Source organism: Coptis chinensis, chromosome 3, assembly GCF_015680905.1.
Source record: "Coptis chinensis isolate HL-2020 chromosome 3, ASM1568090v1, whole genome shotgun sequence".
NCBI lineage: Eukaryota > Viridiplantae > Streptophyta > Magnoliopsida > Ranunculales > Ranunculaceae > Coptis > Coptis chinensis.
The window spans coordinates 22,936,232-22,997,179 of NC_141458.1; the positions used below are offsets into that span (position 1 = coordinate 22,936,232).

The 60,948-nt window shown below is 37.3% G+C and overlaps 1 protein-coding gene, 1 long non-coding RNA gene and 2 pseudogenes across 2 annotated transcripts; 2 read left to right on the forward strand and 2 right to left on the reverse strand.

Annotated features, from left to right (window-relative positions):
* Positions 1 to 769: 769 nt before the first annotated feature.
* Positions 770 to 4,265, reverse strand: LOC147508667 (bifunctional protein FolD 2 pseudogene; annotated as a pseudogene).
* A 27,100-nt stretch (positions 4,266 to 31,365) lies between these two features.
* Positions 31,366 to 33,697, forward strand: LOC147508668 (uncharacterized). The gene is made up of 3 exons (XR_015216403.1): positions 31,366 to 31,572; positions 31,709 to 31,819; positions 33,392 to 33,697. It is a non-coding gene; the product is annotated as an uncharacterized LOC147508668 (long non-coding RNA).
* Positions 33,698 to 50,998: 17,301 nt separating this feature from the next.
* LOC147508669 (uncharacterized) lies at positions 50,999 to 51,898 on the reverse strand. The gene has a single exon (XM_086597515.1). It carries the CDS (start codon positions 51,896 to 51,898, stop codon positions 50,999 to 51,001), a length of 900 nt encoding a protein of 299 aa, XP_086453641.1.
* Positions 51,899 to 53,971: 2,073 nt separating this feature from the next.
* LOC147508670 (uncharacterized) lies at positions 53,972 to 60,643 on the forward strand (annotated as a pseudogene).
* Positions 60,644 to 60,948: the final 305 nt, after the last annotated feature.

The window sequence follows — 60,948 nt, forward strand, 5'->3', positions numbered from 1 at the left end:
CCGCATGACCGAACATAGATTTGATACGAGATTGTTTTCTTGGGTTTGAGTTGCTTAAGAGAAAAAAAAATGTCAAGTGGACTTGTTAAGTGGTGGTGGTGGTAATAGCAGTTTGTAGTAGTATAGTATGGTTTTAGAAGAGATCTTAGAATTGAAGATAACCCCGCACTTTCTGCCGGTGTAAGAGCAGCCTTTGTGGTTCTTTTGTTTTATTTGGGCATCCTCAAGAGGAAGGTTATTATTATCCGGGGAGAGTTTCTAGGTGGTGGTTGGTGATAATCATCCAATTAGGTAACTAGTGTTGTGGATGCCGCTAGATTTTTCGATTTCAAAGGCACCCATAGTTTTTTTAAGGTTACCCAAAAAAGGGGTCTTTAAATTTAAAAAGAAAGAGGGAGACTAGACGGACAACAAAGAATGAGGCAAAGACAAAGGAAAAAAACAAAGACGCCTTCTCATTATCCAAACACACTATTTAAACAAATTCCCAAATTGGGTTTATGGTACGGTTTGGCTCCGAAAAACTCCTCTCCTTCCCCAACAAAAGGGCTCTCTTGAGCAATTATTGCAACAAATGGAGTACACAATTAGAATTATATTACCGGAGAAGAACCTTTACATATTATCAAGAACAACTTCCCGAGTCAAAATCGGGATACATGATTCGAACTCTCAAGTAATAAATAGGAGATACGTTTTTGCTCAATCTTACGCTTTAGCACCATCCAAAATTTTTGAGTAGCATTGCAACGGTCATTGGGCCCACACCTCACAGGCTGGAGTCACCCATCCAAAGAACTTTGCAAGCTTGTTCAAAGTCCACATCACCCTACGAGCCTATAGCCCGACTTTCTACTTGGGTCATCAATGAAGATTTGTACCAACATCAATAACTGCCGCACAGGTTTGATCCAAATCACCTTTAATCATATTTGCCCGTCTCCGCCGCGGCTATGATGATGTCCGCTTCCGCGAATAATGCTTTCGTAATCGATTAATGCGTGAGTGAACTTCGCGATATGATGGCATCTGCTTTGAGAAGAAGCAACGCCAGCTGGTAGTCCAACTATATTACGCCGACCAACTACCACTGCCTTTTTTTTGCTCTTTACACTTATGCCAATCCTGCGTGATAGAAGTTCAAGGCAACCCTTTGGTGTACACGGGCTGAAATAATGGATCTCGCCTTTCATACCAAGTTTGCCAATGTTCAGAGGATGAAAACCATCTACATCCTTTTCAATGCGATTTCATTTAAGGCGTTTTCTTCATTGATATGTCTTTGGAAAGAGGAAGTTGAACCCGATATTCCATGGATGTCGGGATGAAGCGTTTAACTCACGGACCTTTTGGATCAATTAAACCCGGGTACTTTCTGGGGCAGATTGATATCATAAGATTTAATTCCAACTTCAAAGACATGCCTTTCTCTTCATATTCACATAGCTTTGAGAATCTTTCCTACTTCCCACAATAATAACAAATAGCCCAGGGGACCTTTCCATGTTTAGTGGAGAGTTGTTGAACCACGAGCTATTTCCGAGCGTATAGTATGAGCTATTGCTTTACCATCTATGATGCGTGGCTTTCTTGCTCTTCTTAAGAAGACGCCATTATTAAATGAGATGGATAATGATGAAAGGTACCCATAGTTGATCAATAAGATGTAGACTTCTGCTATTGATCACAAGCTAAAAAAGCTTTGCAAGATGTTTTGCAGTTCTAGTCCACCAATAGTGCATCTAGGGCTGATCATAACTATTAAAAGGTCCGCTATCTTTGCATTTTCAAAGATACACACTTTCAATTTTAAAATTTGTTTGAACAGATAGCTCCTTTTCATGTTATCGATCCAATTATTAAGGCTGAAATGGAGGGGAGAGTGCTTGCTTTCGAAGTGTGGGTGTTGGATAGAAAGGCTTAAGCATTATGCGTTCTTGACCCTCCTTCTAGCTCACATTTCCGTTTCATCGATCAACCGTCTCTGCTGGTTTAGGATCAATCGCGATCGAGTGTCCGTGCTTCATAGCTTCTTACTTTTGGTTCATGCTGTAGTCACATGCACAAATAAATATCAACACTCATTGCCTAACTAAAATTCATGGGTTGGAGGTCCTGATTGCCTAACTAAAAAAATAAATACTTGGAAAGTACTTCTAAAAAGAAAAGGATTATGAAGCCGATGCGACAATGGTTTAACATCACCTCACATCGACTACATAATTTCTAATTCATAGTGATTGCAAAAAACAAAAATTGACCCAAGATGAAACAATCAATATAACGTTGATGCACTATGGCTTAAAGACGCCAATAACAAATCCATAATCTATAAGAGGACGACCTAAAAGTGAGGTCAAGCTTCTAGTTTTGCAGGTTGCTTTTCTTGTATTTATGAGGCTTTTGGTTTTATTTAAAATGAATTAAAAGATCACCCAAGATGTACTTATTCTTCCTCGGGTTAGCGAAGATTACCCCCACTAGATGTTTTGTTTGGTACACTTTGTTGGTGCAATATCTTGGTATGTATAGAGCTACTCCCTAAATTATTGTATGATTCAATAATAAGATTTTGGAGGAGTTCGAGGATAAGGACATATATGTTATGCTCATGGATTCCGCCCATGAGTTGTTGGAAGTTTGAAGTCAAATGTTGATGGTTTTGTGAATGGGGTAGGGGAATGGCCATGGGGAATCATCGAGACAATGAGGGTAGAGTTGTTTCAAATTTTATCGATGCGAGTGCATGCATGCGAACTTCGATCTATCTTGTTCCGGGAATTGAAAGCTATTGAGCTTGGGCTACTAACTTGTCTAGCTATAGACTTGAGAAGGGGCGTGTTGAATTCAGGTTCATTCAAAGCCGCGGCGGTCTATCAACAAGATTGAAAAGCCACCTTGGTATGTATTGTAAAATTTGGTAGCGGCTATAGTTCGGATGTCCGGCACTTCAACTCCATTTCCTTTTCTAATGTGTTTAGAGAAGCAAATAAGGCTGCCATATGTTTTCGATCTTTAAGCCAACTTCGAGGAGGAGTTTACGCATCACGAAATCTGCTATGGAGCGGCGAAGAAGCAAGCCCGTTCCTCAATCGAAACTCAAATCACCAAGCAAAAGGTAGGAATTGGGCACGGGAGAATGAAACTTTTACAATCTGGATGTACTTCCATTTGTCAAAATGAGAGTTTCAGGCACCTTGTGGGGAATCATTCGATGTGGAACCATGTTATCCACGGCCGGTCCTTTTCCTCTGCTTTTTGTCGAATGAAGCCTTTTTTCTCTGTTTTCCTTTTATTAATATTTGAATTCTTCATAGTAAAATGACCGATGAGGTGTACACGGCGCGGGAAGGCACCTACTACAACTCAGCCGGGAACCCAATCTATTATCTCCGTTCAGCTTTATTCCGTCTAATCCCTTGGCGGCGGCTTTGCTCCGAGAACCGACCTCCCCGTGGCATCGCTTTTCTTTGCCTCTTACCGCCGGACATAGCGGTTTCTACATCCGAAACTGCCACGGCGGCAGCGAATGGTACCCGCCTAGTTCTCATTGGAAAGGAATCACCGAATATTCTTCTCCGCTCTCCTCACCGACGGTTTGACCGCGGTCATACCTGATTGGCTCCAAATCTATAGTTGCTAGGTCGATCCATCAAAGATGGAAAACGATGGCATCCCGAACCCCCGACCGCCCGCCGGATATCAAAGTTCTAAGAGAAACCATTCGGTGTTCCATCAATCTAGTTCTTGATCTCCATTACTCATGGTAGTTGAAGCTAATCAACATTTAGCAAATGAGGGATTACAAGGCAGCATCTTCCAACCCGGTATTAGAGTTTAGGAGCTCAAAGTTGGTGATATGAAGATGTTGTCATGGATGAGTTGGTAACACTTGGGAGATCGCCAAGCCTTCTCTGCAACTTTAGACCTATAACACCACACCTCAAATGCCTCGGTCAAAGTCGGGATACCTAATGTATGCGATTCCTCAACCAATCGGTCAAGATCTCCGCTTGATCTCGATGGTAACGCTAAGGCGGCATTGAGACAAATGCTGATTCCAAACTTTGCCATAGCTCTCCATCCATCTTGAATGGCGGAGAATCGTCATCATTGATTGTAGTAGAATCAACTAAAGGTTTCATCATTCTTACAAATGGAAGCCAAACCTTTACCATGTGAAGCCTTTTAACGGTTGGGAGTATCCACGGTACCATATCAATTGCCTCCAAAACCTTAGTCGCAACTTCAATGACCTTCACCATCGTCTCAAGCATGTCGGCATCCGGAGTTTGAACCTCAACGGCCTTCCAATGTTTTCTCGATGCTTCCACCCAACTTATTACAAATTCTCTCAATGTTTCCAATTTAGTTAAAATTTGGCATGCCCAAGCTAAATCAAGAAGAAGGGCGGACTCCAGTTCCGGTAACTTATCAGTGTCCAAAACCGGGCCCGAGACTCAGATTTAAACGACTCCATGAGGCCATAGAATCTGTTTAGTAAACTTCTCGAGCATTCCCTCATTTCACTTTTTATCTCGATGGTTGGGCCGCAACAAGTGGGGCATCATCATCTTCGTAAGCATATACTCAAGTTGCTCTTGGCGGAGGATTCGGATCATTCATGGAAGGAGAGCGAAGATGTGGCAAAAGCGGATAGTGACATAAAAAATTCTGTGATGGGCGTAGGATTAACCGGTTGGAGACGGGCAAGGATTGGTTCAACAGGCTCCTAGGCGGGTGTAATTTTAAGAATCTCCTCCTCCTCGGCCTCCTCCCGAGGGATCCTCTAAGTACTCAACACACTTACCATAATGTCCTCCACAACCAAGTTCGGCCGACCACTTGAAGGGTACCAATGGCATTTCTAACACCATGGCATGTGTTGGGCCTGAGAGCCATCGAAAACAAAGATATAGGAGGCGTAGCAATGAAACATGGTGGTCAAACCGAGATTCTTGGCGATTACACCCGACCTTGATCTTGGGAGTCCAAGATCTTGCGTGGGCCAATTCTCGGACGTATCGACCAAAAAGTACTTGGTCTTTTTACGAGAACATGGGAGTGACAATACAACCATTCATCCCCGCCCTCTTGTGTTAGGTATCCCTAACAACAACATCACTAGTGGACTTATTCCCCCATGTTGCATTGAGCCCTTGCTTCTTCTCACAGTATTGATCTCCATTCAAGCTCTGAAAACTAATGACAAGGCCCTTTTACACATCTTGGCACCTTGTTCTCTTTCTTGGTAGCTCTACTCTGGTTTTGATATTTTTTAAGTAGTCTCTAGCTCTTCATTCCTTTTTGCGACACGCAGCGCTGCTTGATTTACTTGATGTTTAGCCTTATTTTATTGTTTCATTGGTGATAACTTTATGACCGCGAGGTTTTTAATGGTTTGGCATTTACATGTACAATTTAGTTCAAAATCTATTAGTTTTTGCTATTTTTTTGTCTTCTTATTTGATCTGTACCTTCATGAATGTGATCAAGTTATAACTTTGATAAGTTCTTTCTAAGCTTTTGGCTATGGGCACCAATTTACGCATATAGGAGGTGCATAGTTTCATATGCATTGTCAACTTGAGTGTGTATTAGGTTTATTAATGTTTCTAATAAATTTACTTACGTGATTTTTTTTTTTTAATTTGTTATGCCAGATTGGTCGATTGGTGTAAGTAGTAGAATTAAGAAGAAGCTCCGAGTGGATGTTGCTCAAATTAGCATGTTATAGACATTATTTGTGGAATTTTAGTTTTGAATAATTCGTTTAATTTAGTTGAACGTGTTAAGATTATGTGAGACGATGTTTTTAAAAAAAAATAGTTATGTGAATTCTTTAAGATCTTTTGTATTGATCGAATGGTTTAGTAATGAAATTCATTTTGTTATGATTTGTGGTGAATTGTTATAGGGTTCTTGGTTCTATAAAAATTGTTTTGGGTGGGATTATGTAAATGAAAATGTACAGGTATATATATGAATTGCACCATTTGTAATGCTAAATCGTCCCAAATAAAGTGTGTGCTTTTCCTCGAATTTATATCATTAGCAACAATTTTGGTGTAGCTAAAAGATTTGATTCTACCGTAACGTAGACATTTTTGCCACACTTGGTGTGTCGCTAAATTTATGGACGCCATTTGCCCATGCCAAATGTATAGCTAAAAATTCAAACTTTCCTAGAACGGAATAGTGTAGCAAAAGGTTGCCTTTTGCGCGATGCCTAGTTGTGCGACTAAAGGTATCACTTTTGCAACGCCATCCTAGTTGTTACAAGCTCTCTTTTCGGCATGGCAAGCACCGCAAATAGTTTGAAATAAATTTGCAATTAATTTAATTTTCATAAATGAAGTAGCAACGAATTAGTGTATTAACAGCCCATAGGCGCCGCAACAAACTAGGAACATTTGCCACGCCACTTTTGGCGTTGCATTTGAGTATTTGAGGCGCGCTTTTAGCCGCCTTTGCAACGCCATCCGGTGCGTTATGACCGGATCTTTGCCACGCTCAAAGGCACCTTTAGCGATGGGGTATGGCGCTGCTAAAACCATGCTCTGTTGTAGTGGTAGTAGTTAGAGATGTTTTAATCCATTGTATCCAGGTTTGACAAAAACTAAATTGCTTAAACATTTGAAACAGAAAGTCCCATTCAATTTGGTCAAAAGCCTTATGCATGTCCAACTTAATGGCCATGCATCTATGAATACCTTTTTTTTTTTTTTTTTCTAAACTTATGAAGGATTTCTTACAAAATAATGGTATTGTCTGATATTTGTCTTTGTTTAACAAAGGCAAATTGCATAGGTGATATTAGCTTCTTTAACAAAGGCCGGTTTGAGACGATTAGCCAAAATCTTAGAAATAATTCTATAAATAATGTTACATAAACTTATAGGTCTATTGGAAGTAATTTTATTTGGATTTGAAGTTTTAGGAATCAAGGTTATATTAGTATGGTTAAAGGCCTGAGTTATATTATTATTGTTAAAGAAATCATTAATAACATGAAGCCATATGGGCCTAGAGCTTTTCTAGGCTCCATGGCAAACAAAGCATCATGAATCTCAGTAAGATTAACCGGTTGAGTTAGCATGTCATTATCCATATCAGTAATAGTATTTTCAATACACAGAATATCATCAGGGATACTGGGATATGGATTAGAAGTAGTAAAAAGGTTTTTGTAAAATCAATGATATCGTTACCAATGTCTTTCCTATTATTTAACCAAGTGTCATTATCATTTTTGAGCATAAAGAATCTTGTTCTGATTTCTTCTACAATTAGTAATATTATGAAAAACATTTGTGTTGTTATCTCCTAAAGAAGGTTTTAAAATCTTGATTTATCTCTCAAAAAAGCTTCTTGTTTATAGTTAATCTCATATATCTTATGTTTAATCTCATTTTCTAAAGCAAGAGCATTGTATGTAAGAAGGATTTTGTAGTTGTATTTGACATGTTTGTAAATGATGTTGAACTTCAAAATCAAGTTTTCGGAAATGGTGTTTATTCCAATGTAGTAGACCCTTCATGACTGCTGATAGATTATGAACGAAGTCAGTTGGGTGACTAATGGAAGACCAGTTTTGTTGCACTATCTCTTTGTAAGATGGGTCTTGTGCCCAAGCCGTTTGGACGAAAAATGGTTTTCTAGTTTTTCGGTGTTGAGGACGAGTAAAAAATAATCATGCTGTGATCCGAGTGGATAATAGGGAGTGTAAACAAGGTAGCATTTGGAAAATTTTGAGTAGAAAATTCATTTAGAAAAGCTTTCTCAGTACGTTCTTTAGTTAAACTTAAAAGATTTTGATTGTTAGTTGGACCAAGTATGAGTTACACCAGAAAACCAATATCAGAGAGGTTAATTTGTATCAAAAATCAAATTTTAAAATTCATGGGAAGATTTAGTGTTTTAAAAGGTTTTCCATATTTTGCCCATGCATGTTGGAGCTCGTTAAAATCAATTATAATAATCCAAACATCATTCACGCTATTGGTTTCTTACATGATTCCAAAAAACAAAACGCTCTTTTCGTTTAAGGGGGTGGGGGGGGGGGGGGGTGTGGGGAGGGAATATATGGAAGAAAAGAAGATAACTTGAGGTTGATTAGGTAAGGAAATCTCTGCATGAATAATGTTTTGGGATGAGAAAATGATGGTTAAGTTAATTTTAATTTGAATTCCACATAAGCCACAGTCCTCCACTTAGACTAAGTGAGGGAAGAAAAGATTTGTGACTGAAAGGCATTTTAAAGGTACTCCATTTACTATCTTCAACTGAGGCTTTAGTTTCCATTATGAAACATACGTCAAGCTTATATATACTATGCTGTTTAAGAATATATTGCATTGTAGAGGCTTTCTTGCTGCCTCTACGATTCCAAGAAGCAATTTTTAATTGTGAGATGGAGGTGGCCATCTTGTGTAACCACAGTGTTCAAGAAAAGTTGAGTGAAGTGGAAGTGTTTCACTAAGCGGGAAAAGATTGAAATTAGGAATAAAAGTTGTATGCAGTTGGGATATGTGCTATACTTGGTGAGTGGTGGGGATTTGCATATCAAGGTTGCTTGGCGTGGCCAGTAGTTCTTGGCATGCAGCATCAGCATTGCCATTAATTATCAGGTCCATCAGCATGATTATATTGTCACTTGTTTCACCTTCCTTAACATGATTGGATATGTCCATAACCACATCTGAACTAGTTTCAAATTCAGGATCGAAAAGTATTTTTTTTTTTTTTTTTTGGAGAGTACTTATGAAGAGCTTTTTATTTTTTGGGTTAAGTAGTATTATTCCTAGATGAGCCAATTAGGATTTCTCCTACTAGATGGAAATTTTTGTGTGGGGAGTGGAAGAGAGAGAGACTCTAATGTTGACCGTGTTTTTCATCTAGTGGGAAAGAAATCTTAATTGGCTGGGGGTAATACTAGTTTTGTTTTTTTGTGTTTTGTTTTTTTTTGTTTTTTGCCATTTCTTGGGTGCTTTGGAGTGTTTGGGGAAGAAATGCTAGGGGAAGGACAAGAGGTGCTGGGTTTATGGGAGCCATTTTCCTAGGGCGCATTTTAAAGAATTTTACAGTCTTGTTTGCTCAGAGAGAGATATGTCTATTGGAGTATAAATTGTTTGTCTGTGGGTATGTTGAGTGAAAAAAAAAGATTTTGAAAAGGTAAGGTTAAGAAATTGGTAATGATGTACATTCATGTTGTTGTTGTTGCTATGATGTTCGTTGTAATTGAGGGATGAAGGTGGGTAAGTGATTAGTTGTTGACCTTTGGAGATGATTTTCTCTAAACAGGCTTCAATTGCACTGATTCTTTCCTCGTGAACTTCATCAATTTGCATAGTGTCAGCATACTGTGCCATAAGATTCTCTTCTAGATTGTGGGTTTGCTTCATGTTCACCACGTGGAAATGGATTACTTACACTTAATTTAGTATTAGATACGTTGTCGTGCGTAGAACTTGCACGAGAAGAATCCTTTGCCAAGTGCTCATCTTGAGACTGAACTGATGGTACAACTAAACCCCACTTGCTTGTAAAGCCTGAAATTTAGATACTGGAGTGATTGGTTTTTCTTGATTTGCAAGGACGCAGTGCCACTTGTCGACTCTGATTGTTTTTGTTGATTCGCTGCTTCTTGTTGTAGCTTGTTAGCTTGCTGTCGTCTTCTTGGTTCATGTGGATCTTTGATCAATTTTTTTTTAGACACCTCCCTTAAGCCAGCTTGTGTATCTCTGTTTTGGGTTAGTTAGATTTGCCTCCTTCATTTTCAAAATATTAGTGATACCTCCATTTGTAAAATCTAACGGTTATGTTTCTTCATCTGAAAAAAAAAATTCATATCGTAGCCATTTAATTTTTTTGAAAATGGGGATAACACTAATTGTAACTAGTCATGGAGTGGTGGTAAGTCTAACTAACCAAGTTTTTTGCCCAACTGATTGTTTTTTTTGCACTGCAAGCGTTTTTCTCATGTCCGAGACGACCATATTCATAACAGAAAGCTTCGAGACGTTCAATCTTGATAGGGAAAGATAACAAATTATATGCTTGGTCTTGTGTTTCAGCAAACATTGGAAGAGGTCGATTTGCATGGAGAATGACTGTAACTCGCATGTAAGCACTACCATTATCGAAATGTTGTTGATAATCAACAGATTGAACCACACCTACTGACGACCCAAGCTGCTTTCCATTTTCAACAGTGAAACGTTCTAAAGGGAGTTGAAATATTTGAATCAGAAAGGCATGGAAAAGAAGTTGAGTTTTTCTGGGGGCTTGTCTTTCTCCCAATGACATTATGTGGCCACCAATAATACAAGGCCTATTGTTAAGCACAAGATCTTTTGTGGAATGAAAATCGAACAGAAAAATACTTGATTTGCTGATGGTGAAGCTAAACTCTGATAAACCCCACTGAATTTTGAGTTGTTGATCAATATAATTATCAACAAAGGATCAAGTATTAACACATAAGGAGTTTCCCATATGCTTTAAGTTTCCACAACTTCACAATTTTATCATCAACATCTGGCAATTGCGTAATCTCTGATACTTGATTGAAATGGTTAATTGTTGTTGGAGGTCGGATTGCTAGAAATTGGGCTCTAGACATTATTTTCTTTAGTGTGTTTTTGTCTAGAGAAAGACCAGTATTATCTTTTGATTCTACTCCAATTTTAATAACACATCACTTTTTGGGTGTATTAACTGTTTTTAAAACTTCTTATTTCTCCTTTTTACCCTTTCATTTGTAACTGTCAATTTCTTCCACAAATAAATAATATGAAAATCTAATGTGTGCAGACTGTAGGTGTGTCAATCGAGGCCACTCATCAAGCAATGGTGCGTGTGTATTGCTCCAAGATATACTGAAATCAAATAATACAATTGTCTTATAAAAAAAAACCATTTGTCCTTTCACAATTTGAATTACATCAAACAAAGCTTAAACATGCTATTCAAAATTATCAGAGATGCATTTTAAATTGTTAAAGCTGTATTGAAATTAGTTGTAATCAACATTACTTTTTTCCGTTTTTGAAGTTGATGTTTTCCACATTGTTTTGGTCTCTCCAGAAATTCATCTCACTTTTAATTGGAATTTTGTAGATTTCAGATGAATTTTAGTTATTTTGATTAACCCACTACTCTTTTGGTAACTGATTTAGTTCGTAGCTTTTTTTTTGTTGGTAGTTGGTTTTTTTAGTTGGGACTAATAAAAGAGGTCGATCAAAATTGTAAAAGTCATTTTGAAATTTGAGACAAATCAAATTTCAGTTTTTATGGAGGAAAAACAAAAAAAAAGTTTGCTATTTCCTCTGAACTTAAGAAATTTGCGTCTATGTACCTATACCCAATTTTCTGATTGTTTTTTGTGGAGACTACTGGGCTAGGTAGACCTACAACCTATAAAATCGGGTAATGTCTTTGTGATCTTTCCTCTTTCTCGTTTGCATTACAATGTTCATATAAGCTTTGGTGCAAGTTTAATGCACGTTCTTCGTTGTGTGCCTTATGCAGATATTTAAGCGCCTAATGCCTTTCAATGATTCTTTTTTGTGAGTGTGATTGTGGGTGCTTTGCTCCTGGAATATACTGTACTGAACCTTGTACATGCCAATGGTGTATTAACAAACCTAAATATGAAGATTTGGCTCTTTGAACTCGACAACAAATTGAAACACGCAGTCCACATGCATTTGCTCTAAAAATTGTACGTCATGTGACGGCAAGGACTCTCTTTCTAGTGTCTCAAAAAGGGGGTGCATTTGCAAGAAGCCCACGTGTTTTGGTGAATTCAATTCTATGTAAGTTTGATTTGTAAATTGGGATTTGGATTGGTGTTTATGTTCTCATAATAATACTTAATTGATGATGTTTAATTGATTGGTGGTTTTGTTTATTGTTATTCATTTGTTGATCAAGTTTGTCGAATGTGATCTCTATAAGAGAATAATCGTATGTGCTGCTAGAGCTAGATGTGCGGTGGAAACAATTTGACCCGAAATATATATATATATATATATATATATATATATATATATATATATATATATATATATATATATATATATTTTTTTCTTGGTGGCTATATATTACTAACGGATATTTCCGTTATAAAAGCATTACTAATAGCAAGTGACACATCCATTGCTAATGGATATAACCGTGACAAACTTTACTAACACTTATATCCGTTAGAAATTACCAATTTAAATGGGTTATCAACAATTGACTATTTGTTACAAAGAATTATAGCAACGGATATAACCGTTACTAAAATTAATTTTAGTGACGGTTGTATCCGTTACTAAATTTGGCATAAGTGAGTGTGACACCCCTATAGCTAACGGATATAAGCGTTAGTAAAAAATATAAGCAACGGATATAGCCATTGGTAAACACCCTTTTTGGTGTAGTGATGCCGGAGTGAACTCCAGACTGAAATCGTCATCCAAGAACTGGCCACCTGACTTATTTGACTGTGACATCCCCACCAAACACCAAGTAAACCTGAAAAGAAAAGATAAAACGAAGATGTAAAAAAGAAAGAGAGAAGATGAACTGTGGTTTTTGGAGAAGTATATCAGGAAGCAGGAAGATTTGGTTTGATTTGATAAAATGATAAGATTTAGGGAAGGAGAAAGGTATAGGCTTGGAGGGAGAGGGGGGAGTTTCTCACAAGGAGGAGTTCTCACGAAGAGCTAGGTTTTCTCACTCAGAGAGAGGATGTAGGAGAAAAGTTCGATAAACATTGATACTGCTAAATATCACCAGTAAGTAAACAAACTTTATTTTTCAACTTGTTTATGTTTAATTGATTGGATTGCTTTGTTTTTGGGTGATTAGTAGTTTTTAGTAAGAAACAAGACCTGGATATGTTCTCGATCAATTTGCTTAATTTGAATGTTAAAATATATAATTTTGATAAAACCCCAAGTTTATCTAAGCAATGCAAGTTTACATGTTTAGTTTCTTCAGTTTTACATGTTTGAATAAATTCCTCTAATTCACATCAGGTTTGAAATAATAACTACCTAATGATGAGTACGTTGACTATTAGATTTAACTGATTAGCGAAAAAAGTGACTTTTAGATTTTAAAAAAATTGCTTAATTTGAGAAGAATGTGGTAGTAATTCTAGCTTTAACTTCCTAAGCTAGTTTATGTAAATTGTATGCGACTATGGATTTCTCCATCATAAGATCGGAACTAGGGGGGACTCAACTCTCTTGATAGAAAGTACACTTCTACTCCTACTTCCACTGCAAGTACATTTCAGTTCTAATTTATTATATGGGGTATTTAGGCTTTGGTCCTATTTATAGTAGCGATATTAGGCTTTGGTCCATTTATAGTTGGAAATTAGACTTTAGCCCAACTTCGCTAGTCAAACTTCGTTAACCATCCAAACTAAAATTGGACAGTTTGATCACATCAACGAGTTTGACTAGCAGAAGTTGGGCTAAAGTCTAATTTCCAACTATAAATGGACCAAAACCTAATATCGCTACTATAAATAGGACCAAAGTCTAAATACCCCTTATTATATTCTTTTTACATGATTTGTCAATTGATATTTTTAAACTTGTTACATGACTTGTAATAAATTTTTAGTCTTGACGTAGTCTTAAATTGTGCTCTATGATTTATTTTTATTTATGCTACCATAGGCTCAAAAACTTATCCGAGTGTGGCTTTGTTTACGTCTATTTATGAAAACGAAAACACCAATGCGTGTTTGTGCCTTTATAGGGTCTGGTCACAATGATTTTCTAGTTTCTCTGAAGTTTTTGTTTTCAATTTGTTGCCTTTAAAGCACACAAATTAAAAGTATGTATATGTATATTAATGTAATATTATCGGTTTTATGTATACCTTGTTATTTATATTTACTTGTTTTGTTTTTATTGATTTCAACTCTAAGTTATTTTTAACTTTTATATGTTGCATTAAGTATGATAGGGATTACTTTGTCACCCCCAAACAGAGAGTAGATGAAGGAACCAGTAGACAGTGATGCGTATAGTATCTAGATGAAATTGAATCATTCATTGAATTCATGAGGGATGGTTTTGGAAAAGGAACTTGGTTTTTCTTGTCTGTGTGCCAAATGTTGCAATGTTCGTGGAATGGTTGATCCAAAAACCATTTTTGTTCATTTAATTTGCTATGGATTTGACTGTCTTACACTACATTGTATTTTTATGGGGAGTCATCTAAAAAATGTTGGGAATTTTGAACTTTTTTGTTCATCCTCTCATAACTCTCTTGAAGATACCCATCTTTAAGAAATTAACTTTGTGAATGAATTGAAGATCGAGCTTATGACCATCCAACTTGATGATTTAGATGAATGTGTTGATAATATTAGTTCAGATGAAGATTTCAATGTGGATAAGATTAGTTCGGATGGGGATTTGATTGCAGTTGAGATTAGTTTAGATGATCGAAGATGTAGATGTGGATGTCGATTGCCATAATGAACATCATAACCAAAATCCAGATAATTTTAAAAAAGATATGAAGTTCAATAATTTGTGGGAGGATGTGAAGAGGCCAATATATTCCTCATGCAAATATGAGAAGACTAAGTTATTAGTGACAGCCGAGTTGATGAACCTTAAGACAAAACATTAGTGGTTCGATAATAGCTTCACATAATTGTTGGATGCGCTAAGAGATATTCTTCCCAAAGATAATACATTGCCATTGTCTGTATATGAAGCTAAAGGGCTGATTAAATCTTTAGCTATGAACTATGAAACAATCGATGCATATCCCAATAATTGCATTTTGTACTGGAAAAAACTTGAAGTTCTTTATGATTGTCCTAAATGTGGTGTGAGCAGATGGAAGAATGGTGGAGTCATTGATCTTACTGACAAAAAGACAAAGACTAAACCCGTACTAGCAAAAGTCCTGAGATATTTCTCATTAATACCAAGTTTACAAAGATTTTATAGATAAGGCTTTGGTTTCGATACTTGAATGTTATAGTATTTACTTCCTACCTTTGAATCATATAGTTTTTAATGAAATCTATATTTTTTTTCGATCTAGTGTTCCATGGATTGCGGATAACATGACATGGCATTTGACCTTGGGCTTTTACATATATTTTGACCTATGTAGTGGGCTTTGTGCGTATGTAGTTTTGTTTGGCCACGATTCATGGATTTTGGGATAGGAAACCTTTTAATTCAGCCTTTTAAAAAAAAATGAAAATATAACAAACGACATTATAAAGTGTTGTTAAAAAAAAAAACAGGTCCCCATCCCGACACGTGGAAGTGTCTTTTTTTTTTTTTGAAAAACTGACGCCTCTATAAAGTTTTTTTCCAACTATTCTGGTGTATTGACTCCAGACGTACATAATAAAGTTAGACAAGAAATGATACTGCTCAGAGAAGAAAAGGTAAGAGTATTTCTTCAAAAGGTACCATCCAAAAGACATTGTGAAGGTGCTTAAATAACTAGTCGTGTTTGGCATTGAAATACCTATTGAGATCCGATCATTAGGTAAGAAGTGCAACCTCATGTTGACTCGTACCCTCTCTTAAGAAAATTTCAAAGTAAATGGTATTGCTTCTAAATGGTCACACAAGTAAATGAAATTGATTCTAAATGGTCTAAGGGACTTTCTTGGTTGTTTCTTTTGTCAATGTTAATACTGAGATTCTAAGAATATACACTTACTTAAAATGTCAACTAGATCTAATGAACGTATTTTAAGGGGGATCAGATGGTTATATGAACTCTACTTAAAATGACTCTAAAAAAATTCCATCACTAAATACAATGAATTAGAAGCTAACTTTTTGTGGAGATGTTCTCCACACAATAGAAATCATCTTCACTAAAAATTAATTCATTTGAAGATGTACAACCTCGTGAAAAATTATTTATAATGTTATAAAATTATCTAAAATTACTCATATTCTTTTAATTTTGGTACAACTTTTGACAATGGTAAACGTATTCAATTGAGCTGCTTTTTTGTGGGGGCGTTCCCCATCATGTGATGTATATCTCCACAAAAAATTAGCTCTCAATTCATCTGACATGTCAACTATTAGGAGTGGAGTAACTTTGGAGTCACTATAGGTGGAGTTCATATAACCATCCTCTATTTTAAGTACTAAGAGCACATCTCTAATGGGGAGGGGGGTGCGTGTAAACCGTATAGAGTGGAAAGTTTACACCCCAAGTGTAAAAAAACTCTATCCAATAGGGGTGCTAAACCGTTGGTAATAGACTATTAGTTGATAGAGGGGATGGGAAATTCCCCATCTCGCTATCAGTTGATAAATAGTCCGAGCGACACTTGAACACACATTTGAACAAAAAAAACGTTCGGAAGTCCAAGTGACATCCCTATCTATTTCTAAAGTCACAATTTGAAAATTTTAAACTCGGTCGACACTTGAAGAATTAAATATGGACGTCACTTCAAGTGTCATTCGAGTATAAATTAAAGAGGGACGTCACTTCAAGTGTCATCTGAGTTTAAAATCAAACTTTTTTACACTTCTTCGTTTGGAACAATAGAGAGTGGATATTTATGAGCTATACATTAATAATTTGCAATTGGAGTTGTAAAATCCTAATGGCACCTAGGTGGAATCTATGTGGAGGTGTAATTTTACACCCCCCCCCCCCCCGTTAGAGATGTCCTAACAAATAATTAACTGCATCTACTACATCTATCTGCTAAATGTTTTCTCAGAATGACTGACACGAGAAATTATGTAGATGGAGAAGGCCGCAATTTACCATTTGAACTTTAGAGTGGAGACATTTAAACTCTTCCATAGTTCCATAGGTAGTCAAAACAGGCCATCACACATGACATGTGGTCTTCGGTACTTCGGTGAGCCAAAGGAATGAATATTGTCAATCAAACAGGGTTGGCGATCATAGGTCATAGGTGCACTTTTCCCCTTTATATCATATATTATCATGCACTTCTAGACGAGTGTTTATAGCAAGTCCATTGTAGATGCTTACAAACCTGTCTGGCTGGGTCAATTGGGTGAACAAATCGAAGCAATAGTATTACCTCTATTTGATATAGTTCAAGTGGATGGCGATGCTGCACATTTAGCTCAGCTCATTGTGATGACCAAAGGGCAGTTAGAATAGTATACATGCACTTGATATAAATCTTAGACAGAAAGAGTGATAATTAAATGATGTAAGTATAATCTGGATCCCGCCAGCTTCACCAGACCCTGACGATGGCTTCAATGGGCGCGTTCTATCATGTTTGGTTTGCACATCATTGGGAAGGAGGTAATAAAGGCGGTTACACAATTTTTCCACACATGTCAAATGACCTCTAGTTTCAATGCTAATTTCTTAGTCATCATTCCAAAAGATAAGAATACTAACAAACTAAATAGATTTAGACCTATTTGTATGTCTAATTTCTGTTACAAGATTGTTACCAAAGTTCTTGCAATCAGGCTTGGAAGTATGGCCACGAGGGTAATTTCTGAGGAACAGAGTGGCTTTATTTCCCAAAGAAATCCCCACCAGAATATTGCATTAGCTTTAGAACTTGTCAATGAGTTAATGATAAAGCGTCATGGTGGTAGCATTGGCATCAAGCTGGACATTTCACAGGCATTTGATACTCTTCATTGGGACTTTCTATGGAAGGTTCTTCAGCAGTTTGGGTTTCATAAGAAATGGATAACTTGGATTAAAGGAGCCATCACCAGCAGCTCTCTCTCTGTTCTTTTTAATGGCAGACCAATAAGATTTTTTCATGCGGAAAGAGATCTTAGGCAGGGTGACTGAAGCTTTAGATAGTGGTGGTAACTTCAAAAGAGTTTTTTTTAGAAGTGAGATTCATCCTAAATTGTTTAGAGTATGAGTGTGGGAGTTGTGAAGAATAAAGGTAGACTCTTGTATAGATTAGATTTGTTTTAAGCTAATGAAAACATGAAAACTTTAGTTGTTGGTATTGAAATGACTTGAAAACATTGAAAGATTGGAATAAAAACAACAAAATAAGATTGAAGATTATATTGGAATAAGAACAAGTAAAATAACAAGTTTGATTGAAAGAAAATAAAACAAACAATAAAGTAAAAATTTGAATTGAAAAACTAAACAAGAAATTAGACAAACCAAATGATTTGGATCCTAAGACAATGGATGGTTTCTCTCTCCCTTATTTTTGAGTTATATACCCCTACTTTTGCCTTTTACAGATTTGCCTTTCTCCATTACAAATTAGACACCTCACACTTCACTTTTGCTTTTGCTTTTTGATTTCTTCTTGACCAAGGTAGGTTTTGGGAAAATGTCATATTTTGAGATAAGGGCCTCCATCTCTAGTCTTATGAATTGAAGGCTTTGACCTTTGACCCAATCCTTTGACTTTGACTTTTTCAGCACTTTTCCATAGCAACTTCTGGTCTTCATAATAAACGTGATTAATGCTCCTTTTGGCAGTAAGTCGTAGCTTTTATGATAAGTGGTCTAAAATACTCCCTAATCTGAAAAAAGCAATAAAAGCTATGAGTTATCTTTTCGTTAAAAGAAAGAAAAGATCAGTAATGCAAAAGAACATTGAAAGATTGGAATAAAAACAACAAAATAAGATTGAAGATTATATTGGAATAAGAACAAATAAAATAACAAGTTTGATTGAAAGGAAATAAAACAAACAATAAAGTAAAAACTTGAACTGAAAAACTAAACAAGAAATTAAACAAACCAAACGATTTGGATCCTAAGACAATGGATGGTTTCTTTCTCCTTTATTTTTGGGTTATATACCCCTACTTTTGCCTTTTACAGATTTGCGCTTCTCCATTACAAATTAGACACCTCACACTTCACTTTTGCTTTTGCTTTTTGATTTCTTCTTGACCAAGGTAAGTTTTGGGAGAATGTCATATTTTGAGATAATGGCCTCCATCTCTGGTCTTATGAATTGAGGGCTTTGACCTTTGACCATTGACCTTTGACTTTGACATTTGATTTTGACTTTTTCAGCACTTTTCCATAGTAACTTCTAATCTTCATAATAAGCGTGATTAATGCTCCTTTTGGCGCTAAGTCATAGCTTTTATGATAAGTGGTCTGAAATACTCCCTAATCTGAAAAAGGCAATAAAAGCTATGAGTTATCTTTTCGTTAAGCGTAAGAAAGGCTGTAATGCAGCAACATTGAAAGATTGGAATAAAAACAACAAAATAAGATTGAAGATTATATTGGAATAAGAACAAGTAAAATAACAAGTTTGATTGAAAGGAAATAAAACAAACAATAAAGTAAAAACTTGAATTGAAAAACTAAACAAGAAATTAAACAAACCAAGCAATTTGGATCCTAAGACAATGGATGGTTTCTCTCTCCTTTATTTTTGGGTTATATACCCCTACTTTTGCCTTTTACAGATTTACCCTTCTCCATTACAAATTAGACACCTCACACTTCACTTTTGCTTTTGCTTTTTGATTTCTTCCTGACCAAGGTAGGTTTTGGGAGAATGTCATATTTTTTGAGATAAGGGCCCCCATCTCCGGTTCTTACGAATTGGGGCTTTGACCTTTGACCATTGACCTTTGACTTTGACTTTTTCAACACTTTTCCATAGCAACTTCTGGTCTCATAATAAGCGTGATTAATGCTCATTTTGGTGCTAACTCGTAGCTTTTATGATAAGTGGTCTGAAATACTCCCTAATCTGAAAAAGACAATAAAAGATATGAGTTGTCTTTTCGTTAAGCGTAAGAAAGGTTATAATGCAGCAATATACGGGTAATAAAACGCACATTTGGGAGCTGATCACTACCCCCAAATATCATCTTGCTTGTTCTTAAGCAAGGATGAGAGAAAAAACTAAGATCACAAATGAGTGATTTATTATAAGTTATACTAATCTCGTTTCGCAAAGTGTGATTGTATTGACTATATGCAACAAGGCCTTAACCCACTAGGAATTCCCTAGTGGACGAGCTTTAAGCCTCGTGAGAGTTTTCCAGTGAAGGTACTCACAAAGTTTTTCTATTTAGTATAAAAGGTCTTGTTTTCTTATTTATTATCAGAAGTTCATACATCTCATTAGCGGTAAATAAGGACAAGCTCTTTTGAACTTAGAATAATATATATACAGTAATTTAATCATCTAAAGATAAATGTGCAAAACATGAGCAATGAAATACAAAAGAAGAGTTGTTTCCGAGGCTTTTGGAGAGCTTCCTTAAGGTGGGTTGATAAGAGCCCAAAACTGTAGTTTTAACCCCTTAATAATATTACATTTAGACTAATTATGTTTATAATAAATAAGAATTAGTATTGTTTACGTGTTTTTGTGTATTTAAGGTATTGGAGTCAAATATGTGAAGAAATATGTCACTTTTGTAAGAGAAATGAGCACAGGTTGGTTGCTAAGAAGTTCTATGATTAAAGCCCAAGTTTCAAGGAGAAAAAACATTTTTAAAGCCCAGTCAAAGCTGAAAAGTCAAAGTCAATGCGGGCATAAATAGAGCATAAAAATCAACAGAACTTCTACAGGCTGTATCTTTGGAGTTAGACCTCGGAATTGGACCTACTATATGTCAAACCGACCGGTTCATAAAGAGCTTTCTAATGGTCTAGGCCTTGATCTAATCAGAGAAGTAAAAGTGGACAAAAATGTTATTGTAGTAATTTCTAGCAGAGAAATCCTTTTTGAACTTAAGTAATTAAATTTTAGGCTTGATTTAATGGCCCAAAACATAGCTCCAAAGCCCATGCACGAAATTATAAACCTAGCCCTCTCCTATATAAATAGGACTAAGGCACAACTCTAAATATAACTCATTAGATAATAAATTAGTTTTCTTCTTTAGTTTTAAACCCTAGTTATTGTTTTATTAGTCTAGCCACCATTAATTCAAGTCAAGTTATCTTTAATAAAGTAGTTCTTCATTATGTCTTTTTCTACTTATTATTTTGTTTATGATAGTCTCATGATTTATAGCTAAGCCTCTATTAGAGGGGTTTGATTAAAGCCTTGATGAAGACTTGATGGGTTAGTATAGAATAGTTGTAGTATGATATTCCACTCTAGAAGGTAGTTAATTCACTATGAGAATGAGTTTTAATTACCTCACATGCTAATTATTAGTTGGTAGAGATGCTATGAATATTTAGGGATAAAAAGACCTAACCTTTATGTGAAAACATAAAGATTAGGGTTTCAAAAGAATCTACACTAGCATATTAAGAATTAATCAAGGTGGAATCAAATCCCCCTAATCTCTTCTTCTCATTCACATCTTCTCATTAAATTGCCATACTATACTTTAGCATATCTTAATTAGTTATTTTTAACATATTAGTATAATTAAACTATTGCTCTCATTGATATTGTAGAATTGTTTAAGTTAGAGAAATTGTTACGCTTAAGCAACTAGGAGTGGAAAGAATTCTGACTCCAGTTTTATTATAAGATAATCGAGAGTAGAACTTTGATAACAATTAGTGTTAATTCATGTTTTTACTTCTGCCGAGTTTAATTAGTTAAGTAGGAGTAAAAGGTTGTTTTTACAATTATCAAATGGCGCTGCTGCCATCTTAGTTGTGTTTAGATTAGTTTCCTTTCGTGTTTTCAATTCTACCATATCCCATTTCACCTACCCACCCGATTGTTTGGTTCTAGCTGTGGTTTTTTATTTTACAAAAAATTCGACACAGTACTCCGAGTGCGCCCGCGCCCTTACTACTCTATTTCTAAGCGCGCCCGCCCTCTTGTTACTAGATTGTTTTTTCGAACAATACCTTGAGCGCGCCCGCGCCCTTGTGTACTCTATACTTGAGCGCGCCCTCCCCCTTCTAAAGAAAGCCTGATTCACAGGTTAGTTACAGGCTCTCTTTTGTGTTCAAGTTATTTTTACTATTCAGTGTTCCGAACTTCTTCAATACACTGAGATCGCATATCAAAGACGATATTCATACGCATAGCAAGGAGGCATTCAGGTACTCCTTCTTTCACTCCTCGTCTCTTCTGTTAGAGGAGTTTTAATTCTAGTATATCAGGTTGTTGTTTGACTGCTGCTAGTGGTTTTTTTTTTCATATTGGCCTTAGCCTTGCATGAGGTTAAGGTTCAGTAAGAGTAAACCATCTAACGTTATCTATCGTAAACGTCAACACACATTCCTATCTAGAATATCACACACTACACCTGCATCAATGGCTAAAGAAACAAAAACTCCTCTATCTAATTTTTACAAAGCCCTAAACGATAGCCCTAAGTCATGCATCGTTCTTGCAGACCCAGTGGGGGATTTTTGAATTTCCCCGAATATATTTAATTTGTTACCGGTTTTCATGGGTTAGACCACGAGCCCTTGCTTATCAAAGATATGCATAGAATAGAACAAGTTCTTACCACATTTCATCATCCTACCATAGGTTCGGAACAAATTAAACTAAGGGTGTTTCCTTTCACCCTAGCCGATAAGGCAGCATCTTGGTTAACTGCCAATATGCCTAATTCTGTGGACTCATGGGCCAAACTTGTTCAATTGTTCATGGAACAGTTTTACCCACCACTGAAGATAGATGAAATGCTTCAAAAGATTTATTTCTTCCGCTAGAATCCTCATGAATCCTTTTCAGAGGCCTGGAATCGTTTCACTGATCTTCTCATTGAATGCTCGCATCATAACCTTGTGAAAAACACGCTTGTTCGTTCTTTTTTCAAAGGGCTTTTACATCATCATAAAGAGGTTCTTGATATAATGACTGGGGGTAGTTTCCTTAGTAAAGGAGCTTCAGACGCTTATATATTTTTAGAAGATCAATCTAAGCATAAGAATAACTGGGGTAATGACGTCCCTGGCTCCGCTAATTCTTCTTCCACAGCCAAGGCTGCCAGTATGTTTGAGGTTAAAACTGATCCCGAGCTTAGAACTCTAATCGAATTTCTCACAAAAAAGGTAGAAGTCATTTCTGTACAACATAAGTCTACTCCTGTCAAGAACGTCAACTCTATTCCATGTAATTTCTATTTGAGTCTTGAGCATCCTGACTCATATTGTCATCTTGTCTATGAACAACTATCATAACCATCCGCACATCCGGACAATGTTTGCTCTAGCCAACCTAACGCACCTTGGAGACAAAACCCCAACTTTGGTTGGCAAAATAATCAACAAGTTACACCTCCGGGGTTTAATAATCAAAATGTTAGGCCAGCAAACAATTACAACCAAGCTCCACCAAGACAAGGACAAGAACAAGGTAATTATAATAATAATAATAATAATAATAATAATAATAGAGGTATCATCCCTAAGTTAATAACAACTATCACAACCTACCGTTAATAATCAACGTGAGATAGTTCCTGTCACACCACCTGTGGCCACTACACCTTCACAATCGGATCGTTTCGAAGTCTACATGCAAGCTAACCAACATATTTTACAATCCATACAACAATTCATACAACATTTAACCCAAGAGAAAGCCCAACCAAAAGGCGTGTTTCCAGGTCAAGCTATACCAAATCCTAAAATACCAAATACAGCCTTTGAAGTAACCGATAATACTATTAATGATAATTTTAATGTAGGTGAGTTAAATGCCATCACCACTCTCCGTTTTGGCAAAGTGGTTGATAACGCCGTAACTATGCCCATTAATACACCACCAGTGGTCGTTGAAAATGAAAAATTACTAGATATCGATATAGAAACTGAAGATCCTACTCCTATAGAGGTATCAGTTAAACCATAACCCAAGAGGAAAGCGGCCAAGGTTAAAACTCCTATTGATCCATATGCTAAATATATAGAGAAACCACCGTTTCCCCAGAGACTAGCCATGTTAAACAAAGGATACAAATTTTGACGAGATTAGGGAAGTTTTTAAAAATTTAATGATAAACCTACATTTTCTTAAAGCTATTAAAAATTACCACAACATGCTAAGTTTCTAAAAGAGTTGTGCACTACTAAGAGGAAAACAAACATTTCAAAAGACGCCTTTTAAACTAAACAGTTTCCTACTCTATCTGAATATAATGGAATCGTTAAGTACAAGGACCCTAGTCGTCTTACTATACAATGCACCTTAGGGGATACCTACACGACGACTGCCCTATTAGACCTGGGGGTGAGTGTTAACTTACTCCCTTATTATCTATATAAATAAATAGGTCTATAAGAGATGCAACCAACTAAAATGACGTTGTAATTAGCTGATCGTTCTATTAAGTATCCTAAGGGTGTGGTTGAAAACGTGCTGGTTAAAGTTTAAGATTTTTACTACCCGGTCAACTTCGTTATCCTCAACACAGAAGTCGCTAACGACTCTGTTCCTATCATCTTAGGGCGTCCTTTCTTTGCAACTGCCAACACGCTCATAAACTGCCGCGATGGTTCGTTGTCCATGTCTTTTGACCATCTTTCTGTTGAGGTAAATGTTTTCAAAATGATGCAACAGCTACCCGATACGACTATTGATGGAGAAGTTAGCATGATCGAGAGCTTAGCTCAATATTATTTCAATAACACGTTTCCAGAGAATCGGATGCACCAATTCCTTTTCTTCAGAAATTCCAACTTCGACGATAACTCCCTGGACGTAGATGAAATCGAGGAAGATTTCTTTTGACTTTTTTTGCAACTCTTCTTTGCCACCTAGCGAGTCCCCCCTATCAACATCCATTCACCCACCTCACATCCTAATATCACTCATTCACCTTCCATCAATGTTCCCCGCCCTCCACCTTTTCAAAAGAACCTTGAGTTTGCACTTGACCCTCTTGCTTCTCCTGTACTTCATGATTTTCTAAACCCTCATAGTAAGAAAATACTACCCAAGGAGAAGCCACCCGACCCTTTCATTTTTAGATGTGTGATTATATTAACCCACGCCACCAATGAGTTTTGTGTTAAACCCACATTCTCATTTTTCTATTCCTTCTTTCTAAAACTTATCCATATCCCACATATCTTCCACAACCATCCATTTTTTCACGATCATTCACTTGGCTACCCTTTTGTTGGAGGAAAGAAAAGAAATTGCATGCTAGGTTAGGTTCTAGATCTATCTGCATTCACTCTCATTCCACTACGCCACGTCATAGGAAATCTTGGTTCCTAATTCTGTTTGGGTTTGCCATATGTGTTAATTATTTATGGACAGACCCGCAACTCTTTAGAATATTGATATATGGTAAACTGCATATTAATACATGTTTTAGATAAAGTCTCAAGTATCTGACTATAAAATACTCATTTTGTTTGGTGTACTTCCTTTTATTTCCACATATATTGGTAAATGCACCATTAAGGTAACCGGCCCTCCTTTTGGATTGTGTGGCTGTAAGTACCGGATCCTAAGTCCACGTTTAACATAATTCATGCTTTCCACTCTTGCATATTTTCTCGTTTTTGAGTCGTGTTTCACTATGGAGTGAAATACGTCTTTATTGCTTTATTGTTTTTTTTTTATATTAAACCTTATTCATAAAAAGTAAAAAAAATATTTAAATCCAATAAATATTAGTCTAGTAAGTCTCGAATCTGACTTTAAAAGACCCACGTCTTAAAACAAATTTTCTAAACCATGTTTTCAAAAATTTGTTTGGGGGTGGGGTGTTTGGTCTTTCCATTCTTGATCACTCAACTTCTTATTCTTATTATTTCCTTATCTCATGGCTAGTTCTTTAGTTGTATTGTTGTTTTTAAGAATATTTTCCTGTTTAGTATTATTTTTTATTCCCAGTTGTAGTTAAGTAGTTAATATTGAATTCTGTGTTTGATTATTATTTAAGTTTAAAGTTGGTTTAATTTTTCGAGTATGCTATGTTTTTTTTTATGGATCCCACCCTTCCGACTTGTTTGGGGTTGGCATTATTTGTTTAGCAATGTTGTTATCATATCCACATTTTCCATTCGAACACATTATTGCCTTGCTTGATAACTATCGTTTGTATGCGCATCATGCCTATAGAGTGTCGCTAAAATTAGCTACACTTAGTTTGTGCAACCTCAAGGATTAGAAATTAGATGATTGCTATTTTTAATTCCAGCTGAAAAGTTATCGGTTTGATTTTGGACTCTACATCTAGTCTGTTTCTATTTTGGATTTAGAAAATTTTCTTTTTCCATCATCTTGCCTTAACAATTTGGGCAACTTGAGGACCTTTGTTTAAGAAACTAGTGCTCTATAAATACATGGCACACCATATACTTCACACCACACCTCTCAATTCATACCAACAAATAGTACTCGGAGCATGCACACCCTCTCTCTTGCCTTATAACAGAGCGCGCCCCCGCCCAAGGTCTTGGATTGCAGTGTCAAAGTTGAGCACGCACGCGCCCTTCCATAAGCTATTCTAAGCGCGCCCGCACCCTGACTTCAACATACCTCCAGTTATGTTTTCTGGGGTTTTTCGCACTCACTTCCAGGAGTTTAGTAGTGTATTTGGTTGCTATAAAATCTTCTCAAATCATACTGGAGCAGTCCTTTGAAGAATTGCTCGAAAGTGACACCTATGGATCTTGGTTCGACGAGTTATTGTAGTCAAGATGGCAAACTCTGCTGGTAAGTGCTGATGACTCTTATTCTCCTGCACTTACTACTTATTTCTATGATCATTGTAAGTTCTTTTATCGACCAGATGGGGAACAAGTGTTCTCTGTCGACATTGATGGTAAAATAATGGATTTAAGCAAGTTTTTGGTAGCCTTTGCGGTTGGGATGGCTATGCCTACTTCCCGAAACTCATGGGGCTATATGTATGATAATATATACCTCTATAACTATGAGTATTTCCAAGAGACTTATGGGGCAGGGATTTTTCGTGTAGAGGACCAAGAACAAGATAACGTAGCCCTTGGTAGCCTGTCCCTTAACGTAGGCACTATCATGTTCTTTATCATGCCAAATATCTTAAGGGAATAGCGGTTTTCTTCTGCGAATAACGTCGTTGGTGATGTTTTCCTTGCTTTAGCTGAGGGACGTATGCTATATGACATTCCCCAGACCTTAATGTCCAGTTTAGCACGAGTCTATAGTATGAAGCATACGTACCTTCTTATATATGCCTGTCTTGGTTCGCCACATTCCGCTACACGGATTGGGTTGGGGTTGACATTATGCGACCCACAAATTGCATTGTACGTTATTTTCGTGCTATGACTTGGCCGGGGTGGAGGCTACAACCTCATTGGGTTGCCCCTTACACCCCATCAGACCGAGTAACGCTTAATAGGTTAGCACAGGTTGATGATAAATGGCGTGAGGCCTGACAAATTATCATGGCTTGGCAGGATGCAAATGAACCTCACTTCTTTATAGAAGAGGAGGACAACGCTTAAATGTTGGATATGAAGTAAGTTTTACTTTTTGTTGGTGTCTGCTTATGTCCCAAAAAATTTAATTTTTTCTTATTCCCATAACGGGTGGAACTCATATAGAGTTGCGTCTGTTTTTCTTTACCTATATTAAAATGTTCTAAATTTGTTTTTCAGGTGTTCTAAAATTTTCACGCGTTTCCATGGTATTTTTTATCCTTCTTATTTCTATACTTTGAAGACAAAGTATGTTTTTGTTTTGGGGTGGCATGAAACACGCGTAATTTAAGGCACATATTAGGATATATATATATATATATATGTATAATATGAACTTGCTTTTTAGTAAAAAAACTAAAAATATATATAAATAATAAGTATTTATACTATATTTGTATTATTTCTTCTTCTGTGATGATAGTAGTCTAAAAGTTTCACGTTAGCTCTTAAATTAGAATAGTTTTTAGAAATTTAGGTTAATACAGGTAATCGTCATTGCATATTTCCATAAATATATTGCATGAGCATCTATGTTTGTATTAGGTTTCTGAAATCTAGGCTAGTATACTTATTTTACAAATCCTATGAGAATATAGATGCTTGATCACATGTCCACTTACTTGATCACATGTCCATTTGAATTTACTTCTCCCTTATTTCATTACTCAGATATTTCACTCATAAGAGAAGTAAATTCCAAATAGAGAAATCACATGTCCACTTGCTTGATCACTATACTATATCCTAAGCGAGAATTTAGGCCATTTTTAGATCGATATAGCCAAAAATTCAAACTTATATGAAATTATTTTCCGCTAGCTAGTTGTCCCTTTGAGCTTTTCTTTAGCCTTTTCATAAACCACAATCATTTACCCTTTTACAAAAACAAATAAAAATAAAATCAGCCTACCTATTTTTGAATGAGTCTAAGAATAGAGATGAAATGAAGAAAAGAAAATAGAAAGACCTGTGGAAAACCAAGAATTTGTTAGTTGCTTCAAATAAGAAAAGAAAAGAAAGTTTCCATCCAAAGAAAATAAATAAAAAATAAAAAATAAAAAGTTAGAACTCCAAAAACAAAATCAAAGGAGTCAAAAGCCAAAAGAAAAAGAAAAAAATGGCTAAGGATGGAAACAAAGTAAGAACAAGGTTTTCTCTAGTTACATATTTTGAAGACCCTATTATCTCAGACTTGTTCTTTTGAATATCCATTTCCTTCATTCTTAAACCATCACTTAATCCTCGCAACACCTAATAAATACCTCTAGCTCAATTAGAAATAGGTTAGTGTGATAGTAAGTGGAAAATGTGTTTGATCGACTTTGGCTTCCTTGTATGTCATTGAGTTTGTAAGGTAAAGTGTTCCCACTGCACACTGGAGTGAGCGAAACTTGAGTGGAAAAATCAGAGTATTTTTGTCTTGACATATTTGTGAGGACCTACTTAAGGACACTATTCCCAAGTTTCATAAACGGACCTGTTATTGCATTTCATAGCATAGTTCATTATATATATATTTATCCGTAGATGATTGATTATTATGCACATATTAGCTTAGGTTTCCAATTGATTATTATGTATTCATTGCTAGTGAGATGTATAGATATCTGAGAATAAATAAGGAGATAGTAATTTTTATTTCTTAGTCGTTGTAGTATAGATGAAGTTTGTGAGTACCTTCTTTGAAAACTCTCAGGAGGCTATAACTCGTCCACTAGGGAATTCCTAGTGGTTTAAGACCTTATTGCATATGGTCAATGCAATCGCACTCGGCGAAACGAGATTAGTTAGAACTCTATTTTTGGTCACTTATTTTAATTTCTCATATTTGCTTGAGGACAAGCAAAATGTTGTTTTGGGGTGGTTTGATAAGAACCCAAAAATGTAGTTTTAACCCTTTAATAATATTACATTTAGACTAATTATGTTTATAATAAATAAAAATTAGTACTGTTTACGTGCTTTTGTATATTTCAGGTATTGGAGTCAAATATGTGAAGAAATATGTCACTTTTGTAAGAGAAAGGAGCAAATGTTGGTTGCTAAGAAATTCTATGATTAAAACCCAAGTTTCAAGGAGAAAAAGCCTTTTTAAAACCCAGTCAAAGCTGAAAAGTCAAAGTCAACGCGGGCATAAATAGAACATAAAAGTCAATAGAACTTCCACAGGACGTATCTTTGGACTTAGACCTCATAATTGGGCCTACTATATATCAAAACGACTAGCTCAGAAAGAGCTTTCTAATGGTTCAGGCCTTAATCCAATCAAAGGAGTAAAAGTAGACGAAAACACTGTTGCAGTAATTTCTAGCAGAGAAACCCTTTTTGGACTTAAGTAATTAGGTTTTGGGCTTGATTTAATGACCCAAAACATAGCTCCAAAGCCCATACACGAAATTATAAACCTAGCCCTCTTCTATATAAAGATGACTAAGGCACAACTATAAATATAACCCATTAGATAATAAATTGGTTTTCTTCTTTAGTTTTAAACCCTAGTTATTATTTTATTAGCCTACCCACCATTAATTCAAGTCAAGTTATCTTTAATAAAGTAGTTCTTCATTATGTCTTCCTCTACTTATTATTTTGTTTATGATAGTCTCATGATTCATAGCTAAACCTCCATTAGAGGGGTTTGATTAAAGCTTTGATGAAGACTTGATGTGTTAGTATAGAATATTTGTAGTAAGATATTCCACTCTAGAAGGTAGTTAATTCACCATGAGAATGAGTTTCAATTACCTTACATGCTAATTATTAGTTGGTAGAGATGTCATGAATAATTAGGGATAAAAAGACCTAACTTTTATGTGAAAATATAAAGATTAGGGTTGCAAAAGAATCTACACTAGCAAATTAAGAATTAATCAAGGTGGAATCAAATCCCCCTAATCTCTTCTTCTCATTCACATCTTCTCATTAAATTGCCATAGTATAATTTAGCATATCTTAATGAGTTATTTTCACCATATTAGTATAATTAAACCATTGCTCTCATTGATATTATAGAATTGATTAAGTTAGAGAAATTGTTATGTTTAAGCAACTAGGAGTGGAACAAATTCTGACTCCAGTTTTATTATATGATAATCGAGAGTAAAACTTTGATAACAATTAGTGTTAATTCATGTTTTTACTTCTGCCGAGTTTAATTAGTTAAGTAGGAATAAAAGCTGGTTTTTACAATTATCATGGGTTCTCACAGGGGCATGTTGCAATCACAACTCTCTGATAGATTCACTAAAGGTTCGTTATCTCAAGTGCAGCGGGCACTTATATTACTTGCATACTCAAATAACGTCCAAAAAAACTGGGGTCAATTTATCACGCTTGCCACTTACTATCACACCATCATATTCTTAATTGAGCTAGAGGTCGATCTTTTATTAGGAGTTTCGAGGCTAGTGTGATGGTTTAAAAGGAAAAAGGAAGGGAAAAATAAAATATGATAAGTCGAGAAACTGGGTCTCCAAGATATTTGTAACCCGAGAAGAACCTCGGTTTGTTCTTTTGTTTTCGAATTGTGATACATTCTTTTAGCCCTTTGGCTTTGTGACTCCATATGATTTTGAATTTTGGGAGTTCTAACTTCACTTTTGTTTCTTTTTGTTTGTGATATCGTCTCCTATTGATTTTGAACTTTTGGGAGATTCAATTTTTTTGACTCATTTGATTTTTTCTTGGAGTTTTGGTTTTTAATTGGTCTTTCATTTTTTTTTTAAGCAAATAACTGTTCAGATTTTGTACATTATTAGAAAACTGTAAATAGATAGCATTAATTTAATAACACTTATAAAAAACTGCTATAAAATTTTGAAGGATAGCATTTATCGTCTAGTGCTATCCTAAGTTTGTAATTGGTACACTAAGTATTGCGTTTGGACAAAAAAATGCGATCAAATTCATTGCGTTTACTGCTACTGCTATAAACGGCAAGCCTTTGCTGGACTTCAACACCAAAAATTCAAGTCCACCAGGCCACCTCAACTGAAATTCCCCAAAATGAAAATGAAACAGGCGGCTTCTTTTATTTCTATTTTCTTTCTTTCCGCCCCAAAAAAACCCCTCTCTGAAAAACAGCTACCACCATCTCTAAAATTTATTTCGGATTAACCCTCTCTCCACCGACCACCATCCACCCTCTCTCCACCGACCACCCCACGACCACATCTACCATTACCGCCCATCACAATTCCTTCGTTCTCTCATCTCAAAACAAAGCAAAAACTTCATATATCGGTACTTTCTTCTCTTTCTTGAAAAACTCCATATTCAATTTTCAGTGAATCTATATGTGCACTCGATTTTAGTGGATTCAATTTTATTTTATTTCATTTTATGTACCACTTCATTAATACTTTATTCTTTGTTGTAGAATATATGGGAGTCCTATTGTAGGCAAGGAACGAGGTAATCTGAATATTGCTCATTCAGCAACAGTTCGCAGAGGTACACCTATCAATTTGAGCTTCTCCATTTCCATTCAGTAAGTTTTTCACTTCTAAATGTTGATGTATACTGGTGCCTTTCTTTGAAAGATAATGGATATTACTGCTTATTTTTTATTGACTTATTTAACATTCGAATCTTTTGGTCACACACACATACACACTAGCGCCTCTGACAGCCACAGTTTCAATCTATAGTGTAATTCAATTAAATAGCTTGCTCTAATAATATCCAGCGAGAAAAAAAATCGAAAACCTTGAAGATATTGCTTTTTGGTTTTGTTTTCTAACTATATGGTTGATTCCCGTGCAAGATGTGATTTTTTTGGATCCGTAAAATAGTAACTCAATAAAAGAAAATGGTGTATATGAAGAGATGTGGTTAGTGCAACACGTGATTTTCTATGGGATCTTCGTATAATTTTTGGCTTGTTTAGATATTTGTGTTTGTGTAATACTGATTGTTGTTGATGTTTTCGGGTAGCTATATGGTGATTTGTTTCTTGTGTGATATAGTTTAACCTCTTGTTATTGCATTACTGTGCGATATTGTATCCAAGATTTCCTTGTATCCAAGATATTCTATGAGTCACATGCAATTATGTGTTTAATTTAAGTGTGTGTGTTATGTTCAGCGAGTGTTTTCTTGCTATTTCTTTTTCCAGATTTCCTTGCTTAGGGTTAATACAATCGGAGTTAGGGAGACCGAATTTGTTAGCTGAAGTAGAAACATTATACTAATGGAGCAAATAAGAAAGAAAGAGTCTCGGTCAGTCGCTTTGTGCCAACAAGGGAATAATGGAGCAAACAATATATAGAAAATGGCGTGAGCAATTCCATCGGTAGAACCATGATATTTGTTTGTTTGTTGTGTCCTTGCATAAGGAGGACTAAAAATTAGTAGTTCTCTCAATCACAAGTCAATTGCTAAAATTCTGGAGCCACATAATAGTAAGTACTCGACATGCAAACTTTAATCCATTTGTATGGTAAAGTATAGGTTATAGGAGCTGGTCCATAGGGGTTTAGCACTAATTTTGATTCTTTACAGTACCATCTTATTTGGAAGAAGTTTTGAGGGAACAAATTGCCGAGCAACAACCTAGGCAAAGAAGAACCATAGAAGAAGATAATTAAATCTTGGACGGAACTTACAATATGGAAGGAGATGAGACATGTAAGTAATAATTTTGAAGCTTAATTTGGATTTTACAATGTGACAAACCACATGTTTGCTTGTTTGTGAATGGAATAGATATGATGATTAACATATCCTTTTACAAACGTTGGTTGCCTTTTGAAAACTCTGTCATATTCTTTAAGTTTATTAGGTGATAACATGAAGTCATCTATTGTAGAAACCTGCAGGCAACTAAGGGATTACTTCGGTGTTGAAGAGTTAGAAAGATCTAACCCTTTTAAGTTGATCTCTTAACGCATTGTTGAAGAACTGGCTTGAGCCTTAAATAAATCACATAAGTGTTAAGGCTCCAGTCTAGCTTACAATTGATATTTTCTTAAATCAGTCATAACACTATCAACTGCATTGCATCCTCAAGATTTGCTTATCTTATTGTACTGATCAGGTTTATTTTTCTCTTTGCTTGCAGTGAAGATGGTATACTACTTTTTGATATCAACAAGATTTTCAGAGCTAGATGTCAACAAGATTTTCAGAGATGGAGGATATGTTTAGAAGCATGAAGAGAATCTTCAGGAGCAGTGGAGAGGTACCCAACACTAGCTTTTAGATATATTATTGTTAGTCTTTGTTGGCAACTTGTAAAGGATGGATATATTGTTATATGGCAGAAGCCTTTGAACAATAGTTGTTATGTTACTCGTGATGCGGGTGCTCGACCTATTAGTAGCATTTACAACTTATTGCATGTTTTTCTGGAAGCAAATTTTCTTTTGGTTAATTATATGGTAGTTTATTTGGTGTTGGGTTGCTGGTGAAGATGGTAGCATAAGGAAACAATACTTTTTAATTTCTTTTCTTCATTTTTTTCTTCAGATGGTTTGATATACATTTTGTTTCCATGGATTGAGTCCCACAATAGTGGCTATCTTGATGACTCAAATCTAGGTTGAATGAAGTTTGGAATCTGAGACCCTCAGGCAAGGTCTCATTTTTCTCCTTGCCCTTATTGTTTATAGAATAAGAGAGTTTTGTTAGTGTTTTTCTGTACTCGGGGTTTTCCAAGAATTCAAGATGGTTTTGGAAGATTAGAGAAACATCTTTAAAATGTTCAAAATGTTTGGTTGTCGAATTCTGTTTTAAGTTCTTAAATGCTATTTCTTTATTCTCCAATTGACACAGTTATACTGTTTTTGTAGAGTTGCTACTTGCTAGAGTATAAGGTATCATACTCCAAATCCTTCTTACTACCTTATCAGTAACCGCAGATAATCCTTATATTTTTTTAGTAATCTTTTCATGTGAAAGAATATATATTATATTGACTACATTTGCCTTTTTACATTCCTACACATAATATATATCTTTCTTTCCTATGTATTAGTTGATTTAGTTTCCATACATAACTTATATTATGTATCTTTATAGATGATTACATGTACGTCGTTACCTTTTATTATTCTAAGTATAACCACAAGTCTACTAGTGATTTTGCCCTTTTAAATCAAGTGTATGTCGTATTTTTTTTTCTTCTTGTGGATCTATAAGCTCAAAAATGGGAAGAGTGCTCACTCAATGAGAGTGAGAGGTTGATGGTTCGAATCCATCTAGATCCAAATCAGAATTAATTGTGTTTCACAAAATGAAATAAAAATCAAAATTCATGAAATGTAGAAGGATAGCATTTCTTAAACGCTATCAAGAGATAATAGCGTGCACTTTAAGTGCAATAAAAAGCATAACGGTTTTTCCAAAATGCTACCAATGGGATTATAGTTGTTGTAAAAATTGCAATCAAAGTGGATAGCATTTATAGAAAAGTGCAATCGTTTTAATATCGTTTTAACCTGAAATGCTATCGTTAAAAGCATAGCATGCTCATAGATAGTGTTTGTGAAAATGCTATAGTCTGATTTTCATAGCATTTTCTGAACGCTATCTATAGACTTTTTTGCAGTAGTGGGTACAAGGTCTTCTCTTTTCTTTTTCTAATATCTATCCAGTTCTCAACTTGCCAGCTAGGTAAGTTTTTTTATTGTGTGTTGTAACCGGTTAGGAATTTTTTGTGAAGAATAAAAAGGCTTTTAGAAAATGTGAAGGCTCAAGAGGTAACTAGAGGAAAACTATCTTTTTGGGGTTTTAACATTTATTTGGCTATATCAATCCAAAAAGGGCCTAAATTCTCTCTTAGGATATGACGTGGTGATCAAGCAAGTAGACTTGTGGTCTTTCTATCCGGGCATCTTTTGTGTCATTACTTAATAATCATTTAGATGAGGCTTTTGGCTAGATTCTCACAGGATATGGAACTTAATTGTTCTAACCTTGGCTTCAGAAACTCACTGCTATGTACAAACAAATGTTGATGCATGCCATTCATGAAAAGATGCAGATGCTATTCTACGTATATTAGTCTAAGTACGAAGAACAAGTCCTTACTCTATTGCTATAATGAGACTTCTAAATTTTTTATTCATCATAGAAAAAGAAAACAAGACTTTTTAATACTAAATGGAAAAATATTTTTGGTCTTTTTCATAGAAAGGAAGAAATATATTATTATATATACTATATAGAAAATGCCTAGTTTTTGCAAAATGTTGTTATACCACCCCCAAATAGAACTATGCTTTGTCCTCAAAGTATGAAGAGATAAAGAAAGAGATTACCATAGAAACATAAGCAAAAACGGCGATACACCTGTATTTTGTTCTTCATGATGAAAATACGCCACCCCAAAATAAGTTTGGGGTGTGGGTTGTTTGATATAGAACGAGAAATACATGGTTTATTATACTAGGGATATTTATTCTACTATAAAATCTTTTTGAGTTTTTGTATTTTTGAAAACATGTATGAAATGCATAAAAGAAAAATGGAAAATTTTGGCATGATGTATCTGTTTTACCTTCTACTCAAATTCCACAACAAAAACAAAACAAAATAAAACAAGCAAATAATATTAAGCATATAATTAAACTTATACTACGTCATACAAGTAAGAAAGAAACAGAAAAATAAATAAATCCAACTATACGGACACTATGGAGAATCCTAGTCAGAATCCATGCATGACTAGTCTCGACGTCTAGAAGATCCTTCTCCTTGCTGATGTCGGGACCTGGCATGTCTATCACTACGTGGGAGCGCGTCTCTGATGCTCTGCAGTGTTCTAGTAACACTGTGCTGAAAACATCGCTGCTCTTGCTGGAAGGACCGCTACTCCTCTCTGATGGTCAGCTGTTCCGCTATAATGTTTCCCTGAGCTGGTGAAGATACGCATGCAGAATCCTCTGGCCTCCATGGAGGAAGTGAATTCCATCCATGGGCTGACTGAACTGTAATCCAACTTCTGGGTCAGGCGTGCTTGCTCAGCGGCTCTGGCTTCAGGTGGAAGCCATGACTTCTGGACGCAGTGGGCATAGATAAGGATGTCCATCTTGCCTAAAACCCACCCAAAACCGAACAAAATACCCGTACCAAACCCTGCCCGAACCCGACAAAACCTAAACCTGAACCCAAACCGAAATACATAGGGTAGGGTTTGGTCGCACTCTCTAAAGCCGGACCGACCCGATAATTTAGCCCTAAACCCGTTAAAAGGGCTAAAAAACTCGAAACCGAACCGGACCCGAAAATCGAACCCCAAATCCGGTTTCAATTGCATACTATTAATCTCATATAAAAGAATGAGTTAGATAAATATTTGGATTATGATCTCATTCATATTTACAATGATGAGTTATTTAGTATATTGGATTATGAAAAAAATTATGTCGGGATTTCCAATTTTTTCAGTAATTGCATGTGATCATGTGTTTATAGTTAATTCCGAGTCCATCTATTTTTAAATAATATCAAATAATTATGTCCGAGTATAGGTGATAATTACTTCCAAGTTCATTAGAAATTTTATTTTGTTTGAAGGATTGGTGGATAGCCGAAGAAGGAATAAAATGTAGATATATATATTTCAAATAAAGTTTCTTATTGTCTTATTTCTTCATTTATACTAGGGCTTTATCCTATTCGAAATCCGAACCCGAGCCCGATGGGTACCCAAAATATAGGGTTAGGGTAGGGTTTGGTCACACTTCTCAACAAAATACCTGACTCTGAATCCGACCCGCTGAAAACCGGTCCGGGTTCAGGTAACCTGATACCTGTTCAAAACCCGAAAAGTCAAGTTCGGGTAACCTAATACCTGTTTGGACATCCCTAGGCATAGATAGGACCTGTGGTAGCATCCTTGACCTCCACTAGGTCGTCTGTGGCTTGGAACCCCTAGTGCTGCATGATCTTGGTGACCAGCACTGGTAAAGGGGCGGTTGACTTCTTCGATTTGCAAAGTTGCTCAAAGATGAAGGAGACAATGTAGAAGCTGTTCTTCTGCTCTTGAAGAATCCATAAAAGATGAAGCATCGCCTTACCTATATCCGAAGGCTTGGCCAAGCCTAGCGGGGTTGTAGAACATCCAATCGAGATCTTGCTAGCTAGTTCCTTCAGTGAGCCAACTCAAAACGCAAGAGTGAGACTTGGGGTTTTTCACCCCCTCAAGAAGTGTTTCTACCATCATCACATCGATGGTCTTTCCATATGGGGACTGTTCCTTCTGAACATAAGTCTTTAGAGGAATCCCCAGAACTCCACTCACCACCTCCTTGGTGAGCTCCAGTGAGTGGCCATCCTTGACAACTGTGATGCGGTCATCCTCCCCTATAAGAATGTAGTTATAAAACGAAAGAGTAAGAGAGGGAGAATAAACCACACCTTCCAACAAAACCAAGGGTTCCCATCATCTTCTTCTAATCTCAGCTCTGAAGTGCACTTCAAATAGATCGAAATAGAAGAGGTTTTGAAAATTTTGCTCTGGCACGATTTTAAGAACTCAAGCCATTTAGAGTAGGGATTGATAAAATTGGGGTTTTGAGTTGGAATGGGGGTTGAAAATGGAGCAGGCCATAAAAAAATTGGGTGGAGGTGTGTTGAGGTGAGGTCGCGACGCAAGTTGGATGGGGGCAAGGCGCGCAAGTGTGGGTGGCTAAGGTTGGGGATTTTTATAATGGAGAAGATGGAATGTGGGCGGTCGCGTGGGCTAAATAGTTTAATGGCACGTGCCTCTTTAAAGAAATTGAAATTTTGGTCCAAACCCAAATAAAATCAGGAAATTCCAATCTTGTCCTCATTGCCTTGCCAACTTCAAGAGCCGATCCGCGCTTCGTTACTTGACCGATCTTGACCTGTGAAGTACCAAAACGATCAGCATTGAAAATGCAACATAATGATATAGAATATACTTACATGCAACAGTGGATGAAAAACAAATTATGGAAAGAACTATACAGGAACTGTAGGGAAATATGTACAGATAACAAAAGGATTATTTATATATATATATATATATATATATATATATATATATATATTTAAAATTCAGTCAAACTTATTGTTTTGAATAAGTTTGACTAAAATTTTAAAAAGGTGGGTCCTTTTAAGTCAGATCCCTAAGACTAGGAAGTTTTTGAAAACTTGAGTCAATCCCAACCAGATGGCTGGATTACTCTCCTTAGCTGTGCTCGATGAGTAGGTGGCTAGCACATAAAAACCGTAAAAACTGAATTTTCACTATTAGGTTGAAGACCGAGGCAAGTTGATGTTTGACAATTCAAGCACCAACCTTTTCTCATAGCTCGTCTCTTACGTGCGTATGAACTCTTACGTAAACTAGGAATAATTTTCGGTATATGTGTCCATATCTTAAGCTCCAGTTCTCTATAAAGTACTTGTACATGATCATTGAAACTGATCTATCTAGTCTTACTAGGTGGAGGGTTTTTGTTTGCTACAGAAGACATTTTTGAAAACCTTTTTTAGAAACGAGAGAGATTTAGAAGGGAAAAAGATTTAAATGATAGGAGAAAGATTTTTAAGAAAGGGAAATTTTGAAAATTCAAATTTTTTTGAATATTTTAATGTCAGATTCTCGAGACAAAATAAAGAGGTGGAGGCAAAAGATAGAATTAAACAGAGAATAGTATCACTTTGGGTTACTCTATTTGTTAAACTCTCGTTTGAAGACGCCCCGTCTTTTTTTTTTTTTTTTAATTTTTAAGTTGGTTTTCTCATTCAAAATATATCTCTATCCATATAGAGGTTTTGCCAAGAAGATAAAATTATACGTTAATCCGGTATTATTTTGGTTACTCCGGGCGTATAACTTTCATTTTTATATCCTCTGGTGTAGAAAACTATGGAGAGATGTTTTAAGAAACTCGTAATCAAAAGCTATGATTCTAGATGTTACTACTTGAAAACAAATCATAACAGATAATCTTAGGCAACTTTCATGTCGGCTCTATGGCGAACCCAATCTAGACAGATAGAGCTTCAGCTACGTGAGTTGGGAGATTTACTGCGCAAGACATGGAATGCCCTGACCCGAGCGAATAGCTCGGTGATATAGGCGACCCTTAGTAAGCAAAACTGATCTTAAACCGCCCTTAGATTGTGTTATTCTAGGGGTTGGTCTATGTAAAATCCATTGCCTATTTTGAAAAATCACTTAACTATTGATATATCAAGAATCTATCATTAACAGCACAAAGAAAACAAACATTTTTGAAAAAGAAGTGTAAAATAAAGAAAATAAAAATTGTATACTCGCTCCATAGGTTCACGCTTACTCCAACGACGAGTAAAAAGTGTTTTTACAAAGAATATGCGAGATATACTATGGACTAAAGCTATGACACTTACAACCACACCCTCCAAGTGGAGAGGTCCGGTTACCTTATTGATGCATCCCCTTTAAAGGAAAAGATGAAATGGAATGGGAAAGGAATACATCGGAAAAGAGGAGTCAATCCTCATAGATGGGATGATTAAGAAAGAGTTTTTGGCGCTCTAGCTTTGTTAACGTCACTTGTTGCTTCAAAGGCTATGTTTATCGGTTTAGGATTAGAAATAGCTTGACGTAGGAACACACCTTTCTAGGTTTTATCTTGGGCTAACAAGTTTAGAGATTGTTGCATGGATGCTAGGATTTGGGTTTGTTGTTGCATGACAAATAACATTATTTCGGTAGGCTTATCCTGTTTGGACACTAGTTGATGGTGTAATGGGTATAGGTACTTTGTCTTTGTCCTTGTCTGAATGTATTTGTTGGTTTGTTGAAACCTGGTAGTGTTTGGTTTTGTGGAATGTTGGTCCATGTGAAGTTTGGATATTGTCTCCATGGTGCATTTGGTATATTGAAAGCATATACTTTTTCTGGCTGAAGTGATGATATATAGGTTTGTGATCAAGGGACAGGTGGCATCTATATAATTTAAGCTTAGACAGAAATTTCATGATGAAGTATTTATGTTCATGACAGCATAAAGGGTTTGGTCTTTTTGTTTTGTTGTGAGGGCATGTATCTTTCTGATGAAGGTTTTGATTAAGGTTTAGATTTCTAGATCTGTTTTCACCTCAAAAATACCACTAGCCTTAGATGTACTGGGTTAGGCTGTTCTGGAATTTTTTATGTCATCTCAATGGGTACTTTTTTCAGCTTAGTTTTCAAAAAAAGGTTAAAGCTTCAATTGCACCTTTATCCAAAAAATTGTCATTACTCATGATGTCAAGGGTTACTTTGTGTTCTGGGAGAAGGCCTTTGAAGAAACATTGGACAAGAGTGAATTTTTCTAGTTTGTGGTGAGTACATGAATGGAGCAGGTCGGAGAATCTATCCCATGCTTCGAAAAATGTCTCATACGGACTCTGTCTGAAGAACTATATCTTGCTTCTTATCTCTTCTGTTTTCTTTGGCGGAAAGTACTTTTTCATGAATGAGAACACAACATTTTCCCATGTATCAAAAGAGTCGGCCTTCTGTGAAAGAAGCCAAGTGTGACTCTTACCAACTAGAGTGAAAGGAAACACTTGTAGCTTAACCTAATCGTTGGTGATGCCCGAATGATGAAAAGTATTACATACTTCATGTATCCGGCGTAGATGCTCGTATGGTAACTCGTGTTCTAACGTACCAGTGGAAGATAGGTAGAAGATTGAACACAATCAGTGGAATTTGAAAATCGCTTGTGAGCGGTGTGAGTCGTATACAAGATGCCTATCTTGCAATGGTGTGTAGAAGTTGGAGAGATCGAGGCTCTTCAGCTTGCACTACTTCCTCAGCCATCTTATGAGATGGAGGACTAGAAACAAGAGATTGTCTAAGGCGATGAGCTCTCCTACATGAGTAAGTTTTATTCTTGCTAATACTAGAAATGCCTGAACACAGTATCATACACTTTTAGCAAGACCCTAAAATTATCCTAACATGCGCAAACGGTGCATATGCTCAAGAATTCAAAATTTGTTTTTGCAAGTATGGAGTTTTGAAAAGTTTGCTTTTGGTCTATATTTTATTATGCCCTGTTTAGAGGAACAATTGGGCGAAAGACTAGGATGCCTCTACTACACGTCTTAGAAGAATAGGCAGTCACTTCACTAAGTCGTATGCTACCAAGAATCTCACTCACAATGAATCTGGGGGAGGGGAGTGAGCAAGGTAGTTGGTCCACCGGAGTCTGGTAACTGATTACTCTAAATCATCGTGGCTATATTTTTGTCCTTTTCTAGAGGAGCGTGACTATTTTGGGCCCTAGTTGATTGATTTTAATTCATTTTCTTTGTCTAGAGCTTTCAAGAACCATGCAACGTCTAATTTACCTACATTTGGTAATGACTTCCCAATGGTTATTATGTGGCTCGGGTTCAACCTTATGCACGAATGTAAATTGCAGTGTGGAAATTAAATTTCAAACAATCACGTAAGCATGCTTGAACACACAAGGTATCCTCTTACTTGGGCTTCGAGGAGGTTTAGAATTTACCTCTCAAGTCGTGCTTACATGCTGCTTGAGGAGAAGGCGACGTCGGTTGGTGCGTGATCTGAGAACCAGGCCCAACCTTTCAAGATTTACCCTGTTTTAAGTTACAATAAAGGCCCACTTAAAAAGCCCACAAGTTGGGTTTTTGATAATTTATACAACTTTGCCTTCAAAGGCCCAAACTTAAAACTAAACTAATACTATAATAATCTAATAGATTAACTAGTTTTAGATTAATAACCTAGATTAACTAGAGTCAAATGGACTTAAAGTGTTGATTACCAAGTTGATTCATAGTGTGTGAGCTATGATCCATAACTTGCCTCACACATTTGAACTTTCCAGGGCAATTAAAACTCTAATCATTTTGTAAGTATAAAACTTAAACCAAGTTTAACTCATGTTCATCATAAAGAAGTAATCAAAAACCAACTTTTCCTAATTTTTTTCGTTTTTCTTTTTATCTCTAACAATTACAAACAATTTCCACTGACTTCTCCTACTTCATTACAAAATCTGGGCTCGGTGTGCCACTATTCATCAAAAACCAACTGAGCTACCAAAAAATTGGACCCACGTCTCTGGAGGTGACTGGGAGGTCGCCCCCTAGCCAACTTCAGCGGTCGCCCGTGGGTGAAGATGAAGATCGATCGTCTTTTAGTCGGTGTCTTCTCTCCTCTCCAACTTTGTTGTCCCAAGAACCCTCGTAAGAAAAGTAGATCAATATTGAAAAATAATAAAATAAAATGACAAAAAATTGAAAAAAAAATAGAAATGGAAAGATAAGAATGATGCTCCCTTCTTAGATTCTAAACCAAGCACTATCACTCCTTCAATCCATGATGGCAGCGCCATTTGAAGCTTTAGATAGTGGTGGTAACTTCAAAAGAGTTTGTTTTAGAAGTGAGGTTCATCCTAAATTGTTTAGAGTTTGAGTGTGGGAGTTGTGAAGAAGAAAGGTATACTCTTGTATAAATTAGATTGGTTTTAAGCTAATGAAAACATGAAAGCTCTAGTTGTTGGTATTGAAATAACTTGAAAACATTGAAAAATTGGAACAAAAATAACAATATAAGATTGAAGATTGGAATAAGAACAAGTAAAATAACAAGTTTGATTGAAATTAAGGAAATAAAACAAATAATAAAGTAAAAAACTTGAATTGAAAAACTAGACAAGAAATTAAACAAACTAAATGGTTTGGATCCTAAGACAATAGATGGTTTCTCTCTCCCTTACTTTTGGGTTATATACCTCTATTTTTTCCTTTTACATATTTGCTTTTCTCCATTACAAATTAGACACCTCACACTTCACTTTTGCTTTTGCTTTTGCTTTTTGATTTCTTCTTGACCAAGGTAGGTTTGGGAGAATGTCATATTTTGAGATAATGGCCTCCATCTCTGGTCTTTTGAATTGAGGGCTTTGACTTTTGACCTTGACCTTTGACTTTGACCGTTAACTTTGACTTTGACTTTTTTTAGCACTTTTCCATAGCAACTTATGGTCTTTATAATAAGCGTGATTAAGGCTCATTTTGGCGCTAAGACGCAGCTTTTATGATAAGTGCTATGAAATACTCCCTAACATAAAAAAAAAGGCAATAAAAGCTATGAGTTGTCTATTCATTAAGCGTAAGAAAGGTCAGAATGCAAAGAATATACTGGGTAAAAAATACATTTGGGAGTCGATCGGTGGTGACCCTCTTTTCACCTTTTGCTTTTGCCTTTGTGGAAGAATGCTTAAGCAGAAGTATCCACATCATGGCCGATAACAACAAGATTAAAAGAATGGTTCAAAACTACACTCATACAAGCCCTACTCACCTCATGTTTGCAGACGACATCTTCCTCTTTTGCAATGCCAACAAAAGAACTCTTAGAAATCTGATGGGAATTTTGGATAGATATCAATCCACTTCTGGACAGAAAAAATAAGCAAAGCCAAATGCAAGTTTTTCTTAAGCAAGATGCATCACCACAAAAAAAGAGGAGATCGAGGAAATGCTAGGCATTAAGGAGGGAGAGCTACTAGAAAAATACCTCGGATTCCCTCTCTTCCAAGGTAGAATTACAAAAGATCACATGGCCCCACTTATTGAGAAAATAAGAGTAAGAATTACAAGTTGGGTAGGGAAGAGCCTCTCTTTTCAGGGAAGAACACTGCTAGTGAAACATGTACTAAATAGCATCCCAATTCACAACATGGCCATATACAAATGGCCAGTTGTAGTTTAGAAATAGTGTGAAAGGATGATCAGAAATTTTCTTTGGATCGGCAAAGCAACAGAGAAAAAGTTCATAATAGTGGCATGGGACAAAGTGTGCAAGCCTAAGCAAGAAGGAGGACTCGGCCTTAAAAAATTCAAAGACATTAACATGTCTATGCTGATGAAACTTGCCTAGGGAATCCTTACAGAAGACAGCAGTTGGGCTAGATACATGAAAGGAAAGTACTTCGACAAAGCAGGCGAGCAGAAAAGGAAATCCTCAACTTTTTGGCTGGGCATGAAGAAGGCACTTAAGAAATTTGAAGAACATTACATATGGGTGATTAGGAACGGAAAGAAGATTCATTTATGGAAAGATAGATGGGCAAGGGAGAATAGTATCAGAGAGCAATTGCAACCGCATAACACTCTATGGAGAAAACTCAAAGATACACTAGATAAACACATATGTGATACAGGGTGGACCTTCTCAAACTCTATGCAGCAGCTGATTACTAGATTGGGCATCAGAATAGAAGAACTACAAGAGCCACTTACACACCAGCAAGATAAAAAACTTTGGAAGCATACTACAAGTGGCCAGTTCACAGTGAAGTCGGCATGTGAAGCTATTAGAGACCGAAATGTTGAACCTCCTTGGCATAAGTTCTTAAGGTCAGCAAAGGTACACCCAAGAACCTCATCAATTGGGTGGAAAATTCTCCAAAAAGGATTGTACATGGATGATGTCCTTACTTCCAAGAAAGTAGCACTCGCTTCTTGGTGCTACTTTTGCAAGAAGGAAGCGGAGTCTTTCGATCACCTATTTTTCAATTGCTCTCTCACCAAGAGATTCTGGCAGCTGGTGACAAGTTGGTTCTGTGATAACAAAGAAATCAAAAAGGTTTCTGACATGATGGGAGTTTGTAAGGATAGATGCACTCTTGTTAGAGACCTTTAGAAAGCTTGCACAATCACTAGAATCGTCAGCATTTGGAAATTTCGAAATAAGATCCAATATGACAATGCCAGAAGTGGACAACACAACATCATGGGTCCAGTAAGCAAAGATATTAGAGTTGCTTATGGGGAATTAGATGGGCATATGGACAACACAATTACATATTTGAATACTCTGAAGAACTTAGGCTTGAACACTAAAGCTAGAATGGTGCCCAAAATGATAGAATGATACTGGTACTTGCCTCCTAGAGGTATTATGCAGATGAATGTAGATGGGGCTGCCAGAGGCAATCCGGGCAATAGTAGGATAGGGAGTGGTGTTCAGGGATCATGAAGGTACAATCAAAGGCACTTACATAGGAGGAATAGGAGTGGCAATGAACTATGAGGCAGAATGCACAGCTATCATAGAGGGCTTAAACATGGCAATTCAACAAGGGTGGCAACACATATGGGTAGACATTGATTTGGTTGCAGCTGCAAAAGCATTTCAAGCCTGACAAAGTTCTATGGAAGGTGGTCAGCTCTCAAATGTGTGTTTTATTACTCTTGCATTACTGCATTATAGCCCATTTTACGCTTAACGAAAAGACAACTTAGAGCTTTTATTGTCTTTTTCAGGATATGGAGAATTTCGGACCACTTATCATAAAAGTTGTATCTTAGCACTAAAAGGAGCCTTAATCACGCTTATTATGAAGACCAGAAGCTGCTATGGAAAAGTGTTGAAAAAGTCAAAGTCAAAGGTCAAGGTCAAAGATCAAAGCCCTCAACTCAGAAGACCAGAGATGGAGGCCTTTATCTCAAAATATGACATTCTTCCAAAACCTACCTTGGTCAATAAGAAATCAAAAAGCGAAAGCAAAAGTGAAATGTGAGGTGTTTCATTTGTAATGGAGAAGGACTAATATGTAAAAGGCAAAAGTAGGAGTATATAATCTAAAAGCTAGGGAGAGAGAAAGTATACATTGCTTTAGGGTCCAAACCATTTGGTTTGTTTTAATTTTTTGTCTAGTTTTTCAATTCAAGTCCTTTACTTTATTGTTATTCATTTTCTTTTATTTACATCTTGTTATTTTACTTTGTTTGATTTCAATCTTCAATCAATACTTATTTCAATGTTTTCATGTCATTTCAATATCAACAACTTGAGTTTTCATGTTTTCATTAGCTTAAAATAAACAATCTATACCAAGAGTCTACCTTTTTTCTTTACAACTCCCACACTTAAACTCTAAACAATTTAGGATGAACCTCACTTCTTACAAACTCTTTGAAGTTACCACCACTAACTAAAACTTCAGAAGTTGAGAGCACAATGGGACAAGATCAAACACTCCGGCATTTGGTTCCACTTCACCAGCTCTTGGAGAGAAGTGAACTTTGCAATAGATACAAGTGCCAACAAGGGAGTGCAGCTGAACAAAGGGTCAAAACAATGGTGGAATCATAAGCCGCCATTCCTAAAAAAAAGATAGAAAATCCAGACTTAACTTACTATAGGTTCATCCCCTAGTGTAATCGAGTCTACCATTCTTTTGTTCCCTATAACACTATTTTTAATTAATACAAAATCAACTTTAGAAGAAAAAAAAAAACCTTCGTTGCTGCCCGCACAAAACCCTTCACTACTGCCCCGACCTTCTTCTTCCCCCAAAACTTGCAGCACCACTCGTGCTGCCTACACCCTCATCACCACCTCCCACCGCTGCCCCCATAAACACCCCCGACCTTGTAGTTGTATTGCTGCCACCACCACCGCCACCCTTAAACCCCAGATCCAAAAACAACCTGACCACCGTATATATTCACCGCCTACAACCACCACCTTCTTCTCAACCACCGTCTCTCCCCCTAAACCCAACCATCATCTCCCCCTCAGTAAACCCGCCATTATCTCCTTCAACCACTTACCACCATCCTTTAACCACCGACTCTCATAAAACCCGACCACCAACTTCCAAAAAACATACCCCCCCCCCCACCAAAACCAAAACCCACCACTTGATACCCTTTAAGTTTTAATCACCACACTTGTGTGATTAAAAAAAAATGTTTGAACTGTCGAGGAGATTTGGTTTTAGATGGGTTCGGATTTGTTTTGACGGGTTGTGAGATTTGCTTGTATTAGGTGTTTTGTGTTTTGTTCGATGAGTTTTGGGGTTTTGGATGTGTTTGTTTTGGGGATTGTTTAGCTGTCATCAGGATTTGGCTATGAGAGAGAAGAAATGTCTCACCCTCTCAATTACTTCTTCGGGGTTATGTACCCCACCACCTAAGAAGCGTGTTCATTGTCCTTTTCGAGATCGTCACGGATGCACCAACGGGGTGAATGGCAATGGGTTTACTGTTCCCTGCATTTTCACACATTTTGATAAACAACACTTGGATTGCCAGTTGAGTATTGAAAGGGTACGAGATGAAATTAAGGATGAGCGTGAACTGTATTTGTCACTAGAGAACTCCCTAAAGTCCTTAGACAAATGGATTTGTGGAATTTGTCTTTGCATCCATGCACTTGGTATACCATGTCGTCATCTAGATGATACCATAGAACCACCTGCTTTGATGGAGAGTGGAGAACCCGCATGTGTCATTGTGGGCATACCACAGCTGCCCCCTAAGCCCAACACTACAGATCTTACACTCACGACACACAGGGTTGACGGTGATACCCCTAATTCGCTTGGTATTGTTTCGCATCTTGATGAGACGTTACCTTTTTTTTTGAAGCATTTAGAGGTTAGGCAGACCTCGACCTGTATTAAAAGAAAAAACTCATGTTCTCAAGTACAGTTTCCCTTGTGCATCCTCCTCTACTATTTCGGATAGTTCATAGTCTACAGGAGGTAGGAAATACAAAATTGAATCCTCATGTTCCTTGCTTAGCTTAGAGAAGTAGTCAGCAACTTGATTTGCTTCCCTGAACACATGCTTGAAGTCTATCCATTCAAAATGTAACTTCAAGCGGTCAATAGCAAACACTATGTTAAGGCAGTACCAAGGCAGCTCCTCTGTACCAGTAATAGCTCCTACTGCTCCCTTCGAGTCTGAGCATACACTAATTCGTCTTGCTCCTATCTGGATTGCTCCCTTCATACCAGCCTCAATTGCCAAAGAACTCCGGGTGATAACCGATCTTTTAGTCGAGCTCCCTGTAAACACTAGTTTGACGGCACCAAACTCATCTCGAATAACACCACCATAACCATTAATGTCTTATGAGACTGCCCCATCCATGTTGACTAGTAAATCCCCTGGTTGCGGCTTGGACCATTTGCACCATACTGGGGCTCGACCTGTGTAATGAACTTGGATACCGATCCCGCGATTAGAAACCTTGGCGACCATCGCGTATGTCGCACTTCAGCCAACATAATTTGAAGATACATCTTCATCTCCTTCTTGATCTTTGCATATACCTGCACCTCTGAGTGACTATTCTGCTGAAATTTCTTCAAGTTCCTCTCTATCCAGATGGCATATATTGTGGCAAAGGTTACTGCTCTAGTAATTTCAGATTCGATCGAGGCACTACGACAAATCCTAAGGAAGCTATACCACTTGGCAGTCGACGTTTTCACCTGCGTGTTCAAACCCAGCCATCCTTTTACACTAGACCAAACCTCTTTTGTATACGGGCAATAAAAAAGAGGTGTTTGGAATGCTCCCTAGAAGCATTGCAGAAGCCGCATATCGAGTGATGGATTATTTTCTTCTTAACCAGTCGGTCCTGGGTGGGTAAGCAATTCGAAAATAACTGCCATCTAGTAAACGAGTGTTTCGGTATAACCAACTTACCCCAAACCACTCGATGCCATTTAACTCTTGGTCGGAGCTATTTCAAAGACATGTACGCTGATTTGACCGTAAATCTGCCTGTAGAAGTCGATGTCCAAATGACTTGGTCCTGCTGTAGCATATGATTTAATTCGGTACCTTCAATCTTCTTCTTCAGCGCACTATCTGGCAGGCTAGAAACAATGTGATTCCACCTTCCATTGGAAATGAGATCACTAACCAAAGCATTATGAGGAACCTGTAGCAGTTGAACTGCTTCATCCCAAAAAAAGAGTGGAGTGTCATGGCACCATGGGTCATGCCATACATATGTTTGCTCGCCTCTCGCTATCTGGTGCCTAACAAGCTTCGAAAGCGCTTTATGGTCTTTAGGACATTCCTCCGCACCCATGAACAGTCCACTGGGGATCGCCATCGCCCGTAAGTGTTGCTTCGACATGATGTTCAACCGTCCCATTTGACCCATAAAGAGTCCTCATAGCTGGCTATCTTGAACACAAGGCCACAGTAGGCAGCCTTATTCCACATGCTAGGGTCCACAATACCCAATCCTCCCTGTTCTTTATCAATTCTAGTGAGGGTGTGACTAGCATGGTGCATCTTCGGTGTCATGTCTGGCCCCTTTTGCCCATAGGAATCTATTACAAATCTTAGCAATATCTCCCGTGAGTTTTTGGGTAAAACAAACGCGTTCGAGCCCAGTAAACATGAAGAGAGGATAAGACTGATTGAATCAATTGGAGCCTTCCCGCATGAGAGAGCGACTTATTCTTCCAATTAGAAATCTTCTTGGTGACCATTTCCGTCAGTGGCAGGCATTCTTTAATACCCATTCTTGTTGCAGTGAGAGGCAATCCTAGGTAAGTTACAGGGGGCTGTACCAGCTGCACTTCCATTATATCCGCCAGTTCCTGTGCCTCGTGGTTACTCATGCTTCCAGCAAGGAGGGTGGTAATTGTCTACTTAGCTTTAGACCAGTGCACTCAGAGAAATCATCAATAGCCTTCTTCACTACCCTCACTGTCTTTTCATCCCCTTTACAGAACACCAGGACGTCATCGGCAAAACTCAGATGCGTAATGTCTAGTTTCTTGCATTTAGAGTGGTAAGAAATTTCTTTCGCCATAACACTCCGATTCTGCATTCAACCAAATACCTCCATGACAAGGACAAACAAATACGGTGATATAGGATCCCCTTGTCTGAGGCCCCTACAGCCAGCAAAGTAACCCTGTGGTGTACCATTAACTATAATAGAATAGTACGGAGAGGAATAGCACATCTTTGTCCACTCAATGAACTTCTCATGGAATCTGAATCTCGCCATTACTTTCTCAATAGTCTGCCAGCTGACTGTATCATATGCTTTGGTAATATCAATCTTGATGGAGCATCTAGTAGTCCCGTGTGGCCGATTATAGCTTTTGATAAGCTCATGAGCCAGCAGGAGGTTATCTTGTATCGATCTGCCAGGGATGAATGCCGATTATTACATGGAAATGATGTCAGGCATATACGACTTCATTCTGTTAGTGAGAAGTTTAGATACACACTTATAGATGACATTGCAGCAGGCAATAGGTCTGAACTCTTCTACTCTTGAAGGCGTTGCACATTTAGGGATGAGGCTGATGTGGGTAGAGTTGACTCCTCTATTAATTGTCTTTAATGCAAACACAGAAGTAACAACTTTGACAAACTCCGCCTTCACATGCTGCCAGTTCTTTTTGAAGAAAAAAGCATTGAACTCATCAGGCCCTGGGGCTTTATTACCTTCCATTTCAAACAAAGCTAGTTGTACTTTTGCTTCAGTAAAATGGAGCACCATCATATCTGCCTCATGTGTAGTGAGTACCCTTGGGAAGTGGAGCTCCTCCAGGCTACCCGCATCACATAGAACTGGGGCAGGTTGCCCCAACAACCCTTTGTAGTAGTCTACAAATGCTTCTGATACTCCCACCTGACCCTCCCTCCTCAAACCAATAGTATCCTAAATAGCCCATATAAGATTTCTGCCTTTCCTCTCTTTGAGCGTCTTGTGGAAAAATTCAGTGCATTTATCCCCGTACTTCATCCAGTCACATTTAGTTCTATGTCGGAGATCCTCCCCTTCCATAATAATAAGCTGACAAAGAGTGGTTCTGGCTTCCTTCTCCCGTATGCTTAACAGACTATCCATTGGATTGCTTTGTTGAGCTTTCTGGATGCTCTTGAGCTCTTTCCTTGTTGCTTATGTCTGCTTAGATAAATCTGAACAGTAGAATTTTGCCCACCCTTTAAGCTTATTCTTCAGCATCTTCAGCTTTTGGGTGAGGACGTACATGGGGCACCCAAACACTGCTTCATTCAAGCTTGCCAGAAACGTGCCCAAAAAATCAGGATGCAGAGCCCAAAAGTTGCTGAATCTGAAAGGAAGACTAATAGAGACATTATTCAATATAGAGATAATAATAGGTGAGTGGTCAGACGTGCCTGGGGGCAAAAATTCAGCAAAAGAGAATGAAAATGACGAGCTCCAAGAGCTATTTACCAAACACCTATCAATTTTAGACCACTTCCTGGCAAAGTTAGTCCAAGTGTAGAATCCCCCTGTAGCTTTGATATCATACAATTCAGCTTGAACTAGGCAGTCTGAAAAAGGCCCTGTCTCCCGGGCATGCACCGCCTCCCCTCCAATACGTTCAAAGGAGTACAACACATTGTTAAAGTCCCCTGTAACACACCACTCACCCTGAAGTCCAGAGTGGATAGAGCAAATATCTCTCCATAACCTCAGTCTGTCAGCACTTGAGTTGCTAGCATAAACCACAGTTAAGAAGAACGATTTCATAGTAGGTAACAGTTCAACCTTGCAGTGAATAAGTTGCTCCATTTCCAAAATTTTCACCAAGGAAATAATGCCCGGATCCCATGATAGCCATACTCGACCACTCGGATCACTACTGTAATTGTTAACAAAGGCCCATGAAGGGCAACAGATGTTGCTGAGAGCCTGGAACTTCTCAATCTTGACTTTAGTTTCCAACATACCAAAAATGCACAATTTATTCTCATTTCTAAAATTATTCATATATCTAGCTTTATTTTTGTCATTAAGACCTCGCACATTCCATATAGCAATCTTCATCATTTCTATTGTTTGTGTTTCCCTTTCTTATTCGTGCCCTTATTCTTTCCCTTTCCATTCTTCCGGGAGCTGTCCTGAGCTTGTGACCTTGTTATAACTTGAAGGGGAAGCACAGCTGTAGAGGCTGCCTGCTGTGGCTGCTCGTCATTAAAGAGCTCCGTTTCTGGTTCAGAAAGGTCATCATCAATGATTCCTTCTTCCAGCACTGTTGCTTCATAAATGACTTGCTCATCCCGAAACTGCAGTTCTTCAGCTGTTGCCGGGACTTCCCTGTGGATGACCAACTCAGTACTCTGTACAATATCCTCTGCTGTGTTTTGGAGGATGACAAATCTACCTCCACTAACATCCAATGGAGTTGCCTCTGGGTTACTGAACCCCTCTGTGTTTCCAATCTCTGAGATGGACTCAACTGTTACATCCTCTGTGTTACCCTGTAACCTGGCGTTAGCTCCAGCTAAGGAGTTTATCACTCCAACATATGGCCCCTCAGTTCCTACACTCAGGGTACTAAGAACGTGAGTACCACCCTCATATGGGACTATTGCCCTGCTATCAATACCACCTGACAAGCTTGCCTCCTCAGTAGTGGTAGCCACCACTCCTTCTCCCTCTGCCATATTCTCCATATTACTGCCGCTTTTGCCCCTCGTGGTCTCACCTTCATGAGAACTCTCATGCACAGTTGTGTCTTCATTTACTTGTGTCTGATCGTTATGCTGAGTATTTCGTCTTCTCCAAACTCGAACATTTCTTCCATTACATTTGTCCTCTAAGTGTCCAAACCGATTACATTTTGAGCAGGATACTGGTCTCCATGGGTATTCTAGTGGGATTACAACCTCCCGATTTCCTGCTTTCACTGTTATAACCTCCTTATACTCATGGTTCACAGGGAATTCAATGCAAAACCTCGCAAATGAAAGCCTTTTCCGTTGTGCGGTTGCCGCATCCATAAACATAGGTGTTCCTCCTACTAGACTCGCGAGATATGACAACCAATCCAACATCCACATTTCCTTAGGAACATCCATCAGCTTGACCCAGACCGGTGCCGAGGCAACCTTGTTTCTGTAATTATCCACTTCCACTGTCCAAGGTTTAACAACAAACACTTTCCCAGCTATAAACACTGGACCTTCTTCCATCACCATTTGCCGATCTTCAGTGCCAGTGAAGCTCATGTAAAACAACTCCTTGTCAGTAGTTATTTCAAAAGAACCCTTCAACTTCCACTTCTTCTCCAGAAACTCCTTAACCATAAGAAATGGCAGTCTAGAGTCCAGAAAATACCCCACCAAGTATTCATCCCACTATTGAATACCTTGTTCTATCAACTCTTGAGGGAATTGCACTACTCCATTTACTATGACTGGTGTGAAATCTTTAAATGCTACAGTCGCACCTTGTTGAGAACCCTTTCTATTAAACAGCACACTCCATGAGCTTGGTCGATTTCCAAATTTGTCCGCTTCGGTTTAACGATCTGAGGGGTTACTAGATGAGGCCATGTTGTCGAATGAATGAGGTTAGCGTCCTAAGCTCTTAAATTCCTTCTCCGAACTTGCACTGTTCGCAGTGAAGGATTTTACCAGAAGAGGGAAGAAAGTGAAGTCACGAGTGGATAAGTGAGGGAAAACTCTGAAATTTAACTAAAACAGGAAAGGAAAGGTGTATCGGATCACATGAGCAACTTAAGTAATGCTGCTTCCAGTCGCCCTAAGTAAGGACCCCATTCTCTGAAAGGTGTATTGGATCACATGAGACGTTACTTGATAGTGTATTTCGTATACCTTTTTGTATTGTGAAAAGAATACCACGTGCTTGTTGTTTGGCTTTTTCTGGTGCACTGAAATCTGCTCTCTGAGATATTACGGCTGATCCTGGTTCAGTTATGCCTTGGGTTCGTCTCCTTCTTTTGCCGTGATGTACTCTGCAAGTTTTTCAACCACAAAATCGTCAGGAACGTCGTTCTGGTACTAGAAAAAAAAATCTTCAGCAACAACAGATTCTCTATGGTATCTAGACGATGGGACTTTGATCGGAGATACAGAACAGGTGGCGACCACTTTGGGTATGATTCAGGAAGAAGGACTTTCTTACGGGCTGGTTCTTAATGTGGCTAAAACTGAGATATTTTGGCCGTCACTAGATCCACGTCGCTCCACTCCTGGTCTCTTTCCTTCAGATTTGTCCCATCCTCAGCAGGGAGTCAGGTTACTTGGAGGTGCGGTCAGCACTGATTCATCCTTTGTCATGGGCTTTGCTCGCAAGCGTGTTGAAAAAGTTATGACTTTGATGGACAACTTAGCTATATTGGAAGATCCACAGTGTGAGTTAGCTCTCTTACATGCTTGTGCTGGGCTCTTTAAGTTGGTCTTTGCAATTTGTACTTGTCCACCATCCCTTTTTAGAGAGGCAGTTAAGACTTTTGATCGGCATCTCTGCAGTGTTCTCCAGGGTATTATTGTTTCTGATGGTCCTAACTTCGGTGATTTGCAGTGGCATTTATCAACACTCCCATTACGTCTTGGTGGGTTAGGCATTTATTATGCCACTGATGTCTCTACTTTTGCTTTTGTGGCCTCCCGTTGTCAGACTTTTGAACTTCAGAACCACATTCTTAAGAGTTATAGCCCAGTGCCTTTGGATGAGATTCTTGATATTGCTAACAGTGCTTTAAGTCTTTGTCTACCCTATTTTGACCTCAGTTCTATGGCTATGAATGTTGTCATTCCCTCAAAACCACAAAAAGTTTTGGCAGAAGTGTTCTATGGTAAGATTGTTACTGGTCTTAAGAGAGAGTTTGTGCTATCTGCTCGTCAGAAAGTAGTTATTGGATGCTTGCAGTAAGAACACTCAAATAATTTTCTACTTGTTATTCCGATGGAGGGACTTGGACAGCGTATGTCGCCGGTGGAGTATCGTTCTATTCTCCGATACCGTCTCATGATTCCTTTGTACTATGATGGTGGTCTATGCCCTGTTTGTAAAAATAGTAGACTAGATGTTTTCAGGGACCATGCAGCACATTGTAGACATTTTCTAGGTTTCAAATATCGACATCACTACACCATAATAGCTTTTTTGTGACACTGGGTTTTTCTCATTTGTGACGCCAAATTGGCGTCAAGATTTTTGTGACAGCATTGTCACTAAACTGCTAAAGCCGTCACCAATAATTAGAGAATTATTTATGTTATGGAATTTTAGTAAATAAAGTTATGGCAAAAGAGCGTGAAGAACGAAAATTACAATTAAGGGACCGCATTTTCTCGGAAAAATTACGACCCAAACACTGCTCTCTCTATCTCATCTTCTTCACCACTCTCTCTCTCAACTTCCCACCACTACCTATGAAAAAGATACATAAACCTCGAAATGATGGTTGGTCAGTCACCGTGTTTAGATCTAAAGCTTCGAAATTTCTTTACTGTCAAACCATTAAACGATTGAAAATTCCGAAGGCAAAGACGCTGAAGAAAGAGATCGAAGATGTGATTGATTTAATTGAGAAAGGTACTGACTGTGATTAATTTGAAATCAAGTTAGGGTATTCAAATTTCTAATTTACTTAGTTCGTTATTCTAGTGTAATCTAGTTTGAATTCATTAATGTTTGGTGTGAAAAAATTGTAACTTTACTGTCATGCGTGATTGATTGAATTTGGTCAATTTATGTTTACTTTCGTGTTATTGGATGGAGGATTTTTTTTCATTTTGTGGGGAAAAGTTTGAACAAGTTTTGTAGTTGATTTATTTTTTTCTTATTTGCTTATAAAAATTGTTTCTTTTTTGTATGGTTGGGTATTCTGAGTGGTGTTTGTTTAGTTCTAGATGGATTTCGTTTTGGATTTTTTGGAGCATTTCAAAATAACCATTCTACGTTATTTTGGTTGCATTTCAGTTGGCTATCAAGAACAAGAAAGATGGGGAGTGGTCGTTATATAAGTTGGAAGAAGAGTTTAGACTATGTAGAAGAGGACCAATTAAGTGATGGACATAGTAGTGCCAACATCACTGTTATCAATTCCTCCACCACAAACACCAAAAGAACCTATGGAGTTCTTATCAAGATCATGGAGTATCTCTGTTGAAGAAGTCTCAAAAGCTCTTGCTCACAAACAGAAACCGTTTGTTGTGGACATGCCCCTCTTTCAAAATGAAGAGATGGTTGATGCACCACAATATGTAAGATCGATCTTTCCTTTGTGTAACTGTTTGTCTTATTGATAAGTGTCATTAATATCATGTATGACTTCTCCATTTTTTGTTATTTTCATTCTATTAGATAAGAGAACCACAGCATTACCGAATCATTTACTAGCAATGTATAACTAGTATGTATTGCACTGACACTTTTAATAGGTCGAGTTTATTATAACTTAGTCACCATTTCAAGTTTAATGAAGATACCAGTTTTGGTTTCAAATAGTTGAGGGCTATATCTGCTATGTTTCAATACTCTGCGCTGTGGCATTAACATTTGCCCAAAACACAAATGCAATACATATTAAAAGCTGTTTATCCCAAAATCCTCATGAAGTAGTTTGACAAAAGTTTATGCAATGTTTCACTTCTATTGCTTTTGTAATTTCTATACTAGTCTTCTTGTAGTTGCTAATTCGAACTGGACTTATTATTTATTTAATTTTTCTTAAAAAACATCTTGAAGAAATTTGTCCAGTGTGTTCACATAATGTGAGATAACACGGTGTAATCACTTTGCTGCAGTTATACAAACCGGTTAATATGGTTAACACCAGGAAAGCTAGCTCTGTTGGAAAATGGTTTCATAACAAGGAGTTTAGGAACAACAACAACAACAAAGTTAAAAAGAAATAGAGAGCACGCGTTGATAATGCTCGAGTACATGCTGCCTTAAGCGTGGCTGGAGTTCTTTGCTGCATTGGGTCGCCGTGGCTGTCGCAAAGAACTCCAATAACTCAAAAATGGGAGCAGCTGGGGCATCAGCTACGGAGCCCTTAGCATCACATTATCTTGAAATTGCAGAATCAGCCAGTGCAGATCATGATCGGGTGGCTTCCGTTGTAAGGTTGGTTGTTGGCGTTAGAACCCCAGGGGATCTTATGACTCTTACTGATGTAAAACATTAGTCGAGTCTGTCAGTGTCATAGGCGTGCGCCTATGTTCCCTTTACATTTCATGGGCGTGAGCCCTTTAGTTGAGTCTAAGCCCATGGTTCGAGTCCATTAGTTAGTTGGACACATGTCATGTTCCTATTGGTTTATGCTTTCTAGGTTTACTTTAAATAACGGGCTTGTAGTTAGGGTTTCAGTAGTTGTGTTTATGTGTGTGATTTGTGATTGAGAGATTCAATAAAAGAGTGATTTTTAGGTCGTCTTTTAATTGTGTTTCAATTAAAGTGTAGATTCAATTAAACTGAAGCTTCCGCTAATAAGATCTACATTATTTGGTATCAGAGCAGGTTATTTCCAGGGATTACTATTCACGGACTGTTCATCGAAAACATTGTTCATCAGGTACTATTCACCGTGTTACTGTTCACTCGGTTACTGTTCATCGCGAATCCAATTTTATTCTTGTAGATTAAGATATGTCTACAACGTCAGAGATGAAGAATTCATGGAGAACTCATGGATTCATATTAACTAGAGTTCGGGTTGTTCGATTAGAAGAGTTGAAAGAAACGTTAATGCAAAATAGGTTTGAACAATTAGAAGAAGCAACTAGTCGACTGAGGGAGGCTATGGTGGAGCTTTTGCATCCCAAACCCCCCATTGTTGGTGGAGCTTCTATAGCCCAACGTAAAACACCGGTTGTTATTGATGACAACAAAGAGAAGGAAGGAACAGTCCAAGGAAGCCCACACACAAATTCTTTTGGGACGGCTTTTAGTGAACATCAATTAGGGGTGGGCAATAGGCCGGGTCGGGCTAGCCCGGCCCTAAACATTTAAAGCCCTTCAAATATTAGGGCTGGGTCGGCCCGGCCCTAAAGTCAGCATAGGGTCGGGTCGGGCCGGGTCACAAGTCTAAACCTCAAGACCTTACCCTACCCTAAGCCCTCTTTAAAGGCTTTAGGGCCGGGCTTTAGGGCCGGGCATATATATTTTCTTTTTTTTTACTACATTAGTTTTAAAACTCATTTATATTACAAAAATGTACAATAATCTACAAACTCAAAGTCCAACCAATCTAGTAATAATCAGATAAGTCCAAAATTTAAAATGCACATCCACAATCTAATGAACTGAAGTACATCGAGAGTTCGGAATTTGTTCTTCCTTGTACTCAAACCTCACTAAATTGAAATACATAGACAAATAATTATATTATCATTTTAAAGGAAGAAGTAATAGATATAAAGAAGAAACATAATAGTTTTGGTTAAGGGTCATGGAAGTTGTTAAACTATTTGTAATATCATAAATTATTTCTATAATAGATTCAAACAAATATAATATTACCTTTCTTCTAATTTAAAAGTGATTCAAGCTTTGTATATGGAAATGAAAATATTGGCTTTTGAAACAAGTGATGGAGAAAGGTTTGAGATTACAAATGTCATTTTTCCTCGACAAAGGTTGTTTTTGGTTTCTATGTTACAAATGTCCGCTTCTCAGATTTTGCTTTTAATGGTGTGGAAGGAAATCTTTAGTTTTAGACTTGGCTTGGATGTGAATAAAAATATAATTTATAAGAAATAAGTGAGAAAAGAAATTGAGAATAATAAGTTATGGACTTTGACTTGATGATCAAAGGAATAAAGTCTTATTTTTTATTAGGCTAGTGCTCATTGTTCTTTATGGCTGTTAAGTTGACAAGTTTTTGTTATATAAGACAAGTTATTGGAAGTACCCTTGGGTGTAAGTGATAAATTACAAAGGACAATGTTATTTTAATTGAAAATATTTAACAAAGAGTTGGACAATTATGGTATGTGTATTTATAGTGAAAGTGTGAAACAGGGCCGGTTAGGGCTTGGTTAGGGCTTGGTTAGGGTCGGGCTAATAAGGGCTGAATTAGGGTCGGGCCTATGTTTTAGAATCTTAGCCCTAGCCCTGCCCTAGAAGGCATTAGGGCCAGCCCGACCCGGCCCTAAACTCTGTGAGGGCTTTAGTTGTGATGGCTTTATAGGGCTCAGGGTCGGGTCGGTCAGGGCCGGGTCAGGGTCGTTAGGGCCAAATTCCCACCCCTAACATCAATTAGTTGCTGGAACATTAATGCGTCATTCTGGATTTGGGCCTCCTATATCGCATGGGTCAGTACTCTTCGACAGTGGTTATGTGGATCCTTTTCTGCCCAACATTGAGACATTTTCTCTTTGGCAAAGCAGAGAAATACAGTGCACATTTGTGACATCGTGGTGCATTATTCCTTTTGTGAGTAGATACAAAGCCAAAACTCGAGGTCGAATTCCTCCGAACCCCAGGAGGGTGATGTATACAAGAATGAAGAGCTTTTGCATATTGGTGGGTTTCATGTCAACAAGCTTGTGGACAAGCTTTTTCAACATGGGGAGAGTGATGTAGAACATTAGTCGAGTCTGTCAGTGTCATAGGCATGCGCCTATATTCTCTCTACATTTCATGGGCGTGAGCCCCTTAGTTGAGTCCAAGCCCATGGTTCGAGTCCATTAGTTAGTTGGACACATGTCATGTTCCTATTGGTTTATGCTTTCTAGGTTTACTTTAAATAACGGGCTTGTAGTTAGGGTTTCAGTAGTTGTGTTTATGTGTGTGATTTGTGATTGAGAGATTCAATAAAAGGGTGATTTTTAGGTCGTCTTTTAATTGTGTTTCAATTAAAGTGTAGATTCAATTAAACTGAAGCTTCCGCCAGTAAGATCTACATTACTTATTGTTGCAGCTGCAACAGGTAACTCCACTTAATTGCTTATTCTCTTGCGGACTTTTCTGAACAATTATGGCATGTAAAACTTCTCATTTTATTGAAGAAAAGCACTGCTTTTGTGAATGCTTCACAGCTTCAGTAATGGATAATTAACTGGTGGTACAATTTTCTATTGCTAAAGCTTTACGAGGAGCTGCTGCGCTAAAAGCAAGACTGCCAAAAGAAGCAAGGAACAATGCAACCATTATTCCCTATGAAAGGGGTCTTACAGAGATTTGTCATGATGAACTGAAATCATGGATTCTCCCTGCAAGGGAGAATTACTTCTTTGGACACAAACAGGTACTATTTTCACGATAACGGTATTAGTTTTCTCACACTTTCTGAAAAGGGGGAAAGAAGTTTCCTGAGAATGAATTGAGAACTGAGACATACATGTATACAGTAGTTAATGAAATATTCATGCTAAGCTAGCAATCCAACATATAGGAAGTGTGGCTACCATAAATTACATCTCTTGTGAGATTCCATGATATATGATGATCTATACATTCTTAGTGGACGGTTGACAATAAATTAATTGTGTAAAGATATTTAGAGTGGTAACATAATTAGAGTATTACAACAGAGAATTTTTTGAAGAGACGGTTCTCTGAGTAACATTGGGCAAGATTTCACTAAATGGCTTAATGAGTATTCTGCTTGTGTTATATGTCTTTGCAAGTATTAAGTGGAATCTCAAATATTCAATCCATTCATGAAACAAATAATGGACTTGGCTAACTCTTGGATGGACCGTAGTACTTGTTTTTTACATTCCTATTTATCGTGGTTATCAACAGATCAGTGATATCGAATATGGAGCAAACCAATCTTGTTACTTTTCTAGCTCCATATCTGGTTTTGAATGAATAATTATCATCAAATTATCGTTATCTTTTTCATTTCTTACTGCTTTAGGTCAAATAAATTTTTGCATTGGCAGTCTTGTATGTTTTTGTCCATTTGTATTGTAATTGTCTTAAGGAATCAAGTTTCCTGCATTGCCTTGTTTAGTTATTTCTAGAACTTGTTTGATTACTTTAACACAAACCAAATAGTATTGCTAAATTCTCTAGTTAGCGGATAGAAAGAATTGTACTCGGATCTAAATCGAACTCTTATATAATTTTGCATTCTGAAAGTCAGATGTTTGATAATGGACATGGCAGGTATA

Coding starts and splice junctions, on each gene's coding strand:
- LOC147508669 (XM_086597515.1), bottom strand. CDS start 51,898: ATGATGAAGATTGCTATATGGAATGTGCGAGGTCTTAATGACAAAAAT.